Source organism: Zingiber officinale, chromosome 3B (assembly GCF_018446385.1).
Source record: "Zingiber officinale cultivar Zhangliang chromosome 3B, Zo_v1.1, whole genome shotgun sequence".
Lineage (NCBI taxonomy): Eukaryota > Viridiplantae > Streptophyta > Magnoliopsida > Zingiberales > Zingiberaceae > Zingiber > Zingiber officinale.
This window is the reverse complement of record NC_055991.1, coordinates 19,868,630-19,940,718: the sequence shown is the minus strand read 5'-3', so window position 1 is coordinate 19,940,718 and position 72,089 is coordinate 19,868,630. Positions and strand designations below refer to the sequence as shown.

Sequence of the window (72,089 nt, the reverse complement as noted above, 5' to 3'; positions counted from 1 at the left end):
AGGGCGCGCCGTTAATAATAGTTTTTACAGCACACCCAATTAAGTGTGCTGCAGATAATATTATATTTTTACAAATAACAGCGTGTAAAAATAATATGCGGTTAAATATACTTTTGACAGCACACAATGCGTGCTGTTAAAATTAAATATTAATGGCGCATAAAAGAATACTATTAAAAATATATCTTTTAAAATAAATTTTTAACAGTGCTCCAAATCACGCTGTTAAAAGATTTTCGTTTTTTTAAGCCGGACCACACCCACAATTTCCTCCTTGCCCCCATTTTTTTTTTTTTTTTTTGCAGTGTCCCTATAATAACGTGATCCCCCCTGCTAACCTAAACTTCCCCTCTCTGTAGCTTCTCCTTTCCTCTCCACTAAGGGGACACCGAAGAGGGGGCCACGAGCGCCGGCTGTTCAAGAGGTACTTCCCCTCTCTACATCAATCATCTTCTGTCACCGACAAAGGGGCCACTGACGAGGAGGCCACGAACGCCTTTTGTTAACCTAAACTTCTCCTCTCCGCACCTTCTCATTTCTATCTGCAGTGATCTTCTTCTTTCACCGACAAGGAGGCCGACGACAAGGATTCCGCGAGCGCCGGCTACTCAAGAGGTGCTTCCCCTCTCTGCAGCTTCTCCTTTCCTCTCCACATCAATCTTCTTCCATCACCGACAAGGGGGCCACCAACGAGGAGGCCGACGAAGAGGAGACCGCGAGCGCCGATTGCTCAAGAGGTGGTCGCTGCCTCACCAGTGTATGAGGCAATCGTTGCCTCACTAAGAAATGAGAGATCGTTTCGTGTGTAGGCTATTTGCGAGCGGCTAAGGAAGAAGAGAACACTGAATGATAGATTAAATAAGTTAGTCAAATGCTCGATTTTGGCTTGTAGTGCAAGGTGACCTTCTGTTCAGCATACAAGTTGCTGCCATGGTGGATGTGAATAAAGAGAATGATAGAAGAATAATAGGAAGAGGTGGGAGCAATAATAAATCTTGTCGTTCATTGATACTTGTCCTCAAAATAATACAATATATAGGGTTTAAACAAATACTTAGTCAATTAACCAACTAATAAATTATAGAATAATTCTAAAAATTATTCTTAGAATTATTCTAATAATTATAACAGAATTATTAGAATAATCCTAAAACTAATTTGATTTGATTTGATGATTTGATTCGGTCAATTCTGGTAATTCTCTTTTATCTCTTTTACCCCCCGACAAACTTAACGGGAGATCTTTGACGTTGAGTTTGCTTGCTAACTTGTTGAAACATTGTCTGGATAATGGTTTAGTAAAGATATCAGCAATTTGATCTTTAGCAGAAATATAAGAGACGGATAATTGTTGAGTTGCCACACGTTCACGAACAAAATGAAAATCAATCTCCACATGTTTTGTACGAGCATGGAAGACCGGATTTGCTGAGAGATATGTTTCTCCAATATTATCGCACCAAATTTTTGGTGCAATATTTGATGCAAGATGAAGTTCAGAGAGAAGTGATTGAAGCCAAATAATCTCAGACGTTGTATTTGCTATAGCTTTATATTCTGCCTCAGTACTTGAACGAGATACCGTAGGTTGCTTTTTTGAATTCTATGAGATAAGATTTCGTCCAAGAAATATCGCATATCCGCTAGTAGAGCGTCTATCTTCAGGAGAACTAGCCCAATCCGCATCACTAAAAGCATGTAGATCTCGAGATGATTGGCGATATACAAGAAGACCATGCAGAATAGTACCTTTGAGATAGCGAAGTATTCTTTTTACATTATCCCAATTTTGCTCAGTCGGAGCATGCATGAATTGACAAGCACGATTTACTGCAAAAGTAATATCAGGGCGTGTGATAGTGATATATTATTGTAAGGCTCCAACAATGCTTCGATAAATTTGTGGATCAGACAAAGTAGGAGAGGATGAAGATGGAGAGTTGTTTACAGCAAGTGGTGTAGAGACCAGACGTGCCCCATCCATTTTGGCTTTTTGAAGAAGTTCAGTAATGTATTTGCTCTAAGAGAGAAGATAACCATCCTCATGTGGAATAAACTCAATACCAAGAAAAAAATGAGCAATGCCCAAATCTCAAGTTGGAAATTCTTAATTGAGAAGACTTAATAAAGTTGTGATGCCCTTGTGATCATTACCGGTTATCAGGATGTCATCCACATAGATAAGAAAAAATATTATAAATCTATCATGATTTTTGTAAAATAAAGACGAGTCAGTCTTCGATCCAAAAAATCCTTGAGTTTGTAACCAATTAGATAATCGATGAAACCATACACGAGGAGCTTGTCGAAGACCGTATAAGGATTTCTTGAGTTGACAAACATGAGATGGAAATTGTGGATGAATGAACCCAGGCGATTGCTCCATGAAAACAGTTTCCTCAAGATGACCATGGAGAAACGCATTTGAAATGTCTAATTGTCGTACGGGCCAATTAGAACTAACAGCTATTGATAACAATAGTCTGACAGATGTAATTTTGATGACTAGGCTAAAAGTGTCATTGAAGTCAATACCTGGTTGTTGACTAAATCCTTTGGCTACGAGTCAAGCTTTGTGTCGTTCAAGAGAACCATCAGCTCGATGCTTAAGACGAAATACCCATTTAGAGCCCACCACATTCATGGAGGGAGTACGCGGAACTAGGTTCCATGTTCCATTGCGAAGAAGTGCATCAAATTCTATAGCCATTGCATTACACCAATTTGGATCCTTATTTGCCTGTGTAAAACAAGTCGGTTCAATAGACTTTGAAGAAACCAATAAAGCTCGAGGAAGAGGATGTCGAGTTGTTATTTGAGGGCATCGTGCATATATGTCACTTAAGGGAAGCATGCGACGAGGACGACCATCATTCGAATCACTTGGTGACGGGGAAGAGGAAGTAGTTTGACATGGTGATTCCGATGATGGACTTGTATTATTTGACGATCCAGAGCTAGAGAGTATATTATCCATAGCTGGCGAGGCTTCCGAGATTGGACACGGAATAGGTTCCACAGCATTATTCCTCTCATCAGTATGCCCTGGTCTTAATGGAGTAGCCACTCGGGTCAATTCTGGTGATCTAGGATAATTTGTAGAGAATTCTGGAGCAGAACCCAGGATGCCATCTCTTCTCACATTTCCAGTGTGTTTAATTGGACGAGCAACTTGTGGTAATTCAGACGGGATATTAGGTGGTGGTAAGAAGGTACCACTGCTTGAGGATGGAGTTGTTGTTGTGGCTGCAAAAGGAAACAGAGATTCATCAAAAACAACATGCCGAGATATATATATGCACCCTGTCGGTATATGTAGACAACGGTACCCATGGTGCAAATTACTATAACCAAGGAAAACACACTATTGAGAACGAGGATCAAGTTTATGTTTGGAGTAAGGTCGTAGTCATGGATAACATGCACAACCGAAGATACCTAAGAAGGTATAGTCAGGAGACTGATTATGGAGTTTTTCCATAGGGCTTTTATGGTGAAGCAATGGAGTAGGTAGACGATTAATAAGATAAACAGCAGTTTAAACCGCATCATCCCAAAATTTGAGTGGAACTGATGCATGATTGAGAAGAGCTAAGGCAGTTTCGATTATATGACGATGTTTCCTTTCTGCAGAGCCATTTTGTTCGGGAGTGTGAGGACATGAGACTCGATGAAGAATGTCCAAAGAGCCCAGATAACGATGAAGCGCTTGATATTCTCCACCCCAATCAGAGTAGAGAGAAAGTATTTTTCGGTCAAAGAAACGTTCTACGTGTCTTTGGAATTGACAAAAGATATCAAAAAGATCAAATTTCCGTTTCATGAAAAATATCCAAGTAAACTTGCTAAAGTCATCAATAAAAATCACATAATAGAGGAAACCTTGATTTGACAAAATAGGAGCAGGGCCCCAAACATTAGAGTGAATAAGTTCTAAAGGAAAACTAGACATATGAGAAGAAGAAACAAAGGGCAATTTATGACTTTTTGCTTTCAAACATGCTTCACAAGAATGAGATGAGGATGATAAAGATGTCGGTAGGCCAAACCGATTAATGATTCCTTGAACAAGACGTAGAGATGGATGACCAAGTCGTGCATGCCAGGAGGTTTTATTTGTGCGTTCTCCAACTAGAGCTTTGGCGGATGTAGGTTGAAGATAGTAAAGACCATCTCTAATTTCTCCTCTAAGCAGGGCGGTTTTGGTTGTGGGATCCTTCACAAGACAATAGTGAGGGTGAAATTCAAAAAACACATTATTATCAAGAGCAAATTGACGGACTGAAAATAAATTTTTAGTGATGGAAGGAACATGAAGTGTATTGCGCATGGAAAAGAGTCGACCAGATGAATGAAAAAATGTGTTTCCAAGGTGAGCAATTTGCAAACCTAAACTGTTGCCTACTTGTACAGTATCAGGACCATGATAGGAGGAGGCCTCTGTAAGAATGTCATAATCTGATGTAATGTGATGAGTTGCTCCAGAATCTGGATGTCATCCTGAGACTGAAGAATTTGTCGTAGGTACATAAGGGTTGCTTGCAAGAGAAAATGCGCCTGGGTGATATGATGAAGTTGAGGTTGATGCTTGAGATGTGGATGCAAAACCTCCATTAAAATTTGGATCATATCTCTTATAACATTGATGAGCAAAGTGACCAATGTTGAAACAAATCTGACAACGTCCTCGTCCTCGGCCTTGGCCTTGACGTCGTCCTTGTCCTTGACCTCGTCCTCGACCTTGTCCTCGACCTTGTCCTCGTCCTTGTCCTCGTCCTCGACCTCCTTGATTTCCTTGGTGGATAGTACTATCAGTCTTGCATGCCGTAAGAGCAATATAATCTGAAACCCTTTGAGATTGTAATTGTAGAAGTATCTCATGGGAAGAGAGCAAGCCATGAAGGGTATCAAGTGACACTTGATCGATGCGAGTAGTTATGCTAGGAATAAAGCTATCATATTAAGGCCCCAATCCTGCAAGAACATGTATTAATAAATCTGGATATGAAATTGGATTGCCAATCGCAGCTAAATTATTGACAATGGTTCTGATTGATTGCATATATTCATTGATGGATTTGTCTCCTCGGTGCACTGATTGTAACTGCATGCGAAGTTGAAGAACACGTGCTTGAGACTGTGAAGCAAAGGTTCGAGCAAGAGTTTCCCATATTTGACGAGAGCTAACAAGCCCTACAATCGCAGGAAGTATAGGTTCACTAATTGTTGAAATCAGCCATGTCATAATTAGTTGATCCTTCTTATTCCATATAGTATAGCCTGAATCATCCTCTTGCGGTTTAAGAGAAGTGCCATCAATAATTCCGAGTAAATCATGAACACGAAGTAGCGAAATAAATTGCATCTTCCAAAGCATATAATTATCATTGGTGAGTTTGATGGGTAAATAAGACATGGCATTTAGGGGTAAGGAAGAGAATTGTGTCGCGAAATTTGTTTCTATGGTGGAAGATGGAGAAGAAAGTTCTGACATTATAAAAGGAATGAGTTGTGTAATGCAAACTTATCTGTGGTGAACAAGAGAACAAATATACGTTGTGACCAATGTGAACAGTCGGAGCTTCTTGTGACAGAAAACCAGGACAAGCAGCAAATAGATAGCCGGAGCTTCTCTTCTGGGATGCTGGCAGAAGAGAGATCCCCTGCCAAAGGCTTACTGGGCAGAGACGGAAGTTGCAGCGGCACCGTGTTCCCTCGGTGAGCAGCGGCGGCACTGAAGGAAAGAAGAAATTGCTGCCGTCTCTTGCCTTCTGCTTAGCCGGTGCCAAAGTAGGACTGCCAACAGGTGACAGAAACAATGCTGGTGGTTTATTGCGATAGAAGACGGTGGAATTGCAACGAAAGCAGAAGAAAACGAAAGAAGAAGAGAAATGCTCAACGAAAGCAGAGGAAAACGAAAAAGAAGGATTAATTAAAAAATAAGAGATAGGAGAGAGATAAGAAAAGTGAATTGAAACGAATATAAGTGGAGAGAGAAGATCCGTGAGAGAAACTGTAGTGGAAGAAAGAAAAAATTAGAATATAGTAAATCTTGCCTTTAGGGAAAAAGAAAAAGGAATAATAATATGAGGTGGTGGCGCTACGAAGAGGAAGAAGAGCAAAGGCTCTAAAGCTCTGATACCATGATAGAAGAATAATAGGAAGAGGTGGGAGCAATAATAAATCTTGTTATTCATTGATACTTGTCCTCAAAACAATACAATATATAGGGTTTAAACAAATACTTAGTCAATTAACCAACTAATAAATAATAGAATAATTCTAAAAATTATTCTGAAAATTATTTTAATAATTATAACAGAATTATTAGAATAATCCTAAAACTAATTTGATTTGATTTGGTGATTTGATTCGGTCAATTCTAGTAATTCTCTTTTATCTCTTTTAGAGAATGGTCATTTGGATTGAGGAGTTTGGTGGTTTAACTGTTTCACGAATCATTTGGGTTAGTTTGGTTGTTTCCTCCATGCATTTGACTTCTCATTCTTCTTCCTTCATTTGATGTTGTTGTTTCATCATCGTTGTATTTATGTTGCAGGAATTGGAATGATGAAGTTCACAGCTGCAGCAAGAGAATCCATTGATGTGGTTTCTGTAATTCATAAACGCTCAAAAAGGTATCACTTTTGATTTTGTCTCTCTTCTATTTTTATTTAGGTGATTGTATGAACGAAAACCTTCAGTTTTCTTCGATCAAGTTGTTTGTGGATCCTTTTAAACAAAATTGCTTCTACTAGATTTGATCGAATCCAGGATTTCTCTAAAATGGTTAGAAACGTTTGTTATAAAGATTGCATCTTCTTGATGTCATAATCAGTGCTTGTTTGATGTACCTTTGTAGTTCCTGTTAAGAGTATTTTTTCTGCAATGCTTTCGTAGTTCTGTGTTTTCATATAGGATTTGAAGAAAAAGGAGAGGGAAAATCAAGGAATAACAGTTAAATAAGAGGGAAAAGGTATGCTTATGATCTAAATGCCAACACGAGAACTATAAAACTTATCATTTCTGCTTTTGTTGAGTCTTATTGTCATTTCTGCTCTGTGACAACTTATTCTGTCATCTGTTTTTATTTTTACCTATTTTAATAAACTATAAAACTTATCATGTTTCATGACTATGACGGAGAGGATCCATTGACTCGATGTTTACAACTGTTGTTTTCTTTGATAACAATATTTTTGCTACATCCATATATTTGTTTAATTCAGTTTTGTTTTATAGGAACTTAAACGCGGAGAAGATGTAGCAACACGTGGTATGATCTTCTTGGATCCTGGTTTTCTATTTGTTGACACACTAATCTTCCAGTTGTATTCTTTTGCTTCATAGAGTTGGAATTTTGAAAGTTGGCGTTGTGCAAAGCTCTTCTTCTTTTAACAAAAGTATACTTCCTTTTGAAAAAGAGAGATTCAAGATTTTTTTCAAAGTGTTTGTCATAAATTATACCTAAAGTTGGAATGTAAGTGTTAATTATTTTTAGTGTGAGGCATTGGTTAGCAACATTAATCATGTCTATTGGTTCATTCTTTTATGTGTTAAAAAGAACAACTATGCTAGTTGAAGCTCTAGAATAATCAATTCAAATATTTTTACTCTCTAGAAATTGTCATTTTGGTGTTTGTCCATGTGTTCAAATATTTCTTAGAGAAGTGTCACTTATATCTTTTCTTTATTTGGTGATAAACTCAGGTGTAGTTCCATTATTCAAGGAAATAAATATTGGCTCATTGGATATTACAGACTTTCTCAGTTATTTTTATTTTATTTATAACACATTTTTATTTTTCCTATAAAAAACTACTTCAAAAGATTGATTATATTATCTTAAGATGAATCATTTCCATTTTCTGATATACCATTATGTATCCTATTGATGCAGTATCTGGTTTTATAATAACTTTATTTTTAGTCCCTATTCAGATTTCTTTGCAGCCTCTATTCAGGTTTAGTCAGTATTTATAACTTTCTTTTTTAGTCCCTATTTTGGTTTAATTTCCCTATTAAGTAGGTTTCTATGTTTCTTTGCAGTGATCTATCATATAATTATTTGACAAGAAATTTTCCCCCTTGGGTTAATCAGCAAAATCAACCATTGTATGTGGAATACATAAATATTCTTTGATCTTATAAAAATTAGTTAATTCTAGCATTATTTTAGAAAATATTATCTAGTAACTAGGAAATAGTTTAGTTAACTTCCCTATGTTTCTTCATCCCTTTTTCTCTTAATCTCAAGATAATTTTATCCAACAAGTTGGTGGCAAGCAACTTTGTTATTAGTGCTTCCAAACAACATGTACTTCCATAATATATATAAAAAAAAAATGTCCAAGTGTTGTGTTTTTCTGTGCATAATGTATTTTTTGTTTTAAAGTTATTTTTCTTATTCAGTGATCTAATCAGTTATATCCCAAGTCAATATAATTCCCAAATTATTTTTCTGATGTTGTGATTATGTTTGTCATAATCTTATATTTTTTTTATCAAACAATTTCTAAATTAATATTTCATTCTATTTCTTGTTTATTTATTCACTTCATTGGGTCTTGCTGAATATTGCTTTTCTATGTCTCTTGTCCAGAAACTCCTAGATTAGATGAAGGTTAAGATGGAAGTCTTGAGAGTAACACAAGCACTAGTGGCTAGTGGAATACCATTGCATGCATATTAGATTGACGCAGTGTTGGAATACTGTTAATGATGAAGTCTTTGATTGTTAGTGATTTATGAGTTTTGTAGTCGATTTAAAGAAATTTATGAGTTTTGTAAAATGATTATTAGATAAATAAAAATTATATGATATTTATTTTCTTTAAAACACAGTTATTCCTTTAGTTATAATTGTACGATGTTGATAATTTTATGTGATATTTTTTTATTTTATATACATTTAACCGCAGCATGCGGTCGCGTGCTGCGAATGATATTAACCATAGCGTGCAGTTGCACGTTGTGAATGCACTTTTCCGCAGCGCGTAGCTGCGCGCTGCAAATGCAATTTATCGCAGCGTGCAGCTGCGCGCTGTGAATGCACTTTACCGTAGAGCGCAGCCGCACGCTGCGAATGTGTTCTGACTTTTAACAGCATGGAGTTGTGCAGCATGCGATGCACACTGTAGATAACATAATTGCGCATTGCAGAAAGTCATACTTATTGTAGTGGACTCATTCATTGTCATACCCTCAGCATGCATATTATGTAGGATCAACTGTAACTCTTAGACTTGAGTTATCACAGTCTTGGAATCAATCATTTTGAAGTCTAAGAATTTGTTGACGATAAATTTCTTCAATCTGGAATCCTCTGTTTTGTACTTCCTTTCGAGAGATTCGCATAATTCCTTTGCAGTTGTCATTGGAATATACACATTGTATAACATGTTATCCAAGCCATTGAGGATATAGTTTTGACGTAAGAAGTCACTATGTCCCCAGGCATCATATGCCACCCTCTTATCTTTATTAGTCTCTCCTTGAGATATGGAAGGTGCATCTTCACATATGAACCTCACAAGATTCAACGTGGTTAGGTAAAACAGTATCTTTTGCTGCCACCTCTTGAAATACGTACCTATAACTTCTCTAGCTTCTCACCATGTGCTAGTGGAACAGGAGTCGTCGATGATGAATCCATTAAAATTGCACAAGTAAATTCATCTTAAAATTGTTGGTATTTGGTTGTGGTGCAATCTGAGCGCGGGCAAAATGACGGTCTACCATCATCTTGGCGAAGTCAAGGTTAGAGTTAGACTCTATCTCTTTAAGACGAATTGGCCCCCACACACGGTGGTCACGAAACACAACAATCGTCTCCCAAGATACAACAACTTTATCTTGCGATTGCAGCACTGCAAATCGCAAGACCTCTGAACGGAAGAAGCTTCTCGAACTCTCCAATACAAGTATGAAATGCAATACTTGCTTTGCTTGAAAGGAATTGAGTGAGTGAAATGATAATATGAGGGACCTTATTTATACTAAATGAAGGGGTATAAGAATCGCTTGGTTCAATTAGATCTCATGCATCCATTTTGAATTGGATGATGTACTTCCTAAGAGACATATTACCTCTTCATTAGACGCCACCCTTTAGAAATCAATAAATGATATTTATCCATTCAAAGGGAACTTAAAACTTTCAAGTTGAATGAACAAGATTTGTCAATCTTGATCTAACGATCAAGATTTAATTTCTCATTTATATTAAATTTTCAACAAAAAAAATACAAAGGATAAGTCGATGAACTTGAATGCAGAGGAAGAACCATCATCTTAATGCATCATTTGCTAGATCTTGAAATTCTTAAAGAAGAAGAAGAAGAAGAAGAAGAGGCAGCAGAGGAAGTGACCTTTCGAAAGATCTAGGATGATGACATTCAAAACTAATAAATAATAATGCATTGGACTAAAAATTTTTATATATTAAATCAACATCTAATAATCTAAAACTCAATAATCTATAATTAGATCACTTAAAGAGATTTCATACTATAATCCCTAAACATCTTTATCATGCACACTCCTAACCAATTTGGTTACCACACACTAGAACAAAGTGGTGAGCTTTCCTTTTTTTTTTATCTATATCAATTTCTGTATAAAGTAGTATTACTCCAGTTTATTTTCTATGTTTTTAATACCCTAATTAGAATATAAAAGAAGAAAAAAGAAATACAAAAGAAGAAATCGAACATAAAATCTTAATAATAAAAACTATTTTTTTTAAAAGTAGCTAATTACAAGAAATAAGAATAAAAAAGGAAACAAAAGTAGAAAAAAAATGGAAGAAAAACATAAATAGATAACTTTAATAGAAAATTTTTAAAAAAAATCATCTGGAAACTACTTTAGCCAAAGTAATTTTAAAATGAAGCTACTTTAGTTTAAATAGCTCTAAGGTGGAGGGTGGATAGAAAAATATGTATAAGGGTGTTGTTTTTACAATTTATTAAAAAAAAAAAAGCGTTCTTTTAATGAGATAATGATATAAGTAAAAAAAATGACACTTTTTTATTTTCTAGCTCACAATATTTATTTTTCAAGATTTTAAATTGCTAAAAGTGTTTTAACAATTGCTCAGGCTTTCGTGTTTAATGAGCAACTTTTCACTCTTTATATTTGAGTATTTATATTCATTTTTCCTTGATCTTAAATATTCTAAGATTATTAAGGTGTTTGACGAAAGTGATTATTATCGTGTGATCGGAAGCTCATAAATTTAAGTATTAAAATTAATCTATTGTAAAGCAAATATATAATACTATGAGGACAAAGTCAAGAGTTTAATATTGAGGAGGTGAAAAGTATAAGGAGAGGTGACAATGTCATTACCTTGGATGAAATGCTCGTTTAATATTTCGAAACATAAAGTATCTTTTTTTTTACCATAATGAATAAATAAAAAAAATACTTTGTTCAATAATTTTTTTATATGACGCCATATATACAGCTAAAAAATAATCCACTTCACATCTTGTATAAAAAAAATTCAAAGAAGAAGACTCGTGGACTTAATTAGCCGCATAATAAGCTCTTCTTCCATCTCTTCATGCCAATGAAGAACACAAAATCATCGCCAACATCAACTTCAAAAATGTTAATTAAAGAGAACTTTCGACACTGGCACAGTTCAGTATCGCCGGTGAGCTCCACCGGACGTGGTAGAGTAAGTAGAGCCATTTCTGCATGCTGCCGTCGGCAATTGCCTCCTGGACGTATGACGATCAATCGTAAGTTTCCCTGTTTGAAATTGGAAGGATAGAGATAATTTAAATCCATAATAATTTGAATGTTGTGGTAGATTATTAGAATTATTATAAAATTCAAAACAAAGAACATATTATTTATTCAATTAATAAATATTTTGATAAACTCAAACCAATAAGTATTTCCTATTCGATGAACAATCTTATCATTGATATTTTCTTAGTAGATCATCCATATATTTTTTAAATACGTTAAACATTTAAAAAATGATATTAGATTTAGCTCTCTAATCTCAACCGTCCGTAGAAATAAGATATTGTTTCTGGCGGAACTCAACGGTTCGGATGCGATTAGATGCTTCTGGGTACACTGTATTTGGCGTGGCCGAAGAAAACTAATGAAATACCCGGTAAATGATTCGATAAATAGTGGGCCCAAGTGAGATTTCTTGAATAGGAACACAGGTAGGTTTTTAATGGTGACGTCTCAACTTAAAAGCCCACTGATATGTTTTTCTTTAAAAAATTGCGAAAATTCCTCAGAAATTATAGGTATATATCGCAGTCGCCGAGAACGGCTTTTCTACGGCTGTAACTCTCGATGTGCCGCCGTCTCCATCGATTTGCTCGACCACTAATTTCTCATCGCTTCTCTTCGTGTTCGTCGGCAGGCCTAGCCGATTCGCCTCCACAGGATTCTGCTGCCACTTGTCCAGGTTCTTCCTATTCGAATTTGTTTAACGCTAATCAGATCTGCTTCATTTGAATTTGGCATCACTTTTTTCTTCGAGAAAAGTAAGCTCTATCTATGCTACACTGGTAAATGTATGTTAACATGCGTTGGAGTCGCGTGGTGACGATGTGATCATGCAGTGGTTTGCGATTGGTCCTGGATCTCTAGGGTGGTTGATGGATTCAGGGTTGTAAAGGGTGTAGGGCTGGTTAATGGATTCAGGGTTGTAAAGGTGACATCTTGGAGTGGCAGAACAGAACTAGGCTAGGATTTCAGCAGTGAAGAGTAACATGGAGCTCTACTCTGAATTTTTGTCTGACCTAGGTTTTCAGGAGTCGCCACCAGATCCGCCCTACAAAAACACCCTATGTTCTTTATTGTCAAATCTTGTGTGAGGAATTGGGCAGATTTTTTTCTTCTTCATTTGAGTAAGTCGTGATGGATTGTCGTTGACCAATTGTTGAGAAATTATATCTCTAGTTTTTACAAATGAAAATGCAGCATGTTTCCTCATTGTCGTTATGTAGCAGAACGCCTGAAATTTCTAGCCGATACTAATATTGTATGTTCACATAACTAATACTTTTAAGGGATACTGTATTATTACAAAGTATGGGAGAAAGATTAGTAGTTTTAATACTCTGGGTTAAAGATTATGTCATGTGAAAAGTTGTGTCCAGTTTGAATTGATGTTCTTACATGTATTCTTTGCTCATGCACAGGTTTCCTTTTGCAGCATCAGTGGGTCTTCAGATCAATGTCTCTGCCGTTCATTGAATGAAATTAAACTTGGATATTCAAATGCTTATGTTTTTACTATGAGGGTCATCAATTTCCTGGGTATTTAGACATTAAGAAAGATTTCAGAAACATGTCAAGTATTAACCATTGTACCTCCTCAGAAGGTGAAACTTTGAATGAAATCAAGAAAGAGAGGAACATTTGTGAGCCTGCCATATTGAAAGACCAACCGAGACACCGTCCTCTGACAACTATGAGGATTATAAGGGGTTTGGTGTGCTTAATAATATTGCTTTCGACTGCTTTTATGATGATTGTTTATTGGGCCCCTGTGACCACTCTCTTTCTCCGGCTTTTCAGCGTGCACTACAGTAGGAAATCAACTTCCTTTCTCTTTGCTACATGGTTATCCCTCTGGCCCTTTCTATTTGAGAAAATAAATAAAACTAAGGTGGTTTTTTCTGGTGAAAGATTGCCAATGAAAGAGAGAGTTTTGGTCTTTGCTAACCACAGAACTGAGGTTGACTGGATGTATTTGTGGGATCTTGCATTGAGGAAGGGCCGCTTGGGATTCTTGAAGTATGTTCTTAAGAGCAGTCTGATGAAGTTGCCTATATTTGGCTGGGGATTTCACATCTTTGAATTCATTGCAGTGGAGAGAAACTGGGAAATTGATGAATCAATCATGCATGAGAAGCTTTCAAGTCTTAAAGATCCTTGCGATCCTCTGTGGCTTGTTGTTTTTCCTGAGGGCACAGACTACACGTAATGTTCCTTTACATGTCTTCTGCACTTGCTAAAAGTTCAGAAACGCATGTGATGCACTTTTTTTTTTAATCTTAGTAATATTGGTTTCCCTAGTGATGAATCAACCTTAAGAATTGTCACAATCCAATCGAAACTTACACAGTATTTCATTAAATATAATCTTCCTGTTCTAGTTAATATCATACCTGAAGGAATTTTGAAGCCAGTACTGACAGGTCTCTGTGTGTCTCCCAGTGAAAAGAAATGCATAAAGAGCCAACAGTTTGCAGCTGAGAATGGCTTACCTATTCTCAAAAATGTTCTCATTCCAAAGACGAAGGGATTCTTTGCATGTTTCGAAGCTTTAAGAAATTCCTTAGATGCAGGTAAATTGCTCTTATTAATCCAATCTTTTGGCTACACTGAAGTTTCTACCAGCCTTTCAGAAGTGTTTTTTTCCTTATTCCGCTCTTATCATTCATGTCTCTGTTCATCCGTAACAATGATGCTGGTTGTATGCAGTATATGATGTCACCATTGGCTACAAACATCGCTGTCCAACTCTTACCGATAATCTCTTTGGTGTGGATCCTTCTGAAGTCCATATTCATGTTCGACGTGCTCCCCTATGTGAGATTCCGACATCAGAAAATGAAGTAGCTAATTGGTTGATTGATAGATTCAAGTTTAAGGATCAACTCTTATCAGATTTTACAACTCATGGGCATTTCCCTAATCAAGGAACTGAAGGAGACATTTCTACATGGGGGTTCTTGGTGAAATTCTTCACGGTAATAGTTTCAACAAGCACTTTCATCTACTTGACATTTTTCTCGTCTATTTGGTTCAAGATCTATGTAGCCTTCAGCTGTTCGTACCTATCGTTCATTACCTACTTCGGTGTCCTACCATCTCCAATACTTGGCTCTTCAAACGGTTTGTTCCATAGCAAGAGGAAGGTTTTTTAAATGTATACCTTTCTCAGTCTCTTTGCCATTTAGTGACTTTGACATTTTTGTGATATTCATGGATCATAATTTACACTTCATGCCGTAACAAATGGAATTATCATCCCAATAATTTGCCATCTATGCAAAGAAAATTGCAAGAAATAACTTTTCCTAAAGAAAAAGAAAAGTACAAATTACTCCAATCTAATATATTCTCAAATAAAGCTTGGAATAATTTCCATCTTTTTTTATCCCCATTTTATTCCTAATTTCTGTTGTTTCACAAGCTGCTTGAGATGGGTACTCAAGAAATCAATATTGTTCCACCAAGAAATGCATAATAAGCTTACAAGGATTCACTAATTAAGGGAGAGATAAAATGAAAACTAAGATGAGAAAATAATTAAAATAATATAAGATATAAAGCAGTTCATACACAAACTTCACTATCTTCTCTACCTATGAACTTCCCAAATTCAATTAAAAGTGGCAATCTCTGCTTGATTCATGACCAGAACATGAGGAATATACAAGCAAATTTGAATCATCTGCTGGATGCTTGCTTCTTTGTGGTTCGGACACCATATAACAATGGGATGGCGTATTTGAAATTGCGATATGAGGAAAAAAAACAATTTGATTCAGTTAACTGCATCATTTTATTCTATTTTATTCTAGCAGTGCACCACCAATGTTTCCAGTGCGCTTTCTCTTCAGCGTCGCCGAGCTTTAGTAACTCCATCTTAGCCTGCCTTTAGTCTCATGACTCTCATCTTGTAATCCTTCTTCCACAAAGAAAAACGAGTCTTCAGATCTTGAAGCTCTTGAAAATGGTTTATGTTGGCTCCAACTTTCCCTGATTTTGCTCCAACGACTAAAATAGTATGATCATCAAATATCTCCTGTTGCTGATCAAACTCCTCGATGAGTTGAACAACAGAACTGTAAGTAGTATCTTGATTTCTCACTGGCACAGAATTAGAATTCTTCCGGAGTTTTGATAGCATGCCCTTCAGTGATTGAACCTCGGATGAAGCTTCAGAGTCATAATAATGGTTAACTTTAGAAGTCTCCAGCCTTCCATTTCGTTTTAATATTTCTTCCAAGCCATGGGATTTTCTTTCATCCGCAGGGTTCCTCTGCACAAAAAAAGCAGTAAATGAGGAAGCATGCTTAATAATCTCACTTTGGCTTACAAATTACAGTAATTGTTCTAGTGATATTAGTTTTCACAAGATTGATGTTGATTTAAAAGATAGTTATAGATGCAGGAGAAGAATCAGTTAGTTATACCATTTCCTCAAAGTAGAGATAGATAACCTTTGGTCCTATGGAAAAATATTTAAATCACAGTATGCTTTAAGAAACTTCACAGGGTATAATTTTTATGTTAATAGTAGCATGGATTTAGGTACTCCATAGATCAAAATAGTGAAATTTTGACCTGCAAAGAATTCAATTGTCTCTGCCATGTCTCCTTCATAGATTTCATTTTTGATTCATAGTTTGACCACCACATATCATACTCCTGAAGGTGACGTTTCAACATAGCATTTTCTTCTTCTTTCTCCCTCAGTGCTGCTTCGGTTTTCAGCAACTGACTTTGAAGTTCAGCCAAAGCATGGCAAATCTGATTTTGCCCATTGTTTGTGTCCTGCGAATCAAAAGCACAAGATCATTCTACATATCATTATATACCTAAATTGAACAGTAGAAAATAGTGAATAATCAAAACGAAAATGGGGGGAAGTTGGAAGTAGACATAGCAATCATGTTATATCAATTTGGTTGCATACCATCACCAACTAGAGCAATATTGAAAGAGTGAGGTGAAAGTTGGAAAGAGACATGGAATCACAATGTGACCACTTGGTTATATACCATTGTGCACCTAGTTATAGTCGGGATTACATAATAAGACGGGAACTCTTACCTTAATAACTTCAACATGCTCACTTGCTGACCCTCTCTTTATATTTGCTTGAATGAGTTTTGGCATCCGATCACCCCAGGCTCGATGTTACCCAGGTTGGTTAATCATTTTTTAATGAGTTTCGGCATTACCTCTCTCTTTGAAACGATACTCAAATGCACATTAAAGATTTTCCTATCAGACCATTGTCTCACGTGCTTTTGGATTATAAGAGCCGATCTCTTTATCAATACTTCAAAATTATGCCTTTCTCTTTCACTTTTAACAACTAACAACTGTTTATCAAAATTTTCAATAAAAAAATTGAAATCACCATAACTCTTATTGAAACAATTAGTAAGAATGTGTTTCTGCAATACATAGAATCAATATAAGGTGATGATTTCAAAGGATCAACACAAAAAAGGCTCTTGAAGGAAACAAATGGCTGGGAACTGTTTTTATATAAAATGCCTCTTAAATATTTAACTGTTGATAATTTGAAACTGCATGGCTATAGAATCAATGAATTATAATGTCATTGTAAACATTAATACTAATGCTCAAAAAGTATTACTGGTAATGATTAATACTACTTTAAGATACAAAATGACTTCTTAAATACTCATATACAGATATACTTTTCATCAAGTTATAGTTTATCTTGTATTGTATTCAAGAATTTTCAAATAAAATATTATTAAAGAAAATTAAAATGTGAGAACTATGACATTTTATACTTTCCATTAATACAAAATTTACCTATATATATTTGAAAGTAATTATTATCAATTGAAGTTTATGTCAATGATTAATTAATCCATCATCATTTCTATGCTAAACTGAAATTTGAAAGGGACAACTAAAAAAAAAAAACACTGTCGTATATGCAACTATCCCTAGCATCTCCAATGACATGAGAAAGAATCTAATGCGCTAAAAAGTCCTCTTCGATCTATATACCTTCAATAAAGTTATCTAAGAAAACAACATTACATGATTGTAAATCAGCTGCTGCTGCTGTCTTCAGCTGTTTAAAACAAGAACGAGCTTGTACTCCACGAAAATTCTTCTGTAGCTGAAGAATTGCATGGATAGTTTCATTCCTTGAATCTTCCAAACAAGCAAACTGAGAAATAATCTATGATCTTAGGGAGATGGTGCGCTGACTCAAGTGGATGGTATGTTGACTGGCTGAAGATTATTTTTAACTAGTGATGAAGCTCCTTAATAATCTTGTACATAATCTGACAATCTAAAAAAATGTTAGTGACCAAAGATCAGGGAGGGGGTCCCTGACAAAGCCCTCCAATGCTCAAGTTAGTACATTTTCTGACAAATGGACGAAGAAGAATAGTAGAGGATATTTGCAAGCGTAAGGTTTAGATGATGCTAATTACGTGCCTTGCCAACGGAGAGGATCCCCCTTTATATATCACCTCTTACAACCTCCGTAATTATGAGGTGGCCTCTTGCGCTGAAGTTTGTTAGCTAATAAAAAAAGTACAGTCTGAGTGATCCGCAATGATAATTTGAGGAATCTTTCTTCTACCCACAAATATGCCTCTTTTGTCATTATTGAGGCAATTAAAGGAATATATTGTTGTGATGAGGCTAGGAGCGCTAAGCCCGACCGGCCTTTGCTCGGCCGAGCATACACAGAAAACCTTATGTTCAACCAGTCTTTATCCAGCCGATCATATAGTAAGAGTTTTATGAGGCTAAGAGCACTAAGCTCGGTCGTCCTTTGCTTGCCTAGCGTACACAGAAAACTTTATATTCAACCAGCCTTTATCCGGTCGATCATATAGTAAGAGTTTTATGAGGCTAAGGGCGCTAAGCCCGGTCAACCTTTAATTCGGTTGGGCATACACATAAAACCTTATGTTCGACTAACCTTTATCTGGTTGATCATATATTAAGGGTTTTATGAGGCTAAAGGCGCTAAGCCCGGTTGGCCTTTGCCCAGCCGAACATATACAGAAAGCCTTATATTCGATCAGCCTTTATCCAGTCGATCGTATATTAAGAGTTTTATGAGGCTAAGGGCGCTAAGCTCGGTCGGCCTTTGCCTGGTCGGGCGCACATAGAAAGTCTTATATTCGACCGGCCTTTACCCGACCGATCATATATTAAGGGTTTTATGAGGCTGAGGGCACTAAGCCCAGCTAGCCTTTCATCCAGCTGAGCTCCTTTGAATCTGGCCGGTCATTTACTGATCAAGCAAATTATTTCTTTAGTTTCAGAGTAAAGTCTTAGAGTCCTTATATCCAACCGGGTTTGTAGCCGATCGACCTTATTCGATCGTCCTGCTTTAGAACCGTGTGTGCAGGACCCAAAAACTTTGAGGCTTGGCGATCAACAGAACCAGGTGTGGAATGCTCTTTTGTCTTGACTTTGACCGTCATATCACCTTGACTTTGACTACCACGTCATCTTCTGGATCCGCTTGCTATAATCCATATCACTAGCCTCCTCTTCAAGTATAGTCGAAAGAGGCGTAGTCGACTGACTAGACTTGAGTTCTAGTCTCGTTCGCTCACCTTCTATACTTGGTGATTTTCAAGACTCATGTTCTTGATCGTGCCTTAGGTACTTGATACTTTTTTCAAAAATAATTTGCCTTTTGTTAGGGCTAGTACCGAGAGCATATGAAAAGGCATTTTTGGCTACAAAATGTTTCGTTTGTCACGTCCCTCATAAATGCCCATTTATGGGTGAATGTCATGTGTCCCCACTACTTATTATCTGCAACGTTTGCTAACATCTACCGCTTCGTATAACATAATGTCACGTTCAATTTTGCAAATCAACAATCCTCCTTATACGGGTCATTTCAATCATACAGTGACAATTAAACTCCTCTCTATAAAACCCTAAATGTTATGCACCCTCCGCACTTTACCTTACATCTTTCCCGATCTTTTCCTCTGGCGACCTTCCTTCTTCCACATTCCTTCCTTCTCGAGTCCCAAATAATCAAGCAAGTTACTCGTCCTCTATCTAAGTTTTGTTCTATCATGGCTCAGGAGTCTTTCGCTCCTTGGTACTCCTCTATCTCTTCAAGTTTTGATGCCTTTGATTGGGCTTACCTCTACTCTAGATATGAAATCCCTTATAGTTATTGCATTCGTCTTCCTTCCCAGATAATCGTCCTCACATTCTTCCTGATAACTATACCACTTTATTTTCTGATCAGTTAGTGGTCGGTTTACGTTTCACTGTCCACCCATTTCCATCAGAAGTTAGTATTTCCATATCCCCTTACAACAATCCGTTCCGAATGCCTTCTGATATGTGTGGGATATTTATATTGTTCCTTCTATTCGGCGTTCCTCCTACCCCACAATCTATACTTAATTGCTTACTCCAAAAAATTAGAACCTAGGGCTTCCCTTTTTCAGTCCTGCCCAAAAGCGGTCTTTTTCGAAGACATGTCCTCCTCAAACAAGAGCTAGAAACCTCATTTCTTCTTTCTAGAAATGTCTACTTCTTAGTAATCTTCTTTTCCTCTTCTTCTAGACCCTACAAAGCTTAAACAGGATCCTATCTTTGTTTCTTATCTTCCTAAACTGAGTAACCAACGATTCAAAATCCACTAGTAGTTACATGATGGGTTTCTATATTTATTTGGCTTAAGCTCCATCCAAAATAAACTATCCTACTTTTTTGGTAAGTTTTGATAATTTGATTTTTTTTTATGTTATTACTAATTGAGATGTTTTTTATTCTGTGCAGTGGATGCTATTTTGAAAGCCCTAATTTCTAAAGAAATTACCCTGACCAAGGGAGAGCTCCTTACTAAGGAGCAAAAGTTGTTGGTTGAGCAAGGTATACTATCAACCGTCCCCGCCAGTGGGACCTCCACAAGCCACGCAGCCGAAACCAGTGTAGCTACTATCTCCGAAGAGATACCACCTGCTCCACCTTCAATTTCTGATGTTGTTTCTTCAGAGCAAGAGGTTATCCTAAAGAGAAAGTGCAATGAGCGAAAACTCACCCTTGCCCCTACTCCCAAGAGATAAGCACTCTCTGCTCCGGAAGATGCTTCCTCGGAAGATGAACGAGGGCAATCTCCTGAACAAACCTTATCCGCTCTCTGTCCTGCCCTCTCGAGACATGATCCCATTCCAACTTGAGAAGACGTTTCCTTACCAAGCGATTCACCGGCTCCAGACTTCTCAACACCTCCTCAGGGAAAAGCTGGTGCAACTATACAAGAAGAATCTGGCCCGTCGCCCATCCTTTTTTCTTTACCTTCTGTCCAAGCTTCAATTTCTCCAACATCTCTCCTTCCTTCTACTCTCGCCATCCTATTAGGGGATCGTCTAATAGATGCTTATCATATGGCCAAAATCAACTTAGTGAGTTTCATCCTAAAGAGTTAGCAGATGAGTTCTCATATAAACAAACTAAGGTATCGTAGTTTTAATTGATTATCTTTCATCTATTTCGGCTACTCATAACCATGTTTATTCTTAAGCGATGGGCAAACAGTATGAGCATTGCTCAACAACTGCACGACTTGGCTCAAGAAAATGAGTTGCTAAAATAACAAACTCCGAGGTGATTTCCACAAGGGCCTCCGAGCAAATAAAAGAATTATCTCCTCAACTCCAAGAGGCTTGAGAGTTGGCCAAAGCTGAACTCGAGAAAGCAACCCAGTGGAAGACTGCCCTGGCTTCTGTTGAAGCTCAACTTCAGTTGGAGACAAGTCTCTGTGTGGATACACAGACAAAGTTGGATGAACAAATTGCCCAGAATCAAGAATGTGCAACTGTCCACTCAATTACAAATACAGGAGGTCGCTCATACTGCCGAGCTAACTGCTAAAGAATCTGAGCTGACGACTCAAAAGGCCAAGTAGGATTCCCTGCTTTCGGATATGATGAATGCCCAGATTGAGCTGACAACAATCTAAGTAGAGTTAAAAACCTATTAGGCGGGGAAGGATGAGCGATGCAAAGCAAAGAAAAATGAGTTTTTTCAAACACCAGAGTTCAACGCACCAATTGCTCATTCCATCGTCAGAGCACTTATACTTGGAGCAAAAAGTGCAATAGAACAGCTAAAAGAAGGCGGATACTTAACTTCTGATCCCGCCGTCAGTTCCTTAGACTGCAACCAGATAACCCAAAATATTTCCCCCGACCTGTATCCCAATCTTATAATTTGCCTTGTTTTTTTACTAGTATGTAGACTTAATGAGTCGGATATTGATATTTACTGTATGTTAGTCCTTAAGTTTTTGTTAATTTTAATAAGTATTTTTATTCTAAAATTTCATCATTTAGTAATTTATGTTCCTCCTTTAGCTTGCGCAATAAGGTCCACCTGAGCAATAAACTGGACAAGGTAAAGTAAGGATTCCTTATAGAAAGATAAACCTCCCTAGTTTTTATTTGGCGTAAAACACGTCTGATCCTTGGGGTCGAGCGAACTATGGCGTCCGACCCTCAAGGCCGAGCGAACAATGGCGTCCGACCCTCAAGACCGAGCGAACTTTTGCTTAGGTTTACACCGACTTGGACCTTAGTCCTTAGAACAGAACAAAATATTGTTTATTCAAATAAAGGTATTTAACCGGCCAAAATTGAATTTGTTTAAGGTGAAGAATCAATCCAGACAAATTCGACTGAGTTTTAACTTGTTACTTTTTCGTTCGAGTCATAAAAGCTCGTTCAGGTATATGGCTAAAGAGTTACACAAAAAACCAGGTTCACCTTGGTAAAAGCACCGACGCCTCGAGATGACTGTCGAATCAGTTATCGTTGCAGGCTTTTTATTGGTGACAAGTGTGCATACGTCATTATAAGTGTATAATTTTTTCTTTTTCTACCACCTTATCTTCATCATCCCACGATTCACAATTAATCTCGCCTTTTTTACTATTATGATCTGACGATCTTATTTAGAAAACCTTTTCGAAGAATCCTTATAAATATTCTACGAAAAAACTCTAAAGCTTTCTTTTCATTTTCATCTTCATTATTTCTTCTCCGACTCCTTGCTCCTCCCCTTTTTTGACTCCAGTAATCTTTTCTTTCTAAAAATGGTGGAGAGTAACAAATGGTATGCACAATGTTCTTCTAGCTTCACCCTTGATTATGCCTATGACCTCAATATCAACTATGGTCTTCCTTCCTATATAGTCATTCCCACTCTAGAAGACCGTACTCATCATCCCCTAACAGAGAGCATCACCGTCTTTAGAGTTGTATCAGGATTCCATTTTCCCTTACATCATTTCTTTGTCAATGTCAGCCGATATTTCAACATTCCGCTATACCAACTTATTCCACAATCCCTTAACATCTTAAGTGGTGTTGTTGTTGTCTTTCGTTTACTTAACGTCCCGTTATCTCCTCACTTATGCAGCCTTTATTTTTGCCCTCGCCGCGTAGCGAATGGTCTATTCAAACTTCAAGTTCGCCCTAAGGTAATTTTGTTTAACAGAGTTTCAGCCCAGGAGGAATGGAAAAATAAATATTTCTTCATACGTCTCTCAACTCCTCCACCTTACCCTGTGACCTGGCAGCAAGATCTCCCCCCTCTCCCTAATATAGGTAACATCTCCGCAGATCCAACCCTTCATGAGGCATTAGAAAGGTTAAAGGGTACAAAGTTCAACTTACCCGCATGACCATATAAGGCCTATTATTTATTTTTGGGCTTACTCCGGTCAACCTAGAACTAAGTGCCCCCTTCGATAAGCAAAAACCCCTATCTTTCTTATAATTAACCATTTGTAATTTCTTGATCATTTGTTATATAAGCTTCCAACATTTACTTATTTTTACAGTGGAAGTTATTCTCCTAGCATTCCTGTAAAAAACACTCGGCTAACAAGAGCGGTCCTAAACAGGATAGGGGAGGATTTACTGCAAGAGCTCCAACTCGAGCAAGCCTCTGCATCTATTGATCTACTCCCTCCAGCTGAACTTATTCATGAGTCCCCTTCCGACTCCTCGGATTCGGGTTCCTCTCTCATAATCAAATGCCAAAGGTCTCATTCCTCCACTTTGGGGATATTAGAGCTACCCTCAGCCGAACGAGCTCCGCTTGACGTAGCTGAGGATCTCTTCGCTCGAGGGAAAAAGCCTGCTCCCTGGTACATCATCGATACAACCTCAAGCTTGCTATGATGCAACCGGGTAGATTGATCTCTGCATCTCATAAAGCAACACAGGCTTCTGAATCGGCCGATCTAGATAACGAGATGCCCAAGGCCCCTTTAACACCAGCCAAGATAATTTCTTGATCTTCTGCCCTAGAAACTCCACATTTGAATTTGCCTGAGCTCTCCACATCTGCATCGGTTTCCTTGAATGCATTCATAGCCTTTTATGCAAGGAACATGACCAGAACCGCCAAACGCCCACGATCTCACACCAAATTAACTAAAAGGCAATCGGTCAGTACTACACTGTCTCTTAGCAATCCTATGCAAGTCCCCGAGCTGCCTGAGATGATTCCTAGGCGCTCTAGTATCCTTTTAGCAAGGTCCACCTTTCCAACAAATTTTCAATGTCGTTTCAAACAATTTTATATATTACCGTCCGAACAAGGATTAGAGCTCAATGTTTCCCCTTCGTATGGGGTATTAAGATTAAAAGGCTCCCTAACATAACCTTGGATGCAATCTTATAGGCAAATAAAAGGGATCACCGTATCGAAGTGTGCCGATGAACACACTCGAAAGGCTACCGCGATAAGCTCATAATTAATCTCCCTTGTACATTTCCTTGAAGGGTTACAGTCTCATCTCTATCTTTTCTAGTTCTACGCTGCTAGCATGCACTTAAGTCAACCGATGGTAGACTTGGAGCACTCCAACAACATTCTGAAGGATCGTGTAAAGGAATTGGAGTCCGCTTCTACTGATACAAGCAATGAGATGACCAACTTGAAGAGAAAAGTAGAAGAGCAAGTCATACTTATCTCAGGTATGGAAATACCCTGCAAGAATGCTAGCAGTTGGTGAAATATCATCAATCGGAGAAACTGAGCTTGGAGCTCCTACTGCAACGCAGCGAATCTAAGCTCCGAGTAGAAGGATCCTTGAAAGATAAAGTCATTTCTGACCTAGCTCACAAAACCACTCTATTAGAAAAGCTTTAGCTTTCTCATATGTTCGGATTCCCTGAGCTAACCCAAGAGCTAGCCAATAAGAATTTTCTGCTGTTGCAGCGACAAGAGGAGCTAAAGGCACGAGAAGCCCAGATAGAGTCCCTACAGGCCAAGTTGGACACTGCAAAGGCTGAAACCGACGCTGCTCGGGCTAAGCTGTCTACCTACCAGGCTGGGGAGAATGAACGCATCAAGACAGAGAGAAGAGCTTGTCTCGACTATATCGATTTTAAAGGGAAGTTGGCCAAGCGAATTGCAAGAACGCTTAATCATGCGATCGGGGGAGTAGTTCAACAGTTACGAAAGGGAGGATATCTACCAACGGAACCTCCTCTACAATTTATAGATCAACACCAGCTTCTCGATGAGCTCCTAGAAGATCTCCTAAGCAACTTTGAATGATATATTTATACTTTTTAATATGTAACCATATGTATTTATGAAAGGAAAATCAGAATTAAATACTGAGCTGTGCATTAAGTAGTATTAGGTAACACCTATTTTCCCTGCGTATCTTCAGAACTACCAATATTACTTATAAGATTAGACCCAGTGTACTCCTTATGAAATATACATCAATCTGCATGAAATGTTAGGCGAGGTAATAATACTGAGCAGAATGACCCAACTAAGTAAATGAATGGTATTATGAGGAATCGTTGGACTGAATATTCTGCTGAGTGAATTATTGTGCTAAGCCAAATAGTCGAGTCGGGCAATGATACCTTCCATATATTGCCAAGTAGTTTTCATAGTGAATTTTCGGACGGAATAATGAGTCGGATGAGCATATAATGCCGAGCGAAATAAACAGGCTGGATATTTATAAATAGCTCTCATAATGAATTCATGTACTAAATAATAAATCGGACGAGCACATGATGCCGAGCGGAACAAACAGACCGGATACTTATAAACAATTTTCATAAAGAATTCCTGAACTGAATAATGAGTCGAGCGAGCATATATTGCCGAGTGAAACAAACAGACATAATACATATAAACAATTTTCATAAAGAATTCCTGGATTGAATAATGAACCGGACAGGAACATAATACCGAGCGAAACAAACAGACTGGATATTTATAAGCAATTTTCATAAAGAATTCTCGGACTGAATAATGAGCTGGACGGGAACAAAATGTCGAGCGAAACAAACAGACCAAATTTTTAAAAGCCCTTAATGTTAGAATCTATCCAAAATGAACACTTGTTTAGAACCCGACCCAAAGCTCAGGGGCTTGGAACATACCTGATTGCTCGGGGGTTAGGAATTTGTAGGTGTGAGAACACACTTACCTATACTTGGGCTTTAAAGTCACGGTTCGATTGTATAGAGTTTAAAGTCATAGTTTAGCTATATAAAATTTAAAGTCGTCGTTCAACTGTATAGAGTTTAAAGTCGCAGTTCGACTGTATAGAATTTAAAGTTGCAATTTGATTATATAGAATTTAAAGTCGCAGTTTGATTATATAGAATGTAAAGTCACAGTTTGACTGTATAGAGGTTAAAGTCGTCATTCAATTGTATAGAGTTTAAAGTCGTCATTCAACTGTGTAGAGTTTAAAGTCGTCATTCGATTGTGTAGAGTTTAAAGTCGTCATTCAACTGTGTAGAGTTTAAAGTCGTCATTCGACTATGTAGAGTTTAAAGTCGTCTTTCGACTGTGTAGAGTTTAAAGTCGCAGTTCGACTATATAGAGTTTAAAGTCGTCTTTCGACTATGTAGAGTTTAAAATCGTAGTTCGACTGTATAGAGTTTAAAGTTGGGTTGTGTAGAGTTTAAAGTTGCAATTCGACTGTATATCATTTAAAGTCGCGGTTCAACTGTATAGAGTTTAAAATCGTAATTCGACTGTATAGAGTTTAAAGTTTGGTTGTGTAGAGTTTAAAGTTGCAATTCGACTGTATATCATTTAAAGTCGCGGTTCAACTGTATAGAGTTTAAAATTGCAGTTTGACTGTATAGAGTTTAAAGTCGTCATTCAACTGTATAGAACAAACTCGATTGCTCGGGATGCTAAATAAATTTCTCAAATGAATCCGCCTGCACTTTCATTAAGTGTATAAAAAATTGAACAAAAACAAGAGTAAGTTACAGATGTACTTGTCAAGCTTTATAAAGCTGGAGATGGTTGTCGCTCCAAGGTCTCTCTCAGTTTCTTCCTTATGCATTTTGAAGATAATAAGAGCCCGAGGCAAACTTCTGTATCACCTTGTATGGTCCTCCCCACTGTGGCTCCAAATTATTAATATCTTCGACTAGCTTGATGTGTTTCCAAACCAAATCGCCCACCTGAAAAAATCTAGGGATAACTCTTCTGTTATAATTGTCTCATTCGTTGGCAATATGATATAAGTCGAGCTGTCGCCTTGTCCCGCACTTCTTCTATTAAGTCGAGCTCCATGAAACGTCGGTCAGCATTATCCTCATCATATAAGTGTCTTCGGTCAAATTCTATGCAATTTCAACCTGGACCACTGTTTCACCGCTGTAAACCAGGTGGAAAGGAGTTATGTCTGTCGATTCTCGAGGAGTTGTACGATATGCTCATAATACACTAAGTAATTGGTCTACGCAACTACCTCCAACATGATCTAATTTAGTCTTAAGCCCCCTGATAATCTATCTATTTGTTACTTCAGTCTGACCATAGCTCTGTGGATAAGCCATAGAAGCGAAGGCCTGCGTGATACTATATCCCAACCACCATTCTTGAATCCTTCTGCCTTGGTGCCTTCCATTATCATAAACCAACTTATATGAAATACCAAATCTGCAGATAATATGTTGTCATAAGAATTTAATAACCATTTACTCGGTTATTTTGGCCAAAGGCTCGACTTCCACCATTTTGAAAAAATCCACAACCACCAATAAAAATCTCTTCTGAGCGGGTGTCAAGGGAAAAGACCCTACTATGTTCATACCCCATTGATCTAACGGGCAAGAAACAATAGAGATTTTAAGCAACTCTGTCAGATGATGTGAGTTATTTTGATGTTTTTGATAAGATAAACAAGTTCGTACTAGTTGAGTTGCATCAGTCTGTAAAGTAGGCCAAAAATATCCTGTCAATAATATTTTACGGGCAAGAGACCAACCTCCTACATGATTATCACAAGAACCATGATGCGCTTCCTATAAAATATACTGCATATCGTTTGGCCCAATGCACTTAAGTAAAAAACAAGAGAAGACTCTCTTATAAAGCTGATCTCTAATCATAGTGAACCGGCCAACCCTTTTCTTGAGCATACGTGCTTGTTCCTCGTCAATTGGTAGAGTACCTTGTTGTAAGAATAAGATGATTGGTGTTCTCTAGTCGCTTTGTATCTCCAGGTTAGCCTGTCGCTCGGTGCAAGCCACTAATAATGTTTGCTCAACAAGCTTATCTAAATTCCAGGGAATTATGGCAGAAGCTAATTTAGCTAACTCATCTCTTGTTTGATTGTCTGAACGAGAAATCTTCTGTATAATTACTTCTTGAAATTCAGCCTTCAACTTATCAAATGTCTCTGCATATAATTTGAGTCGTTCATTGTTGATCTCAAAATTGTTGGACAATTGTTGAGCTGCAGCTGAGAATAGATTAAGACCCGAGCAGCTCTCACGTGTCGTGCAGCTTGAATCCAATTATTAATGCCTCATATTTTGTTTCATTGTTAGTGACCCAATAATTTAATCGAACAAATAATTACATGCGATCTTCTCTGGATGATATAACAAGAATGTCTATTCCACTACCCTGCTGGGTAGAGGATCCATCAACATATATCTTCCAAGTTTCCTCAGTTTTAGGACTTTGCATTTCTGTCATGAAATCAGCTAGGGCCTAGGCTTTGATGGCTGCTCGAGGTTAGTATTGTATGACATACTCACTAAGTTCAGTTGTCCATTTGATCAATCTTCCGAATGCCTCAAGGTTGAGAAGAACTCAACCCAAAGTGCTATTAGTTAATAGGATGATTAAATGCAATAAAAATAAGGATGCAATCTTCGAGCAGCTAAGACCAATCCATACTCTAATTTCTCGAGTGCGGTGTAACAGCACTCTGCTCCTTTTAATAAATGACTCAAAAAGTATACAGGTTGTTACTCTTTTCCCTCCTATCTCACAAACAGTGAACCAATAGCATGCTCATTAGCTGATAAATAAACCCATAAAGCTTCACCTACTATTGGTTTAGCTAATATGGGCAGAGCAACTAAATAATTCTTCAGTTACTTGAACGTCTTGTCGCAATCAGCATCTCATTGAAACTTAGTCACTCGACGAAGTATCTTGAAGAAGGGCAGACTTCGATCGGTCGATCGGGAGATGAAGCAGGACAGAGCGGCAATTCGGCCAATCAATCTTTGTGCCTCCTTCAGATTGCATGGGGGAGACATGTTTTGTAGAGCTTGTACTTTGCTGGGATTGGCTTCGATCTCTCGCTTGGTGACTATATAGCCTAGAAATCTTCCACTTCTAGTTCTGAATAAGCATTTGCAGGGGTAGAGCTTGAGCCTGTACTGCCTCAAAGTTTTGTGGATTTCTTCTATTTTCGCGCACAAGTCTACAGCTCGGAGAGATTTGATGAGGATATCATCCACGTAAACTTCCATATTTCGCCCAATTTGCTTTTGAAAGACCTTATTCATAAGCCGTCGGTAGGTAGCCCTTGCGTTCTTTAGTCCAAATGACATAACATTATAACAATAAATGCCCTCAACAGTTATGAAGCTAACCTTTTCCTGATCCTCCTTGGCGAGCGGGAATTGGTGATATCCTTGATAAGCATCCAACATACAGATAAATTCGCAGCCGGAAGTAGAATCAACCACTTGATCGATGTGGGGTAGAGGATAATAGTTTTTCGGACAGGCCTTATTGAGATCCCTAAAGTCAATGCAAACCCGTTTCCGAGTTTGGAGACCAGGACAACATTGGCCAACCAATTCGGGAATTGCACCTCCCGGATATAGCCTGCCTCCAATAATTTGTCCACCTCTTCTTTGATGATTTTATTCTGATCAGCCCTGAAATCTTGTTTCCTTTGCTTGACCGGGCGAGCGTCAGGATAGACATGGAGTATATGCTCCATGACTATTGGAGATACGCCCTTTACGTCTTTGGGAATCCAAGCAAACACATTAATGTTGCTTGTTAAACATTCCACCAGCTCGACCTTAAGCTCAGGAGCCAGGTCAGCCGCTATCTGAGTAATGACTTCTGAACGACCAGGTTGAATTTGGACTTCTTCTTTTTCTTCATATACTAGGACAGGCGGCTTCTCTTGAATAGTATTGACTTCCATCCTTTGAGTTTTTCAAGCAACATTGCCTCTATCTTAACTATCTCTACATAGCATTGAATTTTACGACCCTTACTCGATCAGCCTTTCACATAAAGCCTTATGTTCAACCTATCTTTACATGGCTGATCGTTTATTAAGAGTTTTACGAGGATAAGGGTGCTAAGCCCGACCGACCTTTGCCCGGTCGGACGTTCACAAAAAGCCTTATGTTCAACCAGCCTTTATTTGACCAATCGTATATTAAGAGCTTTATGATGCTAAAGACGTTAAGCCCGATCGACCTTTGCCTGACCGGGCGTACATAGAAAACTTTATGTTCAACCAGCCTTTATCCAGCCAATCATATAGTAAGAGTCTTATGAGGCTAAGGGCGCTAAGCTCGACCGACCTTTGCCCGGTCGGGTGTACACATAAAACCTTATGTTCGACCAGCCTTTATCTGGCTGATCATATAGTAAGAGTTTTATGAGGCTAAGGCCGCTAAGCCCGACTGACCTTTCATTCGATTGGGCGTACACAGAAAACCTTACGTTCGACCAGCCTTTATCCGGTCGATCATATATTAAGGGTTTTATGAGGCTGAGGGTGCTAAGCCCGGCTGGCCTTTGCCCAGCCGGGCGTACACAAAAAGTCTTATATTTAACCAACCTTTATCTGGTCAATCGTATATTAAGAGTTTTACAAGGCTAAGAGCGCTAAGCTCGGCCGGCCTTTACCCGGCCGGACGTACACAGAAAGGCTTATATTCATGTGGCCTTTACCCAGCAGATCGTATATTAAGGGTTTTATGAGGCTGATGGTGCTAAGCCCGGCTGGCCTTTCATCCAGCTGAGTTCCTTCGAACCCGACCGACCATTTACTGATCGAACGTATTATTTCTTTAGTTTCAGAGTAAAATCCTAGAATTCTTATATCTAACGGGTTTGTACTAGGTCGACCTTATCCGATCGTCCTACTTTAGGACCATGCGTGCAGGATCCAAGAACTTTGAGGCTGGGCAATCAACAAAACCTGGTATGGAATGCTCCTTTATCCTGATTTTGACCGCCACATCACTTTAATTTTCACTATCACGTCATCTTTTGGATCCACTTATTATAACCTGTATCAATATATAATATAAAATCTACGATCTTAATGCATTCACGAAATCCAAGAGACACAAGGATATGAGAATATAATGACTAATTAGAGTAATCTATGAATAATAATAATAATAATCATCTTAGTTAGCAAGAGAAACTATTAGTGGCCAATTCTAATTCAAATGATGTACCAAGAAAGGAAAAGTAATGATACCCTAATTATCTACTTTATAGCTGAATGCTTTATGGTTGCCTTTTCTAAAGGAAAAGATATGATTCGGTGTATACAGGTAAAGGTTCTTCAAGTTATTTTGCTCTTCATCCAACCTTAGGTTGGCCAGAATTGATAGTCTTGTGAAGCACCTGGCTACTGGGAATTTTCATGACTTTCAACTATATGCCTATTTTACATCATCCCCGTTAACCTCCAGAAGGAGGCCTCACAGTGCAAACAACGGAAAAGTAACACCTACTCTGGCCAACTAGATCCACAAGGCACGTTGTTTATCCACTTTCATACCTTGTGCCACCTTTAACAACAAAATACGACAAAGATTACTACTGATGGTGGTTGAGATCACTCTAATGGTGTCCATAACCTACACTAAGCAAATTAAGATGATACAATTTTATGCATGCCAAAAATCAAGTAAATGAAACCCTCAAACCAAAGTCTATTATGAGGGGGAAGGAAACACAACAGAAGAAACACTTGTTCATCCAATTGAAGTCATGGTTTGGTATCATTAGAGGAGAGTTAATCGGGATTAGCCCAACGAATAGAGCATAGCTGAAACTCCAAGTGGCAAAATAATGAACAAAAAGGGGTCAATCAGTGAAGAAATAACTCTGAACACATGGCTTTTGAATGTTATATCTACTATGCTATCTTGCACTTAGTTCATGTTCAACATGGGCAGCCAGGGATTACCTCTATTGCGTTGGTATCGCCATAATCCAACATTTTACCCGCCATAAGTGCTGAAACATTGGAAACCTGCACCCTTTTCTCATCAGTTGTAAGTTCTGGAACTCCCAAACAGGGAGATCCATCCATCCTCTCTGACCTCGTTATCCTCTTGCTGCCAAAAATTCCACTTTTAAGCACCACATCCTTATCATTCCTAACTGTACGCTCCTCTTCCTTCTCCTCAACTTCTTGGACCGCCGTCATCGTTATTAGGCTTTACAGACATGGGCCTCCTTGAAGTGGGCAGGCGACCCCTCGAGGTTGGCCGAACGGGCAAAGCTGGCGGCAAATCCCTAGGCTGCTCATCCCTCTGTCTGATAGCATCCAGCATCACCTCCAGAGTGCTCCGACCGAACCCGTCGGCATCCATTGCGCCAGTTGACGACATCATAGAAACCACTCCTCATCTCTAGTCAAAACTCAAAAGCAGCCATCTTTCCGAAACTCGCCCCATTCTGGTCCGATTCAGCAGGGAAAGAGGTGGCTCACTCAACTGGAATCCCCCAAAAAACTGAAAAATCTTTCCTTTAAGCATCTGCTTCTCCCGCAATCTTCTGCGGCCAAAAAAGAAAAGCGATCACTCCAAGTCTCCAACTCAATTCATAATCACGAAGCTAATCTTCACTTCTACCACCTGACACGGATAATGGGCTTCACATACAGCAGCGGTCTCCCAATGGAAACAAAAAACTTAGTGCTTTGATCCGCCGAAGATTCAAATTTCCAGACAAAATTCGCTCTGTCTTTGTCTCTCTTCATTATTATTTTTTTTTTTTGTTAATTGAAAAGAAAACGGCCTATGAAACTAAAAATCCTAAGAATACGTTGATACGTACATTTTTTTTTTCATTTTCTGAAAAATATATATTTTTAAAAAAACAGAAAATAAATTTTTATCATTTTTTATTTTTTTAAAAAACACTAATTATTTTTTTAGAAAATAAGTAAAAAAATATAAACCAAATATCATTTTTCAGAAAATATATATTTTACAAAAAATGAAAATAAAAAATACACCAACCAAACGCACCCTAAATATTCTCAAAACTACGATTGAACCATTAAGCACAAAGACTTCGTCTCCTCCTTCAATGGTATTTTCGTTATTATAAGTAAATGAGATGGCATTTTTTTTCAAACAGGCTTCGCCTGGTTTCGAACTTCAATCCATGCAATTAACAGTAAGCGGAATGACTAAATTGCCCATGATTTTCCTATTTAGAAATAATTAGTCTTTTTTATTATTTATTTAAAGGTATAAGTATAATTTTATTTCTTTAGTTTTCTGCTGAAAATATATAAACACTGTATATTTATGATATTATATAAGCCAAATTTTTTGTTATAAGATGCATTTTATATATTTATATTATTAATAATATGTTGAGAATGTGAAATTGATCTAATTTTTATTATATTAATATTTTACTAAATAAGGCAATCAAATAAATTAATTCCAAAAGTGTGGAGATTTCTAAACTATTGTAGTAGGCTGTCTTGTTTAGGAGAGTAAACTAAATTATTTGGTAATTATCTAAGATTTTTTTTTCATAAAGTTTATATGAATTAAACTCAACTATTTACTACTTAATTTACTAGTTTGGTATTAAATTAGTGATTCTATCGGATAATCAATTGATTCAATTATTTTTTAATAATTTAAATGTCTGAATTTTAGTGGACTAATTTTGAAGCTAGATAATTTTTTCTTTAGTTTTCAATAAATTTGAAGTCTAATTTATAGATACTCAGAACCACTAAAATATTTATTCTATTTAAAACTTAAATTCAGTGTTTAAATATTTTACTTTTTTCACTTACGGATTCAATTTAATTAATCTTTGGAGGACCAATTCAATCAAATTTTTTTACTAACTACTAAAATAGTCAATTTATTAACCTAATATTTTTAGATCAACTGAATTGGATTTCAATCCTTACTATTTCATCGTATCAGTAGAGACTAATCGTTTCAACTGTTGCTCAATTCATTTGTAATCATAACCCGAACATGTCATGCACCCCCAATCATGTGGTAAAAAAGGCGATTTGCTTATCCCGAGCACCCCCGTCAACCCGTCCCTAGGTTAACACGGAGGAGGTAAATCACGGGTGGCTACTAACCATTAGTGCAAATGGCTAAGACATGAGGAAGGTTATGCTCGGTCACGCCGAGTTTCGACCCCAAGACCTTATGTGATAACACCTCATGTCTTAATCATCACACCACCCCGAAATTATGCCATGCACCCCCAATCAACATGCATTAGTGGTGGAGTAGGAAGCTTCTCCTTTAATGCCAATTTTTTTTCATAAAGTGTGTTGTAATGGGATTATATTTGGTTAGGGATAATCAGTCTTGTAATTTAATTTTGATTATATTACCAGATTAATTATTTTATTTGGTGCCATTTTAACAATAAAAGAATAAAATTTTATAATATAGATTACAAAGCTAACAATATGTAATTTAATTATAGTCTAAGATTTAAATGTCAAATATAACTTTAATCTCATATCTCCGATTAAATCAAGCCCTCGGGCCTTGTCACTAGAGAAATATGATTTGATTTCTGACCTATATAAATACTGTTCAAATTATCTCATGCCCCTATCTAGAAAAGCCGTTCGATTAAGGTTGAATAAACCTATGTGATTTATCCTCTTCCAAAGTGTATGAATTCATCCTAAAATGACCACTAAAGTAACAACTTCCCCTTTTATCATCAACTAAATATATTAGTGCCCCGAGCACGACAGAACGGTAAGACACCTAATGGATATATCATGCATCGAAGGTTCGAATTTCAAGACTGGTAAGCACCATATTCAAACTAGTGGGACAACTAAGTTTCTGTCTGTAAGACTACTTGTACTTCCAGATTTATTTAATGGATAAATTAGGAGAAATGTTACCTATTTCTAAATTAGTCAAGATATGGATACCTGAATGAAAAAAGAAAAAAAAAAAAGAAAAAAAAAGTTAGAGAATGTTTTTTTTTTTCAAAGTCAACATCTTAAAAAAATAGTACATATAATTGTTGATTTATTTTAAGACGAATTTAAATTTAATTACAAAGACATACAAGGTCAGGTTTCTAATTTGGTGGGCCAAAGTATCATATTTTGGACCTTAATGGGCTTTATATAACACTTTATGCTGTTGCCGCGGTGTTGTGTGCTACGCGAAGAAACCCTAGAAGCCAGCCTCCAATCTACCGCCATGGCGAAGAACCGCAACAAGAGGGGCAAGAACAAGAACGATTTAAACAAGGACGGAGCCATGTCGATCGACGTCTCCACTGATGCAGTCACAGATGCTCCTCAACGTCTGTACTCGTGCATTGTCTCGGTTCTACTCTATTTGCAGTCAATTTAGTTTTTTTATTCCTTCTCATTCTCGTCTATTGTTAATCGATTACAGAAATGGATACGTCCGAGGGGAAAAATTCAAATTCATTCCTTGGTGCCATCGACAGGTTAGCAACACCTCAGAATGAAAGTTTTTTTTTTTGCTTCAATTTTCGAATTTGGATTGGATTTTTCTAATTCTCCCTTTTTCATGTTGCTTCTACCAAAATTTTCTTGTCTCATGTTCTTGTACTTATCATAAAACATGTTTTGAATTTACTGGTTATGAACTATAAGCAGTAATGTAAAGATGAAAATATGAATGCATTTAGGATAAATATTAGGGTTTAAGCAACTTTTTCTTGTTTATGAACTCGTTTTTTATAAACTAAACATTGTTTGACCAGCAATTTAATAAGTTTTAGACTTGTTAGTCCTTATGCTCATTGCTATTCCTGTTCCTTGCAGTTTTTACAATCTGAAGTGATGAAAGAAGCTTGTTAGTGTGTTAATGGCCATGTTCGCTATTGGCTCATGTTGTATTTTCTAATTTAATTACAGCTTAATGTCAGATATATTAGTGCTACTGCTATACTTGTTCTTGTATTCTCTCAAATTTAGAGCTTAATATCAGATATATTAATGCTCCTGGCCTACTGCTATACTTGTTCTTGTATTCTCTCAAATTTAGAGCTTAATGTCAGATATATTAGTGCTACTGCTATACTTGTTCTTGTATTCTCTCAAATTCAATCTCCTTTGACGTGTGACCATGCCATGACGCTTAATATCCAAAGCTTTCCTGTATTTCCCTTCAAGTTCATTCTGTATCCGGCTGTGTGTTCTAAAAACATCATAAAAAACATAAGGTCTTTATATTATTTGTATTCTTAGATATAATCTTGAAAGTTGTTGATATGTTTGACAATTGATCCTGAGTGGCCACTAAAAATTGTTTTCATCCTTTGATCTTGTTCCTCCTGCTGTTTATGGTTAACTTTGATAATTGTCATTTCTTAGCGTAATGTTAATACAAGTTTACTTACAAGTTTAGTTCGGTCCAGCTAATTGTGTTTTTTTTTCCAATATAAATAGAAGAAGACTACAGTGAACTTTCTCAGATTACAAGATGCGGTAATAATTATCTGTAATTCCATTTTAGAGAGTGATCATCCATCGTAAATATGTTGATAGAAAGAATTGAAACCCCATTTAGGTAGGTACTTTTTCTAGTGAAACCTGCATGTTCTGGTTTTGAGCAAAGAAATTTTAGTCTAAAAGTGTCTCAAAAGTAACCAACACTTATGGTGAGATCAAAAGAAGCTGATAGTTGAGTGTGCTTGATTTCTAAGCATAAAACTTAGCTAAAAGCTGTTCGAGACTATGTCAAGGAATTTACTTCCTTGATGTTGGATATTTCCAACATGTCCGAGGAGGACTAACTTTACAACTTTCTGAACGGTTTGCAACCGTGGGCGCAAATTGAACTTCGAAGGCAGAATGTGCGGGATTTTCCTGGTGCTATCATTGCTGCGGATGCCTTGGCCAATTTTCACTCCAACAAGGAGAGTTTGGAGACTTCTTCCCCTCCCAAAGTCATGAAGAATCGAAAGGCGAAGGAGGTGGAACGAAAGAAAGATGCGGCTAGCAGTCGGCGGAATGGTGGGAAGGATCATTCTGTAGCTCAAGGAAACAACAACTTGAAGAGTCAAGGTTGTTTTCTATGCAACGGGCCTCACTTGGTGCGGGAGTGCCCCAAGCGAGAGAAGTTAAATGTTCTCTTGGCAGTAGAGAACGAGGAGTGCCACGAAGAGGAAGTTGCTGCTTTGGTTAATCCTTTACATTTGCTGAATTCAATTGTTGGTTTTGAGGCTAACAAAAATGAAGGAAACGTGGAGGTATACTCAGAGCAGGTTGGCAAAGTCAAGGGGACGATGCCAAAGAAGGAGGCCCGCCAACGGAAGAGTTCGACGAGGGCATCGACTTCATCGGGTGGGGGTGGTTTGTTACCCCCTTAAGTTTGGCGACTAGGCTGGACATGAAGGATTGGCTCGTTGCTCCTTGATCCAGCCTATTGGGCATGTGCGCGGGGCACATGCCAAGCAGCGGAGCATTTGGGCGGCGCGGGGCTGTCCAAGCCCAAGTCTGGCAGGAGGCAGACTTGGCAAATATTCAAGGCGTAGCATGCGCGCAAGGCATGCCAAGCGGAGCGGCGGTGCGGGGCTGCCCAAGCCCAAGTCTTACATGAGGAAGATTTGGCAAAACAGCAAGCATGGCATGGGCGCAGGCCATGCCAAGCAGCAGATTGGCAGTGCGTGGGGCACTGTCCAAGCCCAAGTCTGCAGGAGGCGGACTTGACAAACCAGCATGCGTGGCATTGGCGAAAGTCATGCCAAGGAGCAGATTGGCAGTGCGCGGGGCGCTGTCCAAGACTAAGTCTGCAGGAGGCGGACTTAGCAGCGAAGCGAGCGTGACATGTATGCTAGACATGCCAAGCGGCCAGTGGAGCAGCAGCATGGGGCTGTCCAAAGCCCAAGCCTTAGTTGAGCAAGGCTTGGCAATGATCTGGGCGTGGCTGTGCACAAGCCATGTCGATGTTGCGGATACGGTAGCACGCGGGGTGCTACCCAAGCCCAAGTCGTGCATGTGGCAGACTTGGCATTGTGGCGAGCAAGGCATGTGTGCTGGGCATGCCGAAGCAGCAAAGGCAAATAGACGGGACTTGTCCGTTGTGCGGGCAAATGGATTGCTCGTGTTGCCGACGGAGTAGACAGACGGACTTGTCTATGGCAACGAAGGTGCGGGCAGAGGGACTTGCCCGTGGCGCCAAGGAAGCGAGCAGACGGGACTTGTTCGTGGTGCCAAAGAGATTGAGCCGTGGGCCGAGCACTTGGTGTGCAAACATGCTTTGGCGCGGGGCCAAAGAGACGGAGCCGTGGGCCGAGCACTTGACGTGCAAACATGCTTTGGCGCGGGGCCAAAGAAGCGGAGCCATGGAGAAACGCAGACAGGTGGACTGTTCGTGGTGCGGATAGATGGACTGCCCGTGGTGCCAAAGGTGGACAGATGGACTGTTCGTGGTGTCGAAGACTTGGAGCCGTTGTACGAACACTGGGCCGCAGATGGATTGTTCGTGGGTGCCAACAAAGCCAGGACGTGGTCAAGCACAAGGGGTGCGGATTGACACTTGGCGTGGACCAATGCGGTGAAGCCATGGGCCGAAGAACAAGCGGAACATGCTGACACTTGGCGTGGATCCAATGCAGCATTATGATGGAGCAAGCACATGGGTGCAGGCTGCCACTTGGCATGGAGCCAATGGAAGCCAAAGACACTTGGACATGGCTGTTTTGTAAGTTGAGGAAGTTATGTCCATGTGGCACAAGTGGTTGGTGTAACCACCACGTAATCTCCTTTGTAACCGCCGCCTATGCATGATAAATAGGCATGGTGGATTCATTGGCAAGGCATCCAAGAATTTGCCTTCGCAAACTCCCCACGAATTTGCTCACAATGCACACTCCTTGGGCACACCCTTGCACCTTTGGCACTCTCTTGGCACTCCCTCTTGGATGCCTTGCCAATGAACCCACCATGCCTCTTTATCATGCATAGGCTGCCACTTGGCATGGAGCCAATGGAAGCCAAAGACACTTGGACATGGCGGTTTTGTAAGTTGAGGAAGTTATGTTCATGTGACACAAGTGGTTGGTGGCTCACCTCAGCAGATATTGGCTTATTACTCAAGTTTTCCTTATGCTGCTATTTTTCTCAAATGATTCCGTTTCCTATTCTTAGTTGTAATAATTCAATATAATGATTCTATTTTCCTTATGCTGCTCTTTCTTTTTGAAGATATCATTAGCTCGTTACCATTTTGAATCTTTCTCATTTGTGATTTCTCCTGTCTTGCCCCATGCTGGAATCAGGAAGATCAAGAAAGCTGGACGAGTGACGAGATCCAAGAACCTCCGGAAACTTAAACGCGTAGCCAAAGCGATTACAAAAAACGAGAAGGGTGAAGAAAAACAATTTAAGATGAAAAGCAGGACGCAGAGGGTTCAGATGGCCAAGACCCTTTACAATTAGCTCAATCTTATATATTCTTAGTTTGTTGTTTTGAGTGCATGAATTGTGGATTTGTAGCCAGTTTTTTTGCCACTTATATAGATTTGTGTCAAATAATTATTATTTTATGGTATTCTCTGAGTATTTTTTTTAATCTAGAAAATCTACAAAGTTTCTTTTGGATCAACCACTCTTTTTTTAAGGTAAAAGAGAAAATCAATATTAATATAGATGTAGTTGCGTGATCAAATTATAAATTTACGTGAAATTATGACTTCAGAAATCTCAAGTTTATCAACCAAATGTTCTAAAAGTAATTTAATTGTTCTTACTAATAATTCTTATACTTTGAAACAAATCTATCTCTAAGCCAAGCATAATCTAGTGAAAAATGAGCACCAAAGCTATAATTAGTTGAAATGTTCCAAAATAAAATAAAATAAAATTATTGAATAATTTGGTGTCAGCTCCACCTCAATACTCGGACTCAGATCCAAAAACTTGCAAATTAGGATTCCTCCTCCTCTGCAATCTATTTCTCTGTCTTTCTTTCTTTTCTCTAGCATGGACGACAGCAGCTACAGCAGGAACAGAGTCGTCTTCTTCTACGTTAGCTAATCAAGAGACTATGGCTTCCATGACGATAGGCAGCAAACCTGAGACTTTCCAGCTTGAAGGCCAAACATGGTGAGTTTTATTAATTTCACATCTCTATTGTTCCCCCCTTTTTCTTTCAGCAATTAAATCTGCTGTTGAAAATATTTCATTATTACGATCTGTTTATTTCATTATTTTTTGGAGCTGAAAATTAAATTAATGTTGTTTTTGTTTTAATTTGGCAGGAAATGTTTAAATGAGCTTTCAAGTGATGTTGTGATAGAAGTAGGGGAGATGACTTTCTATCTCCATAAGGTATTATAATTTGTTTTTAATGATCTGAATTTACAAAAATATTATTTTAAAATTTTATTAATGCCAAAATATTTTTGGGTAAATATAAAATAGGCATCCATTATTTATGTTTTTACCTTATTTCTGATTAAAGTGATATGAATGCCCCCTTTAAAATGATCCGTCTAAAATACTTTATATTACCTAATCATTTAGTCATAAAGCTAGTAACTAGTTTCTACAATTTATAAAAGTTAACAACTAATTTTTACATTATATTATTTGATCATTCAATTATGTAGAAATTAACAACTAGCTTCTATAATTATAGAAATTAGAAGTTAATATCTACAACGTATAGAAATTAGCAACTTACTTCTATTACAACAATAATTTTATATCATTTTGATTTTATTTTTTGAATGATAAATTGATTAAAATAATATTTTAACAAGCAAAATAAATAATTAAAACTCAATAACATTTATTATATTTCAAATGAATATTATTTGATCATGATCAATTTTATAGAAGCTAACATGTAGTTTATATTTATATTATTTTATTTTTATTGTTCTGAGTGATAACTTTAATTAAAATAATATTTCAACGCAAACTATGAGTATTTTATAATACTTACTATATTTTAATCGTGATCAAACTTATAAAAATTAATACTTAGACCGTAGTTTCTACACCATATAATTATTACTGGTCAACTTCTACTAGCGGTAGCCGGTAACTTTCACACGTGGTAAAAGTAGATGTTATCTTTTACAATAATGTTAAATAGTATTTTTAAGATAAAATTATGAGAGCAGGGCTCATTTGAATTTTTGCTTTCTTTTAAGAAAAAGGGACTCCTATATAATATAATGTTTTTGCTAATTTGGGGCACTATTTTGAGTTTTTTCCCAATGTTTTTAACATTTTTTTTCTTGAATGTAAAAATATGAGATTGAAGTATTTATTTTATCTTTTAAAAATGATTAATTATTAATTAAAAAAAAGTTGGGTGATAAACATATAAATTTGATGCGGCTATGTTAAGGAATTTACCAGCAAATTAGTGCAGTTTCCACTACTCAACCGGAGCGGCCTCCTCAGGAAAGCAATCAGCGAGTTCCGCGGCGGCGGCGGCGGCGGCGGCGAAGGCAAGGACTCCTCCTGCATCCTCCAGCTGCACGACATCCCCGGAGGCGCCAAGGCCTTCGAGCTCGTTGCCAAGTTCTGCTACGACGTCCGAATCGAGCTCAACGCCCTCAACGTCGTCTCCCTCCGCTGCGCCGCCGAGCACCTCTGCATGACCGAGGACCTCGCCGGCGGAAACCTCATCTTCCAGACCGAGAAATTTCTCGACCAGATCTTCGCCAGCTGGAAGGACTCCACCAAGGCGCTCGAGGCCTGCGAGAGCGTCCTCCCCCAAGCCGAGGACCTTCAGATCGTCTCCAGATGCATCAACTCCCTCGCCTCCAAAGCTTGCGCGGATTCAACCGTCTTCGGATGTCCGGCGGCCGCAAAGACCCCGGACGAGGGCGTCCCGGCTTGGAACGGGATCGTCCCGGCGAAGACATCCAGCTCGGCGTCGATCTCCGACTGGTGGTACGAAGACGTGTTGTTTCTGAGTTTGCCCCTTTTTAAAAGACTCATCTTGGCGATGGAGGCGAAGGGGATGAAGCCGGAGAGCATAGCCGGAGCCCTAATGTTCTACGCCAAGAGGTTCCTCCCGGGGCTCAGCCGCAACCTGAGCTTCCGCGCCGTCTCCGCCCAGGGCGAGCCGGTCTCGGCGCCGTCGGAGAGCGACCAGAGGGTGTTCATCGAAGAGATCGTGGATCTCCTCCCGATGCGCAAGGGCGTGACGACCTCAACCTTCCTCCTCAACATGCTCCGCACCGCCATGATCCTGCGGGCAAGCGCTTCGTGCCGCGAAAACCTAGAGCGGCGGATTGGGTCGCAGCTGGACGAGGCGACTCTGGAGGACATCCTGATCCCCAATTTGGGGTATTCGGTGGAGACGCTCTACGACATCGACTGCGTGCAGAGGATTCTGGACCACTTCATGCAGATCGACCAGTCGCCGGCGGTGGCATTGTCGGGGGTGGTGGACGAAGCGCAGCTGGTGCCGGGGGCGTCGTCGCCGGCGTTAACGCCGCTTACGACGGTGGCGAAGCTGGTGGACGGTTACTTGGCGGAGGTGTCTACGGACGTGAATCTGAAGCCTCCCAAGTTCATGGCACTCACGGCCGCCGTGCCGGACTACGGCCGGCCTCTCGACGACGGCATCTATCGAGCCGTCGACATATACCTCAAGGTAAAAGCCAAAAAGTTCACTTCGCACCAATATCAGTCCCCTGATTGCTAATTCACATCTTGGCTCCCATTTCAGTCGCATCCTTGGCTCACGGAGGCGGAGAAGGAGCAGCTCTGCCGGCTCATGAACTGCCAAAAGCTCTCCCTGGAAGCCTGCACCCACGCCGCGCAGAACGAGAGGCTCCCCCTCCGGGTCATCGTTCAAGTGCTATTCTTCGAGCAGCTCCGCCTTCGAACCTCGGTCGCGAGCTGGTTCTTCGTCTCCGACAACCTGGAGAATCCCCCCAACGCCGCCCGTGTAACCCAGGCCAGCCTTTTGCTGCAAAAGACCACCAGCCGCGCAACCCGAGCGGAGGTCGTCGACGCGCAACGAAGGGAGAGCGAGCGGAATGTCGACGTGAGGCAGCGGATCATCGACCTCGAGAAGGAATGCCTGGGCATGAAGAAGGAGATCGAGAAGCTCGGGAAGCCAAAGGCTGCTGCATGGAGCATCTTCGCTAGGATGAAGCCCAAGCCGAGGAAAGAAGCCAATTGTTGATGTGCTCTCGAAGCTATCTCAGGGGGTAAAATGTAAGTGTACTCTCTTTGCACCACTTTTTTTCAGGCACAATTGTTCTTGTAAACTTTTTAATCAATTTCATGGACAATAACTTGCGTAGATTAAAAAAGAAAGAAAGAAATACTGATCAATGGTATATAAAAAGGTTGTGAAGAAATCAAGTGTTCCTTTGGTCATGAGTTGTGTAAAACTGTTTTAGGGCATTCTAATGTAAGGTCCGTGTGAGAGTTCTGTAAAATAAAAAAAAAGCTCAATAAGAAAGTTTGAATCATTATAGAAATGAAGTTTGAGACTTATAGTTTAAAAGTAGTAGTGAAAATTTAAATTTACTCTTTGTCTTTTATACGTTATGTTGACTAAAAAATCTCACTTAAAATTTTAACTATTGGAGATATTTCAATAAATTTTTATAAAAATTTAAGTTCATTTAGAATTTTAACGTTTGATATGTCTGAAAAATATTTATCATTCTTTATCTGTAAATTTGAGTTGGTAATGGTGTTGCTATTAGGATCTTGGTGTTTGAAACTAATAACTACATACATAGCAATTAAATAATTGTTTATAAAATATCTTATCACAAGCCCAAACCATTAGCACAGAAGATGAGAATAGATGCATTACAACAAGGACATCGATATTTGAGACAAACATTAGAAGAAAATGGATAAAGGCTTTATAAACTTATAGTACGGTTGACCTTCAATAGCAACAGTTTGTCCTTTTTTGGCAAGAGTTCTACTAAAGATGAAATTTATTATTCCAAAATGTAGTAAAGCTAAGAAAGCTCAACTGTGATTCAAAAAGAAAAACCGTGATTTCTTGTTTGTCAAACATTAGTTTTCTCTAGGGGTTGTATATAGTAGGATATCAAAAATTTTATATTATATCATATTAAAAATTTCTATATTTAAAAAATATATACTGAACTAAAATTTTAGTATACCGAAATTTTGGTATATTGAATTTTCAATATAATTAAATGACATATTGTTCATACTAAAATTATTTGGTATTTTGATATTTTCGATATATTTGATATACCAAAATTATAAAAGGAAAAAATATTTATCTAACACCATAGTATGGTCATATTAAAATTATTTGATATTTCAGTATAATTGATATATTGAAATTATAAAAGAAAAAAATTATTTAACACCATAGTATGGTGTTGAATTTTAAAAATCAGTACTCATACGGTAATCTTCTTTTCATAAAAGCTTTTATTTTTTTCTAATATTTTAACTGTATATGATTTATAATTCTACCAATATTAACCGTTTGTTTTTCTCTACATATTCATATTTAATTTTTGTTGTTGCTTATTTTACAGTTCCTAATGTGAAAATTGTTAGAAATTATTATTAAATATAGTTTCTTATGCTCTCTCTACATAACATCCTAGTTAAATCATGTGATCTTATGCTCTCTCTACATAACATCCTAGTTAAATCATGTGAAGGAACATAGCCAGGATACATAAAAAACTTACTTGTTTGTTTCCTTTAGAGATACATGAACGTGATGATAGATTATAACTATATGAAAATCAGTAATAGATTTCAGATATTATTCGAAGTAATAGATATAAAATTACTGAAGTAGACGCACGTGAAGTAAAAGGGTCAATTTATTACTTCACTATACAATTACCGAAGTCTATCACTGCTCCAAATCTGGTTCAAAATCAGACCATTCTCAAAGTAAAAAGACTCTATTACTTCATCGAGATCAATAAAAGTATTGAAGTGGTTGATGATATATTACCTCATAGGTTACATTGATTGACGAAGTAAAATATATATACGACTTCACAACTTTTGTATTCTGGTGTAGTAAATGTTTAATTTTACTTTTGCATAATTTAGCTTGGTCAAAGTATTTTTTATTATATTACTTCATCGAGTATAGAAGTAATAAAACATATTTTACTATAATAAAAAAATTTAATTTAGCAAAGTAATACATACGAACAATTTCACAAATTTGATCAGTGACAAAGTAAATAGTTTCTTTAACTACGCCACTATTTAAATTTATTAAAGTCTTTTATGTTGTATTACTCCATCATTTGTATTTATAATGTTGACGTAATTGATCATATATTACTATAATAAAATTTTAATTAACAAAAGTGTATATCATAATAGTTTACTATAACACAATATTTTTCACCACCAAAATTGAACACATATATCACTAATATATATCAAATACAACCCAAAAGTGTATTCATAAAAGTCATGTTTAACCATAACCCAAAAATTTTTGTATCTATAAATATCTAAATACAATCTAAAATTTATATCATAGCCTACGCTTAGGCACCCACATAGAAGTAGACGAATTCACTCTATTCACTTCTGACTTCATCATACTAAGATTGTTTGTAATACTATTTATTTTTTGATACTGCAAACTGAAGTATTAACAGAAGTTTGAGGGTCAATGAAAAATGACTCAATATTTTATAAAGAAAATATTTCATAAAGAAAAAATTCACCTTCCTCTCCAATTATGGATCTTCATCTAAGATTATCTCTTTCATATACTGCATCACACAATATCCACATTCAACACTACCATTTTGTTTAAGATTACCCTAATAAAATTAAAAATGTCATGCAAAAAGTCACAATCCAAATAATAAGAATTATTAATTGATGTCTAAATACATAGTCACAATGTATATTATCAATTGTTTAAAACCAGGTCCTTTTGAAAATACCCCTTGATGCATTGTATATCTTGACACCACTACTTTATATTGTAAAAAATAGAAAGTTATTTTTTCAACCTATAATGAATTGAATGCATTCAAAATCAGTATAATCTATTACCTACTTGGTCATAATAGTTTGCCAAGTATGGTCTTGGTTCCTGTTACTCAAAGAGTCCAATAAATATATCATATTCTTATCTTCATTAATTATAGTCAGAATCCAATGATACTTGCACAAATGAAAATATAATATTGACTAGCATGTAGTTGGAATTGATAAATAATTAAAATCTTAGCCAGTGTTTTATGGGATGAAGAAGATGCTATCTTTGTTCGATCCAACTGAGCAGCAATATGTTGTGACAATTTACTACCTTTTTCACCCACATCGCATGTAGGTATGTGACCAGGATTTATAAATGAAACATACTCAACTCTATTTTCTTTCTTCAAGTATTTGTAAAAGTAACTACAAGGTAATGACAATGTAATGGTAAAAAATCACATCTTTAATTTCATATTTTAATTATCTTGTTCTATAAAAAAAATAGAAGGGAGAAAAACATGGATGCCAATATCAGAAAAAGTTTGTTAGTCCTATTCACATCTCCCTCGATGCTAATTTTGCATGATATGTCTATGAAATATTAGGAATAGAAGAACTATAAAAGGTTTACAATGACTCAACTCTAATCTATATAATCTTCAGCAACATTCTTAGTCTATAATCCATGAAACAAACAAACTTGATGAGTATATTGTGATTGATGGACCTAGAGAATCAGTTTACAACAAATGAAAAAAAAATTAGGTTAGATTGGATGATAGAGGACCCTAGATAATTTAGTATGTATTCATCCATAAGTCCATAACACTGAAAAAAAAATGAATATAGATGCATATATATGTAAAAAAATTTATTTGAGCATCTATTCTATAATAAATCCATTTCAGAACAATCTTTTCAATTAACAAAATGAACAACAAAATAAGAAAACATTTCAAAGGAAAGGAGCCCGTACTAGAATTTAGAAAAATAGTACATTTATTCTCTGTATCATACTCCCTCTTTCTATAATTAGATTCTTAAATAGGGTACCAAATTCAAGTGAATAAAACAAAAATAATTTTAGAACTAAAATGAAGGATAGTAAGAAGCCTCAAGGACAATATAGGCTTCACCTTCCAAACAAAATCAAGTAAATATGGGCAAAATATGGAAGCCAAATTTATTAAAAACTAACATATCAAAGAGTTTAGTAGGTGTACGCGGTACGCCAATGGCCAGAATTGAAGATCAAACATCTGAATCTATCCACTTATATTTATCAAAGAGTTATTCTTCAACTTTTTTGGGGAAGCCCACCCTTTAGAAGTTTGAATGGATCTAGTGATGGGGAAAAAAATATATAAATGTCCATCAGTAATTCATTTTAACTCTATGAAGAAAATTGGAACTTATAACATTGGTCTCAAAGTTTTGCTAGATTATAGTTGTTCTCAAAAAAATATAACCTTATTCTCAAAATTGGAACTCTATTATTTATATCCTTGTTCTCAAAGTTCTATTAGATAGGAACTTATAACAATACCGGGATAGTGGAGACTATTAATTACCACGATAACCAACAGCTTACTACTATTGAGAATAAGCATATAAATAACACAACATTCATCTTATTGTTTTGTGGTCTGAGTTTCCACACTTTCCGAAACTAGCATGATATGCACATTAATGTGTTACATAACTAACTAGCAAATTGTGAAATAGAAAATCTAAACAAAAGTAGAATAGATATAACCTATGATAGCAAACAATTTCAACCATGAATTTAACCAGCACATTAGAAATAAAAACATGAAGTAGAAATAAAAGGAGACTAATCAAATTGTAGTTGATGTATTAAAAAGCTATTAATTCAACTTGGGCAAGAGTATCCAACATGGAAATAGATCTAAGTGTTAAACACACCCACAAGAGTCCAAAAATACTCCTTTATCACCATTCTTACAGTTAGTGCTTCTAAATTATCTTAACCACCACCTTAAATAAGTTGTACCATGTCTTTACATTTGTTTTTTTACTCGAAATTAGGCAGGAAATTATTAAGTGGAGTAGGATAGAGAACGTCAATGAAAACTTCATTTTCATATTTGGGTATCCCATGTTGTCTTCTATTATAAGAACAAATTTAAATTCCAAAATATTCAAGTGTCGGCATGTACAGAAATGAAGTAACACAAGCATGTAAACTGTATGACAATGATTGATTAAGCAAAAAACCAAAAACAAAAAAAAATAGAAGGCACGATGAATAGTACGTTTTACTAGTGCAACCATCTCTTACATCCTTTAGTTCATTCTTTAGTTTACTGATTTTGATAGCTCTTATCAATATGTTTGTCATGTCTGTCGTGTTTGTCTTATCAACATTCTGCCGAGTTATATTGAAAAAAGATACATCCATGAAGTAATTGTCTAGCAAAGTTAGGGGAAATGTGTAGTAATAAGCAAGCTAGGGAAAATATAGAATGTACATAGTTTCACTTGTTCCTATGAATCAAGATATCAAAGAACATAAATCCACTGGGGACCATTAGATATTACTACATGTAACATTGAAAAGAAACAATAAAGTATGAGCACACAAAATACATTCTAATAACAATTAAAAACAAAGGCAAGACGAGACCAACTTGGTTGCGTTGCCTCACGCTCACACACATATGCGTGCATTCGACCCCACAGATGGATCTTAAATCATAATACAATGCTAGTGAAGTACTCCAAAGGTGAAAAAGGGGACAATTTGAGAAATTTAGAGAAGGAAAAAAAGAGGGTTCTAAGAAAGGAAAAGGAGGAGGAAATAAGATTAGGGATTTAGAGAAGAAGAAGAAGAAGATTACCTGTGGATTTGGATTCCTTATCCTCGGAAACCCTCACCATGCCTGAGAATGACCCCTAACAAACTCACGCACCTTTTCCCTTCTGTTAGCTCTTGCTTTCCATCCTCCTCCACATTCCCGTGCACATTGGATTGCTGTGAGGTAGGAATGAGATTCACGATGCTAGACGCGGAAGGGACACGTTTGGTAGCAAAAGACGCAACACTAGAGCGAGGATCCTCCATCGGCTACTTCCGAGAGAGGCAGATCCATGCTTTTAGGGTTCACGACGATGGAATGTTGGAGATGAAAAATCTGTTGCGTAGGGTTTTTGCGAAATGGGGATTGAGTGAAAAAATTAGGGATATAAGGGAAAAGTGTTTTGATTGGATAAAATTTATTACTTTAACACTTACAAAATTAAATTTTATTTTATAATTTATTACTTCATCGAATAAATATTACGAAATAAAATATCAATTAAAATTTAAAAAATTGTGGTCCGTATTTTTTAACCTATGAAGTCTAAAATAGTATTTACTTCATCATTTTTATAACCGAAGTTGATTACTAGATATTACTTCATAAATTTTAATCGCCGAAGTAACCTTTGGCCAAGTCTATACCCGATTTTCACATAGTATATTGTTGTTGCTCTTGGCTTTCTTTTAACCAAGCAATGCCTTAAATTTTGATGGAAACCCATTGTCAACCCTTTCTAGCAGTTAGATACTTTCTCAATCAGTAAACTCCACTTGGAACTCATTAAACTCAAGTCCCTGCAGATGGGCGGTAATTGGTTGTGATAGAAATGGATATGTGACTTCAACTGAGTTTCCCGCATAATGAATTTCTGGTTCTCTAGGCAAAGAAATTGGGTTGCTTAGTTGTATAAAGAAACTAAATCTTGTTGTCAATGATCTTTCTAGATTTATTCTCTCAGAAATAGGCAATTGCACCCTTCTTGAACACTTGAAACTCTCAAACAATTCTCTTTCAGATGAGATACCAGTGACCCTTCAGAATCTCAAGAAGTTATCAAACTTGTCGCTTTACAATAATTTGCTGAGTGGCAATATATCGAGTCTTTTGTTCTAGAGATCACCTTTTGAGACTATTTATCTTGATCACAACAACCTCAATGGCTCAATTCCTTCCTACAATGGAAATGCATGTAACGTTAAATTCTATGACATGGTCAAAATAATCTTTCTGGTACTTTGCCTTCTTCAATTGGTAATTACAGTCAATTTTAGGAGCTTTATCTAAATGTGAACTACTTGACAGGACTTAATCCCATGACCATAGATGATCTCACACAAATGGATGTTGGTCAAAATGATCTAGCAGAGAACGTCTCTTTTAGCTCAAAAACAACATACAAGTTGGAGAGATTAATTTTTACTTACAACTGATTTGACGATGAACTTCCAATTGCATTGGGAAATTGCTCTAACTTGAAGTTCTTTGCTGCCTCTAATAATCACTTATCGGGAATAACACCACCAAAACTTGGCTTGTTGGCAAAGCTTAAGACTCTTAACCTATTTAATAATTATTGGTGCGGTTAGCACTAACGATCTAAGTCAAGTTTTGATGAATGACAAAGTAAGTTAAGTTAGATTTGTTATGATCTAACACTTTGACTCAGTGTGCAGGAGAAGTCCAGATAGGTCGACGTGCTAACCGGATATCTGGCACGAAACCCAGCTAGGTCGATGGGTTGACCAAATAGCTGGCACGAAGCCCAGCTAGGTCGACGAGCTGATTGGATAGCTGACACGAAGTCCAGCTAGGTCAATGGGACGACTGGATAGCTGGCACGAAGTCCAGACAAGTCGACGGGCTGACCAGATATCTGACAGGTAAGTTAAGGTAAATCACTGGAGGGGAGTGACTTGGTGAGGACGCATTCCTAGTCAGGAAACTTAGGCGTCGATCCAACTTAGAACCATTTCGGAAATCTAAGTTGAGATCGTGACTAGATTCTGGTCTTGGGGAGATAGAATCTAATTACTACTCTATTTGAATATAATTGTGCTAACATTTTATTTTGCAAGGTAGTATAACTTTTATTTTGCCTCGGACTAACATTTTTTTTTTTTGTAGGAAAACGAGTTTCTGGAAAATGGTGGTTCGAGTGCCCGGAAGGGATCTGGGCGCCCAGAGTTGGTTCAGGCACCCGGAAGGAAAATTCTATCCTGACAGCTAGGAGCGCGCCGATTGGTCTGACGACGTCACAATCTAGGTGCCTGAAAGGGATCCGGGCGCCCGGAGCACTCCTATTGACTCATTTCCTTTTTCTTGTTGTCGGTATTAGTTTAATAATTCTTATACTTATTTTATAATCATTTGTGCGAATTATTAGTGATTGTCCAACGAAAGCACTCGACGAGTGCGGGCCTTGGAGTAGGAGTCAATGAAGGCTCCGAACCAAGTAAAATTGGTTGTGTTAGCGTTGTCCTTACTTTCCTTATTTCCACTACGTACTCGAATTGATTTTCGAATTCTTAAAGATCGCTATTCACCCCGCCCCCGCCCCCCTTTCGGCAAACTCTATGATCCAACAAGTGGTATCAGAGCAGGTACCACTCTGAATTAGTGCAACCACCAATCGAGCAAAGGGGTTTCTTTTTAAAAGAAAAATAGATATTGTTTTTGTTTAAAAAAATATCCTTACGCCTTTCATTTTTTTCCTCCAAAATTATTTTTCAAAAATTCACTGCCATCTTTTCACCGTTGGTTAGTATTAGCAAAATATCGCACTTACCAAAATTTGAAATAATATTTTTTATTAATATTTTATTATTTTTTTCAAAATTAGTGAAATACTATATTTTTCCCCAGCACTGCTAATCCAAGACACTTCTTTTTTGTTTTTTATCATCAGTGCTTAATGGCTCAAGTCAAAGGACGAAGCATTCACAAACCACCTCCATATGAGATGTACAAGAGACATGAATTCAATCTGTGGAAGATATAGATGGAAACTTTTATCCTCATGAATGACTTCGATGGTGGCATGGCACTGAGAAGATCAACACAAAACTTGGAAGCAAACCAAAAGATAATAAAGTTAATTTCAGATTTATTACCTAACAAGTTACTTGTAGGATAGGAAAGGTCAAGGATGCCCACGAGTTTTGGACCTGCTTGACCAACCTTCACGAGGAGCCATTGGAGTTAGACGATCAAGTCAAAATCAAATCCAGACTCGAGTCAAATCCAACGGAAGAGCCTACTGAATTAAGGGATGCGCTTAAGGTTAGTATAATTTATAAAAAAACTCTATCAATAGTAGAAATTATCTAGATAATTATGAAATTATCCTTAGTATGCTGCATGATTATCTAGATTTTAATCAAGTCAATCAAGACTTCGATCAAAATTGACATCAACCATGACTTGGTCAAACAAAACATTGACTAAATCAATTCAGACACATTAATTAATTCAGAAATAATTAATTCAAATATTAAAATAAAGTTGAATTCAAAAAATAATGAAAAGATTTAGATGAAATCAATAAATACCTAATAAATTATTTAATAATCTAGACAATATCAATCTAGAAAATTCTATCCAAAGCTAAGAAAATTTTAAAGATAAGACTAATTTAATAAATTTAACTAATAATATGAACTTAAAAGATAAATAAAATATAAGGATAAATTCAAACACTCTATTAAAATCAAAACCAAATTTAACAAATTCAAAATTAAATATTAAAGAAAATGTGAAATTAACTATTAATAACAAGTTAAAAATAAACTTTAAAGAAATATAAATCAAACAATTTAATTAATTTTAATTTAAAAATTAATAAAAGCTTAAACATTAACAATAATCTATTAAAGAAAGATAATTCAATTAACTTAATAAAATTAAAAGTGAAAGAAAATTTAAATATTAAATACACTCTTTTAAAGAAGGACAATTTGACCAATTTAATTAATTCAAAATTAAAAACTTAAATTTAAATTACAAATTAAACATTAAATCTTAATTAAAATTAGTCTTAATTATACAAAAATCTTAAAAGAAAAATCAATAATTTAGGGAGAGACTCCAAACTAGTTGGCACTTCCGAAAATAATAACTTATTCGGCAGGGTAATTAAGGTTACATTAAAAAGGGACAAAAGTTTAACTTGACATACGAGACTGATAAAGTTTTATATGATAGTAGGTTAGAGAAGCTCTGTCTATGCATGTCTACAAAGGTATGACTTCGACCTGGTGCATTTGGCTTAGTAGAACTAACTGAAGGTACCCTTTACGAATCCTAACCAGTTAAACCAATGTTTTGTACTAAGTTCAGTGGATTAGACTATTTAGAAAATCTCAAAGACATGGTTAGTCTAATGATATCCAGGTAGCTCACTATAGCCCAGAAGTTTATCCAAAAAATATCTGTTTGTTGAATCCAAAGCTAAACATGAATCTAACACAAAGTTAAACCAAATTCTGAAATTGAATTTAATTCATCTCATAAAATTATAGCATTCCCTAATTAAAAACGTAGATTGGGAGAGATGACTAAGTAATTAAATTAAATTAAAATTAAAATTAAAATTAAATTAAAATTAAATTAAAATTCAATTAAATTAAAATTCAATTAAATTAAATTCAATTAAAATTAAATAATATTAAATTAATTTCAAAAAAAATTAAAATTAAATTTCAATTAAAATTAAATTAAATTAAAATGAAATTAAATGAAATTAAATTAAATTCAAATTAAAATCAAATTCAATTAAAATAAAATAAAATAAAATAAAATAATTAAATTAAAATAAATTCGATTCAATTAAAAAAAATTAAATTAAATTCAACTAAAATTAAATTAAATTAAATTGAAATTATTTTAAAATTAAAAATTAATCTAAATTTAATTTAATTTAATTTAATTTAATTAAAATTAAAATTAAAATTAAATTAAATTAAACTTTAAAATTAAATTAAATTAAACTTTAAAATTAAAATTAAATTAAACTATAAAATTAAAATTAAATTAAACTTTAAAATTAAAATTTAAACTTAAAATTAAACTTAAATTTGAACTTAAATTATAACTTAATTTAAAACATAAATTTAAAACTAAAAATTAAACTTAAATTAAAAACTTAATTTAAAACTTAAATAAATTTAAATCTTAAAATTAAACTTAATTTAAAACTTAAATTAATACTTAATTTAAAACTTAAATAAAAACTTAAAATTTAAACATAAATTTAAAATTAAAATTAAAGCATAAAATTAAAACATAAAATTAAACTTAATTTAAAACTTAAAATTAAACTTAAATTATAACTTAAAATTTAAACTTAAAAAGTAAAATTTAAAATTAAAACTTAATTTAAAAATTATATTAAAACTTAATTTAAAACTTAAAACTTAAAACTTAATTATAAGTAAAATAAAAAAACTAAAATTATAACTTAACTTAAATTAAAATTTAAAATTAACTAAAAATTAAATTAAATTAATATTTATATAAAATTTAAAATTAAATCAAATTAAAATCAACTTAACTAAAAAGTAAATTAACTAAAACAAATTAAAATTAAATTAACTAAAAATTAACTTAATTAAAAATAAAATAAAATAAAAATAAAAATAAAAATTAACCATAAAATTAAAATTAAAATTAAACCTAAAAATAAGAATACAACTCAAAATTAAATTAATAATTAATTTAATTTAAAACTTAACTGAAATTAAATTAAATTTACGAATAAACTTAACTAAAACTTAAAAATTAAACTTTAAACTTAAACTTAAACTTGAAATTTAAAACTCAACTTAAAATTAAGCTTAAAGTTAAACTAAAACTAATTTAAATTAAAAATAAATTCAGCTCGATAGTCTATGCACATTCGCATAGACCTGTCTTTCTTTTTCACGAACAGTACCGGAGTTCCCCATGGAGAGTGACTTGGGCGAATAAGTCCCTTGTCGAGTAACTCCCGTAGCTGTTCCTGAAGTTCCTTCAATTCAGCTGGCGACATATGATAAGGTGCTTTAGAGATCGGTTTAGTACCCGGAATCAATTCGATCTCAAATTCAATTTCTCTATCTGGGGCTAATCCTGGTAGTTCATCGGGAAATACCTCTGGGTAATTGCATACAATTCTGACATCTTCCAGCTTCAGTTCCTCTGCCTGCCTTGTATCAACTACATGTGCTAGAAACCCAGTGCATCCGTTGTCCAACATCTTCCGTGCCTTTAAGGCTGATAAGAACTTCTTAATTTCCTTCCTTGTCTCTCCGATAAATTCGAAAGTCGATTATGCTTCAGGCCGAAAAATCACTTTCCTCTTACGGCACTCTATCGAAGCACCGTACTTGCTCAGGAAGTCCATGCCCAATATAATATCATAATCCTGCATGTCAAGCACTATCAGGTCACAGTAGAGTTCTCTGTCTGCGATTCTGATGAGCGCGGCTCGCAACATATGAGTAGATGGCATTACTTCCCCCGACGGTAGGGTTGTTAAGAACTTGCAATCTAAGGCTTGGAGTGGCATGTCTATCTTTCTTGTGAACAGGGTAGAGATGAACGAGTGTGTTGCCCCAGTATCAAATAATACAGTAGCATGCTGATTGAAAATAAATATCTGACCTGTGACAACAGTAGAAGCATTCGCCACATCTTCCTTGGTGAGGGAGTAGATTCTGGCATTCGTCGTAACTGGCGGGGCCTCCAATCTTCCTTGGCTTATCTGAGAACCTTCTATCGCAGCTTGCATCAGGTGTAGCTGTGGGGGAGCACCTCTGTTCTGGACATACTGCTGAGGAGGTGTCTGACTCTGAGTAGGACAGTTTCTGGCCATATGTCCTTCCAATCCACAGTTGTAGCACTTATTTGTGCCTACACGACATTTTCCTGGATGTTTCTTCTCGCATGTGGTACACTGAGGGAACGTAGGTTGCTTGCTCGCTGGACCACCTTTAGAATCGTTCCATTGCTTCCTCTTGCCACTGTGGTTTCCCTTCCAGTTGGCTTTGGTGCTTTGAGATTTCTATCCTCCCGACTGGGTTTGACTTTTGCCCTCGTTCAGCGCCTTTAGGTAGTGTTCAGTGATCAGGGCACTACTAATTAACTCTTCGGCAGTCTGCGGTCTATTAACTCCGCCGGCCATATTCAGAGCTATTTCGGGTCTGAGCATCTTCAGCATAAGTCTGACCCTTTCTCTTTCTGTGCTGACCAATTCTGGGCATAAGCACGCTAGACGATTGAATTTCTTCACCGCTTCATTGACTGAGAGGTCACCTTGTCGGAACTCGGTGAACTCGTCATAGTGCTTGTTGGTCACACGCATGTGAAAGAATTCCTTGAAGAATTTAGTCTCAAAGTTTGTCCATCTCATTTGATTCACTTGTCTCTTTGCTTTGACTCGGTCCCACCACATTCTGGCATCGCCCGTAAGGCAGAACGATGCATATTTGACTTTCTCGTATTCGGGCCAATCCAATAGCTCCACTATGCTCTCCATAGTCTTGAACCAGGCCTGGGCGTCCCATGGCTCATAGTTACCGGAGAAAGCTTCCGGTTTCAGTCTCTGCCACTGAATCAGATACGCCTCCTGACGAACCACTAGAGCTGGGCCTACCGGTGGTGCAGGTGCCGGTGGCACTAGTGCAGCTACAGGTATGACTGACATCGTATTCTGATTTCCTGGTGGGGTAGCAGGGTTCCCTTGCTGATTCATCAGAGTATTTATTATTTGTTGCTGTTCTGTGACCTAACGCTGAAGTTCAGTGACTACATGCATCAGATCGGATGGAGGTACTGTCTCGTCGGCCCTAGTATTGCGTCTTCTAGCCATGCTTATCTTCATGAATGACAACAAGGCTAGCATGAGTTATTATTATTCATAATCTACCATCATGCATACTTAAACTAAAATTGTAACTTATGAAATAAAAATAATAAAAAAAAGTAGACATGCATATTTAAATTAAAAGCATTCTGTATCATACATGAAAGAAATAATAACGTAGGCATAGAAATTCTTACTTGGAGCGGCAGGATGTAGGCTTGATGTGTGTGTAGTGGAAAGGCAAACCTGGCTCTGATACCAAACTGTAACGCCCGCCCTCCCACTGCTCAAGGAAGGGCGGGGTTACTTACTTACATACGTGCATACATATAAATTCATGGCAGCGGAAACAGTTATTTATAAATTTTTTTAATTTTTTTTTTATTATTTCTACACTAACTGCAGTAAACATCAGGCTTATCCTACTGAACATGTAAACATACTAGTATTCATGCATACTACATAATTAATGTCAACAACTTGAAACATAATTCATGATATCATAAGCATACTAGTATGAACCATGAAGGATATAAGTGCAGAACTATCCATACTAGTTAAAGTACTATTAAGGCATAAAAACAACACATGGTTCATATGCAAAACTTAGAACATAAAACATATAGCAGTTTGTTTTCTTCCACCATGCCACTGCCACACACACACTTGCCCTTCCTGCTGCTCCTCTTAATTCAACCATTCCTTTCCTTTTTTCTGCAGTACAAGGAAACATAAAGAAAACTATAAGCCCATAGGCTTAGTAAGTTCCCTTCCTACTCACAAAAACCATAATTCATGCATGAACATAAAGTGATAGCATGTTCATTTGGTAAATCCTAGCATAACATGTGAGAGCATAACAATAAGTCATATCATATCATGTGAGGCATACACATAAAATCATATCATATCATGTGAACATAAACATAGAGTTATATCATATCATGTGAACATAAACATAGAATCATATCATATCATGTGAACATAAACATAGAATCATATCATATCATATGAACATCATGGACATATCTCAAGAGCATCTTAAAGAAGCATAAGGGAAAACATATATCATGAGCTCGTAGATGCAAGATGTTCTTTTGAAAACATGAATCGTGAATGAGTATATGCAAGATGTCCTTTTAAAAACATATATCGTATACATACTTAAACATAATCTTAACATGAGGGCCCGGCTTGTACCACATACATACATGAATGCGCGCAATCCCTAGGACAGGGTAGCTGGCCCCGAACCTACTAGGGAACTAGGTCCGTACTACGACCGTCGACCTAGGGGCGTACTAAGGAGCTCATCCCTTTTTACTAGACTCATTCATAGTCCGTCGGCCTAGGGGCGCTTATGGAGCCCACCCTTGGTACAAGTCATACAAAGTAAAATAGCATGTCATATCATGTCATATCATAGCATTTCATGTTCTTATTATATCATGAAGAGAGCTCTTGATCCCAACTTAAGGGAAGTATCTCTTTGTCATATCATGAAGAGTGCTCTTGATCCCATCTCAAGGGAAGCATCTCTTAGGCTTTTCATTTTACATAAGTCTTTCGTAAACATATCATAATAGCATGAGGTGCACATAGCATAAATCATATCATAAGGAATCATAACATGAGTGCACATAACATTAAGCATATCATAGGGAATCATATCATGATGTCATAGTACACATAACATAAAGCATATCCTAAAGAATCATAACATGATGTCATAAGCGCACATGCATAAAGCATATCATAAGGAATCATAACATGAGTGCACATAACATTAAGCATACCATAAGGAATCATATCATGATGTCATAAGTGCACATAACATAAAGCATATCCTAAAGAATCATAACATGATGTCATAAGTGCACATAACATAAAGCATATTGCATACAACATGGTGACCTAAATTTCATAGCACATCATAAGGAGTAATTATCATGCATGGTTGGGGGTTTTGATCTTCCTACAAACCCTAATTTCTTGTTGGCCGAAACCTAAGGTGAGGTTCCAACTTTTAATACCACATGCAGCATGAAACCAACAACATATAAGACATCATATTTCATAAGGAAGCATAAATAGGCATGGTTAGGTTTCAAAACTTTGCCCTAAGTCACAATTTCAACCTTGGCCGAAACCTAAATGTGAGGCATTTAACTTTTAAATACAACATGAAGCATGAAACTTAAACCAACCATATAATAATGAGCATACATCATAAGGAAGCATATACAAGCATGACTAGATTTCAAAGCCTTGCCCTAGACCTTATTTCCAACTTCGCCGAAACATCAAGGTAAGGATTCTAAATTTTTAATACCACATGGAACATAAAACTCTTAACTAACAGCATATAAGAGATCATGTATCATGAAACAACATAAACAAGCATGTTTTCATTTCAAAACTTTGCCCTAAACCTTGTCTCTTAACTTGGCCGAAACTGCAAGGTGGTGTTCTAGGTTTTTCATGCAACATAAGCCATGGATATTTAACCTAACATAGCATAAGAAAGCATACATCATGAAGAAACATCAAACAAGTATAGTTAGGTCAACAACTTTTCTCTAAGCCTTTTTAATTCAACCTTGGCCGAAACTTAAGGGTAGGGTTTCTAGGGTTTTCATGCAACATAAGACATGACAATTTTGTTGGTGCAATATTCCTTAGGTCAAGGTTGACCTGTTTGACCGGGCTTGAAGTGAGTCAAGCTCGAGTCTTGATGATTGGGTTTCGATGTTTGACAATACAAGGTTGATTGAAGAAGAGTCAAGTAGGTCAAGGATGACCAGATACTTGACTGGGAAGTCCTAACTGTGATGTTAGACAGAAGGAAAGACCTAGTGAGTGAAGCTAGGCAGTGAGGAAAATCCTAGTAAGTGAAGCTAGGTGAAAGTCCTGGTGAGTGAAGCCAGGCAGAAGAAAATCCTGGTGAGTGAAGCCAGGTGAAAATCCTAGTGAGTGAAGCTAGGTGAAAGTCCTGGTGAGTGAAGCCAGGTGAAAGTCCTAGTGAGTGAAGCTAGGTGAAAGACCTGGTGAGTGAAGCCAGGTGAAAATCCTAGTGAGTGAAGCTAGGTGAAAGTCCTGGTGAGTGAAGCCAGGTGAAAGTCCTAGTGAGTGAAGCTAGGTGAAAGACCTGGTGAGTGAAGCCAGGCAGAAGAGAAGTCCTAGTGAGTGAAGCTAGGCAGATTGGAAGTCCTGGTGAGTGAAGCCAGGCACGGGGAAATTCAAATGGATCAAGGTTGACCAGACATCTGGTGAAAGTCCAAGTAGGTCAAAGGATTGACTGGATACTTGGCACGGAGAGATCCAGATGGGTCAAGGTTGACCAGACATCTGGTGAAAGTCCAAGTAGGTCAAGGTAGTGACCGGATACTTGGCAAGATGAAGAAAAGTTCAAGTGGGTCAAAGGGAGTGACTGGACACTTGGTGAGGGAGTCCTAGCCGGTCAAGGGTGACCGGATGCTAGGCATGATGAACCAACATGTCAAGGTTGACCGGATGTTTGTTTGGGAGGCTTGGGACTTGGTTTTGGGCAAAAACCAGAAGCCGAATCGATCAGCCGATCGATTGGCTGGAGCCCAATCGATCGGTCGATCGATTGGGGTGTCCCTGCAATAAGCCTTCGTCCCAATCGATCAGTGGATCGATTGGGAGGAAGTCGCGAGCGCACAGAATGCCTCTGGATCGATCGGCCGATCGATCCAGAGGTCCCAATCGATCAGTGGATTGATTTGGAAGGTGCTCTATGTCGCGATAAGCCCTGGATCGATCAGCCGATCGATCCAGGCGAATTTTCAGAGCACAGAGGCGCTCTGGATCGATCCGTGGATCGATCCAAAGCCTCCCCGATCGATTGGGAGCAATCCAATCGATTGGGATCCGACCGTTGGCGCAGATAAAGGTCGTTGGCGTGCGTCTTCTTCGGTAGAACTTCTACTGTTCAATCACAATCTTGACCAGCAACTCCATAGCTCTTACTAAGCTCCAGATCGCCAGTTCTTGAAGGTTCTTGGAGGTTCTTCCAAGTCAAGAGGCGGATCAAAAGCAAGAAGAAGAAGCTAGGGTTAGGGCTTTTGTACTCATTGTAAGCTTGTGCTTGTATTTCATTACCTTTCCCTTTATTCTTGTATTGAGAGTCTTGTAGGACTTCTCCGCCTTTGGTAGTTACCATAAAGGAGTGTTTCATAGTGGACGGTGCGTGAGTTGGTGTGGATCCTTGGACTAGTCACCTCTTGTGAGGTGGATACCAAGTAAACCATCCTTGTTAGCGTTGCGTGTTTTTGTTTCTTGTATTTCCACTGCACATCTTTGAAGAAACAAGCAACGCCAACCACGAAGCACGCGACGAGCTATTCACCCCCCCCCCCCCCTCTAGCTACTTTTCGGTCCCAACAAATGGTATCAGAGCGAGGCCGCTCTTCACCGGAATCATCGCCGGAAGGGGCAAACAAAACAAGCAAAGCTAGAGGGTGAAGAAGTTGGAGCAAATTCATCAAAGTCAAAGAATTCAAGAAGCTCAACTTAATGATGCAATTCCAAGATGGACTTGGATTTGACACAAGGGTGGCTCCACCGTACACATCTACTAGTTTCGATCTTTGAAAATCAAGGATCGAAAACTTCTTAATGGTGGAGATAGAGCAATGGTTTGCTCTAATGGAATGCTTCGAGGCTCCAAGAAATTCAAAGGGAAGTCCTCAAGAAAAGCAATTGGAGCCAAGAGCAAATCCAAAGATGTGAGGCCAATGATAAAGTGACCAAGCTTTTGATCAATCTATTGCCTAGCCACATTCTTAGAAAAATTGGAGAGGTCAAGGATGCCAAGGAGCTTTGGAGCAAATTGGCATCAATTCATGAGATCCCCTCCACTGTACCGAATCAAGAGGAATCCAAAGAGGGCGACTCATTGGAGCAAGACGAAGAGGAGGATTCCGAAGTTGAGAGATGCTCAACTTTTGAAGAAGAAGAAGTCTAAGAAGAAGCTTCATCTTCGAGGGAATGCAACGAAGGGAACAAGGAGGGAGCATACTCCTTGTTCCATGTACAAGATGATGAAGCCTCCACCTCTAGGATTGAGGGGGAGCAATCCTTGGTGATGCCGGATCAAGAAGAAGGAGAAGCTTCTACATCCGGGTCAAGAGAAGAAGAGGAGGAAGAGGCTTCCACCTCCACAAGTCAAGCAAAATCAAATGGTGGAGTATCATCCTCGGATCAAGAGGAAGCCTCTACTTCCAAGTCAAATGGAGGAGCAAGTGTTGTCCCTACACATGAAGGTATAAACATTTCAATAAATAATAAAGATCATATTATTTGTTTTGAGTGTAGGGGAAAAGGGCACTACAAGAGCAAGTGCCCTAAATTGGCAAAGAAAAAGGGCCAAGTGGCACTAAAGGGCAAGGTAAAGCCCAAGGAGACCATCCCCACAACAAAGAAGAGCAAGGAGCACATTGTGTGCTTCTCTTGCAATCAAAAGGGGCATTACCGAAGTCAATGCTCTAAGGGGAAGAAGACGGTCAAGGCTCAAGGAGGAAGCTCAACTCAAGGGGGAGCCTCCAAGGTAAAAAAGAAGGTATCTTTTATTGAGCCTATTCCCTTGCATAATGGTAAAAAGCATGCTAGGTCAAATTATATCACTTCAATGCTATTTATCATGAAAATAGGAAGCATGATAGCATTAAAGAAAAACATATAGCTTATCATGCTAAAACCTCTCAACCTATGTTTAGTAAGGTAGATAGAAATTTAGGCAAGAATCCTAGGGATTCTAGGTATTTGCCTAAAAAGAAGAAAAATCAAGGTTTTAGTGAAAAACCTAAGGTTGAAGAATTATGGAAGGAAAATCAAGTCTTGAGGTCAAGACTTGATAATTTAGAGAAGACCCTTAGAAAAATCACAAATATGACACAAGAGTCCAAGAGCAAAAATCTAGGTCTAGGAGTATCAAAGTCATCCAATGGCCATAGAGGTTTGGGATACAAACCTAAGGCTAAGAAGGATGAAATTTCGTACCATAGGGTTCCATATAACTATGGAACCAACCCTAGGTCTAGTGGTCAAGTCAAAAATACTAGGAAGGTCATTCCTAAGAGTATTTTTGCAACAAATGCGACTAAGATTTCTAAGAAGTCAAAGAAAGTCACAAATAAGGTCACAAGGGAAGCAATCCCTAGGGTTGACCTAGAAAAAGTGACCAAGGCCTCTAAGAAGCCAAACAAGGTCACTAGGAAGGTATCTAGGGAAGTTATCCCTAGTGAGTACCTAGAGCATCCAAGGAGCACCAATAGGTTTTGGGTTCCTAGGAGCATTTTCTCTACCCCATAGATGGGTTAGAGAGTGCCAACTCTAAGAAGAAGGGTAGTTAACCCAACTTTGAAGAAATTGACACTCAAGGAGCATTTTCAAGGTTACTATTAACCTTCGAAAAAGAAATGGATTAATGAGGTACTCTTTGAAAGAGTAAAATGTGTCAAAATTTGAGAAGTATTGATTCCATTTTAAAATGGCACATATTGGGAAAATCATAAGAACTACCAAGTTGAGATTTTGGTATGTTCTTAGGAAATTAAAGACAATTTAAGCCTTAATTTAAAAGTGCTACTCTTGTGGAAAAATATAATATGCCAATCCGTGAGGAATAAGCTTAATTTCAATTGGCATAAATTAAACAAGAGAAATAGAAATGCCAATTTAGGTTTTGGCAGTTTCTTGAAGCATTTAGGGCAATCTAGGTTTAATTTTTAAGTTAGCTAAGATTAAGGATACTTAGATAGGTAATCTAGGTAATTTTATTTATGCTAAACTTTGCCATGTTATGTTTACCCATCACATGCCATGACACCATATTTAGTTTTGTATTTTTCATTCATGACTTATTATGAAAAATATAAAAATACCATGTCATGTTATACATACATCATGTAATTATAGGAATCTTTCTTTTGAAAGCTATTTCATTTTGATGTATGCCATAACATTATCATGCATTATGTTTAATTCCTTAAAAGCAAGGACAAATGGCATTTATCAACAAGTGTTTTCAACAAGTGTTGTCAACAAGTGGTATTAACAAGTAACATCCTAAGTGGATGTTCAATATCCACAAAATACCTAGATAGATATGCATGATCCCTAGATTAGGGCAAAACCAACCTTTACATCTCACAAAGACCAATAAGATGACTTGTATGTGTTTTAGTGCACATTAGATACAAGTGAGATGTTAGGATGATGAACAAAACTCAAGATGTTGATTTAGTGCATTCTTTTAAGTTTTAAGTTCATCAAAACACATAGTTATGTGTTTTCCCATCATTGGGAAAGCTAATGTACAAGTCATGTGCATTAAACCCAAGGAATATGGTGGGATATTGGTTTTGAAAATATTTTTAAAATAATTTTAGAAAAACTTGGTGAAGGCTATCTTTTGAGAGTAATCACCATTAAATAGTTAGACACAAACTTGAAGAAAACACTAAAGTTTCTGCAAGGTTTCAAGTTTGTGTCAATCTTTGAAAATATGAAGTATTTTCTTAGAAAACTATTGTTTCTTGATAGTATATACCCTAAATAATGTCTACACAAATTTTTACGATTTTTGGAATTTTGTAGATTTTTCTAGGGGCTTCTGAAATTCACAGAAAGTGAATTTCAGCAACTATCAGACCTCAATCAATCACCCGATCGATTGAAGGGTCTCAATCGATCGGGCGATCGATTGAGAGCAAGCTTCTCACGAACAGAAGCTTCCTGGATCGATCCACCGATCGATCCAGCCCTCCTGAATCGGTCAGTGGATCGATTCAGCAAGGTTCAATCGATTGAAACCCAACTCCAATAGATCCAAGTTGCTGATTTTGGCTGGGAAGGCCTGATTTCATCATCTTTGAACCTATTTTAGTCTAGTTAACCATTCTAAACTCCTGAAAATATATTTGTATACATAAAAAAGGTGTTTTCATGTGGAAAACAAGGATGGATTGGTTAAGGAAGGCTAAGTTGAAGTTTAGGTTGAGGTTTGTTTCAAATTTTGAATATTTGAACCTCAAAACTTCTAAAATTGGGTTTCCTAAAGTTTTAGGGATTCCAAGTCATTGTTGGTTCAATGACAGAAGTTACCACCATGTCTTTAGGGGGAGGGACTCTTTAAAGACATGAAAATGATTTTTCATGAACCTTGGAAGGTGGTTAACCTTCCGTTAAGAACATGCTCAAGGTTGAGCGTTTGAACTTTAATGGGGAGTGGATATCCTCATTGTTCAAGTGGTTTCAAGTGGATAATGCTCAAGGATGGGCATTTGCCTACATTGGGGGAGAATGTAGGGTTAAGGATAATGAAGGGTATGGGACCTTCATTATCGTGTTGATCACAACGAGTGAAGTTGTGAACAACGATGAGCAACTCTTCAGGGGGAGAGTCTCAAAGGGGAGAGTCTCAAAAGAGAGAGTTTTCAACAAGTGAATTTGTTGATGTGTGCCCAAGGATGGAGCATGTTGTTGATGTGTGCCAATAGGGGGAGAATGAAGGGTTTAAGTTAGGATTTCATTACCTAGAGGGAGTTTGCCCTCTAAGGAGGAGAATGAAGGGTTTAACTTATGCTTTCATTACCTAGTGGCATGAAGGAGGTTTAGGCTATGGGATTAGGCTAACTTACAAGTGGTATTGTCAAACATCAAAAAGGGAGAGATTGTTGGTGCAATATTCCCTAGGTCAAGGTTGACCTGTTTGACTGGGCTTGAAGTGAGTCAAGCTCGAGTCTTGATAATTGAGTTTCGATGTTTGACAATATAAGGTTGATTGAAGAAGAGTCAAGTAGGTCAAGGATGACCAGATATTTGACTGATGACCAGATACTTGACTGGGAAGTCCTAACTGGGATGTTAGACAGAAGGAAAGACCTAGTGAGTGAAGCTAGGCAGTGAGGAAAATCCTAGTAAGTGAAGCTAGGTGAAAGTCCTGGTGAGTGAAGCCAAGCAGAAGAAAATCCTGGTGAGTGAAGCCAGGTGAAAATCCTAGTGAGTGAAGCTAGGTGAAAGTCCTGGCGAGTGAAGCCAGGTGAAAATCCTAGTGAGTGAAGCTAGGTGAAAGACCTGGTGAGTGAAGCCAGGCAGAAGAGAAGTCCTAGTGAGTGAAGCTAGGCAGATTGGAAGTCCTGGTGAGTGAAGCCAGGCACGGGGAAATTCAGATGGATCAAGGTTGACCAGACATCTGGTGAAAGTCCAAGTAGGTCAAAGTGTAGGACCGTTAGATTCGATAGAGGGGGGGTGAATATCGATTCGAAAAGTCGAGTAAAAATACGCAGCGGAAAAGTAAATGAACACAGTTGTTTTTACTTCGTTCGGAGCCTGTGACGACTCCTACTCGAAGGCCCGTGGTCCTTGACCACTTTCGTTGGGCAATCACTAGCAATTCGAATATAATTACAAGATGAATACAAGAAATGCTAATGAAACAAAGTAATACCGACAAGGAAATTAACTAAAAACCGAAGGAGCACTTTGTCGGAGCTTTGTTGGCGTCGCAGCAGAGCAGCAGGACCAGCAGTAGAAGAGTTCTCAGATTGATGATTGATTCTGAAGCTCCTGCCTGGGGCTTCTTTTATATGTTGCTCCGGGCGCCTGGATTCCTTCCGGGCGCCTGGAATGTGACGTAGCTGCTCAAACCGAGATGCTCCACGTGGCGACGCGCGAGTTTGGATGAAGTTTGCCTCCCGGGCGCCCGGATCCCTTCCGGGCGCCTGGATTCCTTCCGGGCGCCCGGACCCTGTTTTCTCGCAGAATCCGTCCTGCAAGACAAACGTTAGTCCGGAGGCAAATTTACCCTGCAACACAGATTGTTAGCACATTTTATAATAGTATGAATTAGTACAAATAGTATGACTTAGATTCCGTCTTTCCGAGACCGGAATCTAGTCACGATCTCGACTTAGATATCCGAAATGGATCTAAGCCGGATCGACACCTAATGTTCCCTTCCCGGGAACGCGTCCTCACAGTCACTCCCCTCCAGTGACTTACCTCACTTACCTGCCAGACGTCCGGTCAGCCCTTCGACCCGTCTGGACTTCTCGTCAGCTATCCGGTCAGCCCGTCGACCTAGCTGGACTTCTCGCCAAGCGTCTGGTCCGCCCGTCGACCCGCTTGGACTTCGTGCCAGCTATCCGGTCAGTCCGTCGACCTAGCTGGGCTTCGTGCCAGACATCCGGTCAGCCCGTCGACCTGTCTGGACTTCTTCTGCACACTCGATCAGAGTGTTAGACAACAACAGACTAACTTAACCTGATTTGTCATTCATCAAAACCTGGGTTAAATCGTTAGTGCTAACCGCACCAACAATCTCCCCCTTTTTGATGGAATGACAACCTGGTTAAGTTAGTGAAAACATATGCAAGAAAAAACAAGCATTTAAAGGGTTTTTAAGTTAGTTTGTATTTTCAATTCTGGTTTAGCTAACTTAACCACTTAACCCTCCCCCTTTGGCATTCATCAAAAATAAGCATGGATTAAGTAAGCATAGACTTCAGACAAAGAAAAAATGTCAAGATAATCTGGGGGATTTTAAACTTTTGAAAACTTGTTTAAAGCATTAGCTTTTAGATTTTAGAAAAATAGCTAAGTTTAGATAAACAAAATCTCAAACACAAGTGTATAAGTTCTAAATTTCAAGATTAAATTTTCAAAACAAGTTTCAATTATGAAATGCTTTTCAAATAAGTTTTCAAAAATTCCAAGACTGAGTTTGAAAAATTTATTTTTCAAAAACTGATTGAAATTAATTTTTCAACACTAAGTTTGTAAAAGATTCAATTTACAAAATTAAGGAAAATGATTTTAAACTTTACTTTTAGTTTTCAAAAATAATTTTGTAGAATTCTTTTCCAAAATCAAATTTTCAAAGTTCAAAAGTACTAGTTTCAAAACCATGGTTTAAAATACTAGAAAAGTTCAGTTTTCAAGGATTAAGTAAAAAGGATAAAAAGTTTGTGATTTAAAATAAACAATTGTGAGTTGATTTAAGAAATTTTTCATAATTTTAAACAGGTTGATTTTGAAAATTGATTTTTAAACTTTGATTTTCAAAATTAAGTTTAAAATTCGATTTGAAAAACTGAATTAGTTTTATTTCTCCCCCTGAACCTGACATAAAATTTTGAAAATATTTGCTAAATATATTCAAAGTAGAAAAAAATTGAGGTAGAATTTTCTAGAGAGATTTTAAAGAGAAGATTAAAAAATAACACTTAAGGAGATAATTAAAAACCTCCCCCTGAATTTGATACTCCTTTAATTTATTAATCCTCCTTATTAATTACTCCCTCTTAATATAAAATTTTACAACCGTAACATATTTTCGTACCTAAGTGTTTTAGGCGATTGTATAATTATCTTTATAAAATTGTTCATTTAAATTTGACTAAATGTAATTAACGTTAGATTAAGTTGAAATGAGTTAACCTTTAGTGTAATGTTAAGTAAGATAAGTTGTTATTAATTCAATAATTAATCAATATTAATAATTTATTGATTAAATTTTGCTTGATTCAATAATTTAATATAATCTAAATTTTGTATTAATTGATGAAGGTGTTAGTTATAATTTAACTTTTCATTTACTTCCTTTTAAGTTGGATTAACTTAGTTTAAAGTTGGTAGTAATTTGAAGTTAAACTCGTTATTAAACAGGGTTAAGTAAGGTTCAATTTAAGTCAAACTTTAATTATGTTTTAATAAAAATAATTAATATTTTAAAGGTTGAAAAAAAATGACTTAAAGTAATTTTAATATTTTTACTAAGGTTAAACCTAGGTTCTAATCAAATCAAGCTTAGTTCTCAAATAAAGTTAAACTTAAATAGTTAAGTTCTACTTATTAATTATATAATTAAGTTCAAAGTTAAAGTTAACGGAATTTAAGTTTTTAAGTTAGGTGTCTAAGTTTTAAATGAATTTAAAAGAATTATTATTATTATTATTTTTAAGGGATTTCTAATAAGATTTTAAAATGATTTTTATAATTATTTAATGGCAATACGTTCAATTCAGTTTTGATTTTAGATTTAAATTAATATCAGTGATTAATTTAGGTTTAAGTTTTAAGTTTAAGTTAAATTTTTAAATTTTAATTGTAATTAAGTTTCAATATAAGTTTTAATTTTCAGTTAGGTTAAATTAAGTTGAAAAGTAATGTTTAAATTAAGTTTTAATGAGTTTTAATTTAAGATCTAATTTTCAGTTAAGTTAAATTAAAAAATAATTTTAAGGTTAAAATGATGTTTAAGATTAAAAATGAGTTTAAAGTCAAAATAATAATTTTTAAAGTGAAAATAGTCTATAGAAATAATTTATTATTATTACTATTTTTTTTAAGTTAAAAGAATTTTATTATAGTTGATCCTGTCCGAAGGCTGAATCAATGGACGCTGGGCACGGAGCGCTCTTCGACTGCTGACGTGGCTCTTCAACTGCTGGAACGAAGCTCCGGCGAACCTGCACAGAAGTCGAGCCGGGAAGGGGGTTCCCGGCGGCGACCCTCCGACGCTCAAGTCAGGTAAGCAACGATGAAAAAGGTGGCTCCCAAAGTCTCAGAATGCGTACCTCCGGCGAAGTCTGAGGCTCTTTATATAGAGTTGTGAAGGGTTAGGGCACGCATACCGAGGTGCATATGTGTCCTCTGTCCTTTCCTCGGTATGCGGTTGTCAGAAAGCTCACCTGACCCATACCGCTACAGTCAAAGCATGTCCTCGATGGGACAGCAGAATCCCCTGTCACAAAATTTGGAGCATGGCCCACACGTGAAACCTACCAGTTGTCAGAAAAAGAAGTCCCTTGTCCTTTTCCCCTTAGCTCCAAACCTGTCGCCCGATCGGCCAGCTCCTTCAACATCCGGCCGGACGTATGCGGTGATTTACTTGGGGAGATTCTCCATCACGTGCTTTGTGGAGACCATTAGCAGTATGTTACCTTATGGCATTGGCTGAGCGTGCAGTCCGCTCGTCCTTGCGATCTTTCCCCCTGAGCGCCAGAACCCTGACTTCCTACAGGGCGCCTTTAACCATCAGCCCGACACCGGCCGGACGGCCGTCCGGTCGGACGTTCGGACCTCCCATCTCCGGACGGGCATCCTTCCACTTTGACTCCCACGTGGCGTTGACCTCACCGAACGGGGTCCCCTGTTCTTACCACTGGATCACTTGCCTCTCCTTCAAGTCTAGTCGAAGGAGGCGAATTGTCCGACTGACTGGACTGCGAATCTAGCCGGGCAGCTCCTCCGTGCTAGTATCCTCCGATCGGCCTATCGCAGAGATGACCTTGAACAAATCAACAATGGCATTCGCCGGATCTCCTCGGGTTTTGCGCCAATCTCCGACATTAAGGTTGAGCATGCTTTCATTAAATGCTCCGAATGGTAGAATGCCATGTGGCGCAATGCCATCAGCCTACGGCGGCGGCGGCATGGTGTTTTGATGCGATCGAAGCGATTCGAAATGGACGGCGAGATGCACGCTTTGATTCCCGTGACCTGGATCCAACGGTGGAGCCTTCGTTTCCTTCTCTCCCTCATTTGCTTCCGCGTTCTCTACCACTGCCTCCAGTGCTTTGGAGCTCCGGCGATCCTGTTTCTGCTCTCCGACGCTCTCCGGCGCCTTTTTCGCGATCCCTTTCCTCGCAGTAAGATTTTATATCTTTCCTTCCTCCTTTCCGGTGTTTCCTCCGCATTTTTTCCTCAGTTTCGATCCTTGAAACCTCCTTTCGTTTGCTGTCGTTTTTCTCCTGCCTTTTTGCCTTTTGATTCCTTCCGATCGGCCAATGGCTAGTTCTTCAAATCCCGAAGACCAGTCGCTCGGCCCATGGTACACCACCATGCAGTCCCGATTCGAACAGCGGGACTTTGATATTTTGACTGACAATTTCGAAATCCCAGAGGATTTCGAAATTCGTTTAGCCGGTCCTTCCGCTCGGCCTCATAGGCCGCCGCGCCGAGACCAGTTTACCGCCAGTCTTCGCTTCCCTGTACATCCTTTCATCATAGATGTCTGCAATTTTTTCGGTGTGCCGCTCGGCAGTCTAGTACCCAATACCTTCCGTCTCCTTTGCGGTGTTGTCGTTTTGTTTAAGATTCACAACATCCCCCTCCGACCGGAGGTCTTCTTTTATTTCTATTACCCCAAGCAAGCCGAGCCGGGCACCTTCATGTTCCAAGCTCGACCCGGCTTGGTCTTTTTCAACAAACTCCCTTCTTCCAATAAACATTGGAAGGATTATTTTTTCTACATCCGCATGCCCGATCAGGCCACCTTCCCGACAAAGTGACAAGTCAGCTTGCCCCCTACTCCCGAGCTGAAGAAGTTCAAGACCCGACCGGACTACCTCCACGCTGCAAACATACTAGCCGGTCTGCGACTCGACATCAATAAGCTCCTTCATGAAGGAGTGATGTATATCTTCGGTCTGAGTCCTATACGGACTCCTCTTCCGGCCAGCTTCGGTAAGAACTTTACTTGGACATTTGCTTTGATCGCTAACTGATTTCCTTTCTTTCTTTTGTAGCGGACATCGTCATGGATTCAGTGATGGTCGGCGTTTTAAAGAGAAAGGCGGCCGCTCTGGAAGCCGCGGCGGCTAGAGAAATGGAAGCTTTGGGTATCCATCAGGTCGGATCCCACGAAGGCGAGAGCGGGACTCAGGCTGAGTCGGCCGCTCAGGCCTCTCAACAAAATGTGGCCAGCGGAGCCACCCCTCCCCAAGAACGAACTGCACCCGAGGAAGGTTCCGCTCGGGAGGAGGAGCAGCCTCTACAAAAGAGGCGCCGAGTGGAGACTCCTCTGCGCTCGGCCACGTCAACGGTCCAACCGTCCGAGCGAGCAACCGCCGCCGCTCGAGGCAAGGCGCCAGAGGTCAAAGCCATTTCGTCCGACCGGACTCCTTCTGAATGGGACGAGCCGGAAGCCCCCATTGAGGCTATTCCGGTCAGCACCCGCCCACCCGCTCGGCACTCGGTCAAGAGCTCAACTATCCATTCGCAGTTTTCTGCGCCGGCTTCTGATCTCGGTCGGACAATCCCTGGTCACGGCTGCACAGTATGGGTCACCCTTCATCTCCCGACTGAAGAATTGCTGCCATAAGCCGACCGGCCAACCACGCCCGAGCATACCATCACCTTGAAAGGG

At 37.8% G+C, this 72,089-nt stretch overlaps 3 protein-coding genes and 1 long non-coding RNA gene across 8 annotated transcripts; 2 read left to right on the top strand and 2 right to left on the bottom strand.

Annotated features, from left to right (window-relative positions):
- Nucleotides 1-12,292: 12,292 nt before the first annotated feature.
- LOC122056096 (probable 1-acyl-sn-glycerol-3-phosphate acyltransferase 5) lies at nt 12,293-14,995 on the top strand. 4 transcript variants are annotated; one of them, XM_042617882.1, is made up of 5 exons: nt 12,293-12,442; nt 13,182-13,965; nt 14,203-14,333; nt 14,470-14,577; nt 14,656-14,995. In XM_042617882.1, exons 2-5 carry the CDS (start codon nt 13,331-13,333, stop codon nt 14,913-14,915), a joined length of 1,134 nt encoding a protein of 377 aa, XP_042473816.1. In that variant the 5' UTR covers nt 12,293-12,442; nt 13,182-13,330; the 3' UTR covers nt 14,916-14,995. The 4 variants fall into 4 exon arrangements, with proteins under 4 accessions (XP_042473816.1, XP_042473813.1, XP_042473815.1 ...); XM_042617879.1 differs by having other exon boundaries at nt 14,470-14,995; XM_042617881.1 differs by having other exon boundaries at nt 12,429-12,521; nt 14,470-14,995.
- Nucleotides 14,996-15,355: 360 nt separating this feature from the next.
- Nucleotides 15,356-32,969, bottom strand: LOC121968118 (myosin-1-like). The gene is made up of 3 exons (XM_042518618.1): nt 32,258-32,969; nt 16,342-16,551; nt 15,356-16,036 (listed from the first exon to the last, which is right to left on the bottom strand). The coding sequence occupies exons 1-3, from the start codon at nt 32,498-32,500 to the stop codon at nt 15,641-15,643; spliced, it is 849 nt and encodes a 282-aa protein (XP_042374552.1). The 5' UTR covers nt 32,501-32,969; the 3' UTR covers nt 15,356-15,640.
- A 2,490-nt stretch (nt 32,970-35,459) lies between these two features.
- Nucleotides 35,460-39,856, top strand: LOC122056095. The gene is made up of 3 exons (XM_042617878.1): nt 35,460-35,625; nt 35,721-35,775; nt 39,577-39,856. The coding sequence occupies exons 1-3, from the start codon at nt 35,520-35,522 to the stop codon at nt 39,734-39,736; spliced, it is 321 nt and encodes a 106-aa protein (XP_042473812.1). The 5' UTR covers nt 35,460-35,519; the 3' UTR covers nt 39,737-39,856.
- Nucleotides 39,857-40,185: 329 nt separating this feature from the next.
- Nucleotides 40,186-49,451, bottom strand: LOC122056094. Of its 2 annotated transcripts, none has more exons than XR_006133023.1 (3): nt 49,108-49,451; nt 41,666-47,587; nt 40,186-40,464 (listed from the first exon to the last, which is right to left on the bottom strand). It is a non-coding gene; the product is annotated as an uncharacterized LOC122056094 (long non-coding RNA). The 2 variants fall into 2 exon arrangements; XR_006133024.1 differs by having other exon boundaries at nt 40,186-40,461.
- Nucleotides 49,452-72,089: the final 22,638 nt, after the last annotated feature.

Bases quoted from the DNA above. Each gene is read 5' to 3' on its own strand.
- LOC122056095 (XM_042617878.1), top strand. From the start codon at position 35,520: ATGGCGAAGAACCGCAACAAGAGGGGCAAGAACAAGAACGATTTAAAC. The intron at 35,626-35,720 runs GTCTGTACTCGT...AATCGATTACAG, and splicing joins AGTCACAGATGCTCCTCAAC to AAATGGATACGTCCGAGGGG. The intron at 35,776-39,576 runs GTTAGCAACACC...TGCTGGAATCAG, and splicing joins TTCCTTGGTGCCATCGACAG to GAAGATCAAGAAAGCTGGAC.
- LOC122056096 (XM_042617879.1), top strand. From the start codon at position 13,331: ATGTCAAGTATTAACCATTGTACCTCCTCAGAAGGTGAAACTTTGAAT. The intron at 13,966-14,202 runs GTAATGTTCCTT...TGTGTCTCCCAG, and splicing joins CCTGAGGGCACAGACTACAC to TGAAAAGAAATGCATAAAGA. The intron at 14,334-14,469 runs GTAAATTGCTCT...GGTTGTATGCAG, and splicing joins AAGAAATTCCTTAGATGCAG to TATATGATGTCACCATTGGC.
- LOC121968118 (XM_042518618.1), bottom strand. From the start codon at position 32,500: ATGACGGCGGTCCAAGAAGTTGAGGAGAAGGAAGAGGAGCGTACAGTT. The intron at 16,552-32,257 runs GTAATCCCTGGC...TTTGATTCGCAG, and splicing joins GCGATACCAACGCAATAGAG to GACACAAACAATGGGCAAAA. The intron at 16,037-16,341 runs GTCAAAATTTCA...TTTTTTGTGCAG, and splicing joins GACAATTGAATTCTTTGCAG to AGGAACCCTGCGGATGAAAG.